We start from the raw sequence: 72,089 nt of genomic DNA on the forward strand, positions 1-72,089 counted from the left end.
GTTTGATCTCCCGTTAAAAAATAAACCCAATAATTAAACCCAAAAAATTAAACAATCTTTTAAATAAGCAATCTTTTAAATATTAATAATCTCTTTTTAAATTAAAAAAATCATCTTAGCCACATATCTCTCTAACAAACCTATCTTGGGAGAATATTAATAATTTTTTTATTTATTTTTTAAAAAAGAAAAATATAGATAAAATATCTAGAAAAGATAATATAAAAGAAAATTGATTGTGCTTATTTACCTTATATGTTTGTGCTTATTTTTAGTTTTATTTTTAATTTTACCACCAAGAGGAGAATGTTGAAAAATATTAGAATATGAAAATATTATTGGTGCTTATTAGTAATTTGCAAAGAATGTGAAAGTCTATAAATATATAGTTGTGTAGCTATTATTAGATATGAAATGAGATAATAGAACTTTTTTCAATTAGAAGATTAATGTACATTTTACTATTAATAACATACATTATTATAACACAACTATATTTTACTTACTAAATATACTGACACATATTTTATTTTTATAAAACAAATCGTTCAAATAATTATACTATTTTAATTATTAATTAAAATAAAAAACTAAAATACTAAATAAAACTAACACTACGTGGCTTGGCACGTAACAATCACCTAATATATATATATATATATATATGTATATATGGTGAGTGTAATTGCGTACACACTTAATTAAGTGCCCTTAGTAAGAGAGCTTATTTATTACGAACAAACACACACATATCATAGTACATTAATTGATTATTCATGATTGGACTGGACTTTATAACAAGTCTAGCTTATTAGGTATAACAACAACAGTAGTAGTAATATATAGTACTCGTTTTTATGTTTCTTAATTATTATTATTATTTCATGATCATCATTTTGCAGTAGTTATCCTCCTCCCAAATAATCTTAGGAAAAATTATCTGACCATTATCTTGGCATGTAAAAGCTATATACTCCTCCTCCTCCTCTATTGGAATTGGAATATCTTCTTTTGATGTTTTACACTCCTCAAACTTGCTTCCATCTTTAGCCACACACAAGAAAATCTCATACAACTTCTCCTTCTCCTTCTCCTTCTCCTTCTCCTTCACGCATCTCACTATTGGATCGTACCCAATTTTCTCCTTTATAGCTGCTTTTATAGTCGATACGTCGTAACCTTTATTAGGTCCTGGCTTTATATCTGATCCAATATTTATATATCTATATATATATGCAAAAGGAGTTTACATTAAATTAGCCTTAATTATTAAATTGTACGCATGTAATTAATAAAATATTATACATTTAATATTTGAAAAAAACAAACTAGTAGTTTCGTAATATATTTTCAAGAAGATAGTATGTAGTGTCATGTAAATATTTAAAGTAAAAAAAAAAAGATTTTAGGATATATTTTAAATAATAGAGTTTGAGAATTTTTTTTTTTAATTAAAGATAATTAGCTGTATAAATACTTAAAATTTTAAGTTTGTAAGCGGCGTAAACTAATTAATGTTTATTTCTAGCGGTATATAAGTATTCAATCTTTGTAAAATTGTAATAATTTTCTTCTAATTTTATCAATACAAACTATGTTTTGAATTAATTAAAAGAACATTTGAAAATAACTGATACTAGTATTTATGCCACTAAAAATAAACATTGATTTATGTGACTTATAAACTTAAAACTTTGAGTACTTATACCGCTATTTACCCTAAATATATATATATATCTTTATATATTAAAAGTCCCTATCTAACGACATTTCTTGGTTTAACAGAATATACTAAGAATATTCTGTTAAATTTAACGATGTTAATAGATTTCATCTCCCGTTAACAAATAAACCCAATAATTAAACCATCTTTTTTTAAATTAAAAAAAAAATTGAAAATTGAAAATTTCAATAAACCCAGAATATACATTAGCGATATCTTCATATTATTATATTATATTCAATAAAACGATGGTTTTTAAATTTCAAATTAAAATTTTGACTAATTATTTATTCAAATTTTTATTATTATTATTTTCAAAATATTAAAATAATAATTTTAAATAAATATCTACTATAATAAATATCTAATTTGTGAATAGTATCAAGCCAACAATAGCAATGTTTTCTCCTCAATATCGCTGGTGATTAATAAAAGAGGAGAATTCTAAGAATGAGTAATTCAGAGAAAAGAGCCAATGTGATTTATGAGCCTTATATTGATCCAGATTATGAATTTAATTAAGGTAACTAATGCGATTTATTGTATTCTTTCTCAATTTTAATTCTTAGCCTTAAAACAAAAAATTATATATTTGTTATTATTCATGATCTCGAGTAGTGCTTAATTATCTGGATTATTTGGTTAATTTGGTGTTCGTTTTAGGGTTTGTATAGACAATATATGATACATGTTCATATTCTACACTTATAAAGGTATTTCCTTTCTTAATTATTAATTCTTCTATATTTTTTATTGCCACATACTTTCGTCTGCTGGATTTTCTTTTTATTTCAATTGATTAGAATATCGATGTTTCTTAGATAGTATAATTTTACTTCAATAAATAATTTTTATTTTTTAAAAAAAATTATAATTTTTCCTAATAAAATTATTAAAATATATATAGTTATATACACTACTCACCCAGTGGAAGAACCATTAAATATCAACGATCAATTAAGAAATTATGAAGAAAATACAATTAAATAAGAGAGAAAAAAACAAAGAAAGAATCAATATAAAATTTAAACTCTATATTAAAAAATACCTTTTTTTTTTCTATAAACATAAATTTCATTAACAATTATCAATATAAATATTCAAGTATGAATAAATCAGAACAATTCAAATCAGAACAAATAAATATTCAAATATTTCAATAAATTCATAAACAAATAAATTAGAACAATTCAAAATCTCAAATCAAGAAAATTAATTAAAAGTTTAGATTTATAATCTTTACAAATATGAAAAACTTAAATAGATCTATCTACTATTGTTGTTGTCGTTGCTTAGTTACTAAATGTTTAAACAAAAACTACTAAAACTTATATAAATCTAATATTTAACATACCTTTAGCATATATATATACACATACCTTTAGCATCAAGAATTTTGAGAATATCGTACTGGCGTTTCAGGCGAAGACTTGTATCTAAATATTGAACTTGGTTAAATTGATCATTTGAACAAGTTCCATGTTTTTCCCACTCGTGCTTCCAAAATTCCTTATTATCTCTTCGACTTAGTGCCACCCATTGCCTATTCAATTCGTCGCGCGTACAATCGCTGGTCAACTTCTACATATCATACAATGATGTATAATTATTCTTAACAAAAAATTATGTATTTTTCATTTGAAAATATCTTTCACAAAAATTAAATATAATTATTGACTAAAATACATATGTTTTTCTACCATATTATATAAATAATATATATATATATATGTAGACTATAAAATATTAAAATTACTACTAACTGGTTGAAAGTTGGGTGTTGTAGGACAGTCGGGCATCCGCTCATTTATGCGTTGTGGCCAAAGACCATGAATCGTAAAGTTATTAGGCACCTTTTTCTTATCCATTTTCGGACCGAATGAACCCGGCCACTGTATATATAACACCAATTATATACAAGTAATTAATTATATTACAAAAATTATACCAAAAAAAAAAATATACAACTCTATACAATTTAATAAACATTTTCAAAAAATCATCATATTCATATTAATTATATAAAAGAAATAAACATAAATATTTACTATTTTAACATGTTAATTATTTTTAATTAATTTTTTAAAAAATATATATACATAAAGCTAAATATAAAAATACATATGTCAATATTTGTATTCTAATATATTACTAAAATGATATGTACTAAAATTTAATACAAAATTAAAAATATATATATAAACATATATATTTACAAATTTTGTTTATATTTTATAAACAATGTATAGAATTATTTATTAAATATTTAATTATTATTAATGTTTATATTACTATTTTTAATCTAATATATTTATTATGATAATGTTTCAAAGAATGAATATAATTCGTTTGTTAAGAGTTTATAAATAAGTTTAAAAATAAATATTTATTTTTAAAAAAATAAACACTTATGTTTATAAGTTATTCATTATAAATGTGTTTTAAAATAAGACTGCGCGCAATTAAATATGATATTATGTATAAAAACTATGTTTATATTTTATATTGATAATGTTAATAAATTATTAATCAAATATATTTATTGTGATAATATTGTTAATATAATATGTTTATTAATATTTGATATATCGTTTTATAAATAAAAAATGTGCTTATTATTTATTTATATAAAACTTAAGAACTTATGACCTTATATAGATTGTATAGAAAATTAAAATTATATGTTTATGTATTTAATATAACAAAATTATAATTAAATGTACATAAATTATTTTATATCATATAATATAATAAAATTATATAATATATGTAAAACTATAAATTTTTCATAAACTAATTACACTATGTATTAATATCGTGTTCATGGTGACAAAATAATATTAATTAAATCACAATATTATTTAGCATTATGAACAAAAAATAAAATAAAATGTTTCTAAAGATAAAAAATATATATATATATATACGATATATATAATACCGTTTGGACGAAGTAGAAGAAATCATAAGGTATAGGAGCAGGAGCAGGAACAGGAGCAAAAGCAAGATCATCACAAAAGGAAGCAATAACTAATAGTGATGATGATAGATACCCCATTAGTAGAAGCTTCATCAAATTAATAAAAATCAAACTAATACTCTTCATGTTCATCTTCTTCATTATTTAAAATATATGTATATGTTAATTAATATGATTTTGTGCTTGAGTTTTAGTTCTATTTATAGCCAGAAAAATAATGTGATCATTATTGTTAAATAGGTTTCACATTAATATATATTATTAATGTAATCTAAAATAGGATCTTATGTATATATGTAATAATTATTATAGAAAACTTTATTATTATAAGGTTGTAAATTAATGAATTGTGGCCGAGCCGACAATGTGGACTTAACAGAATGTTAAATTGAGTGTTAAATTTAGAAATTTGAGAATATCAATACAATGATGACATCAACTTTATATGTCGGGATATAAAAATAATATATTATGAAAAAAATCTCACACCTATTTCTTTTTTTACATAATCTCACACCTGCTTTTTTTGTTGTTCAATTCATAATAAATTCTTTCTATAAAAAAATTATTTTTTTTTTTATATTTTGTAAAGTAAAAAAAAAATTCACACATATCTTTATATATTAAAAGTGTCTATCTAACGGCATTTCTTGGTTTAACAGAATACACCTTAAAAATAAAAAAATATTCTGTTAAATTTAACGATGTTAATATGTTTGATCTCTCGTTAACAAATAACCCTAAAAAATTAAACAATTTTTTTTTAAGTTAAAAAAAATCATCTTAGTCACATATCTCTCTAACAAACCATATATCCCCGAACTTTAATATTTTTTTGTTATTTTTTTTTAAATTTACACGATTTTTTTTTATGAATTATTATTACACGATTAGGCTTTAGGCTTACAACTTATACATTTCAATTTCAAAATGTTAATCGTTTAAGATTTCAAATTTCAAAAAATTTAAAAATAAACCCAATAATTAAACCCAAAAAATTAAACAATCTTTTTTTAAATTAAAAAAAAAATCATCTAAAATTAGAGGTATGTTTTATTTGAATTAATTTATTCATTGGGCTTATATATTTGTATTTTTTTTTGTGTATTTATGTATTTATGCGATTTTTTTTTTTTATGAATTACTCTTTTTAAAATAAATATGTTTATATAAATTTAAATTTAAACTCTATATAAAATAATACCTTTTTTTTTTCTAGAAACATAAAGCTACACACGAATTTCATTAACAATCATCCATATAAAATTTAAACTATAAAAATCAGAACAAATAATATTCAAGTATTTCAATAAATTTATAAACAAATAAATCAGAACAATTCAAAATCTCAAGTCAAGAAAAAATTAAAAGTTTAGATTTATAATCTTTACAAATATGAAAAATTTAAATAGATCTATCTACCATTGTTGTTGTCCTTGCTTAGTTACTGAATTCTTAAACAAAAACCACTAAAACTTATATTTACGTGGCTCACCACGTAACTCTCATCTAAAAAAAGAAAAGAAAAGGCCAATACAGCTCCAAAATTTATTTATATTAATTTCTGAAAGAATTTGGAAAAGGACCTTACGAGTAGTTATGACAAAATTTGAATGTAGATTAGATATAGACAAAAATATGGTTGGTAGTTAGTGTATTTTTATAATACCTTACTGGTACAAATTATGATGGACCTTCCCCTACGTTATTATTACTCAAAAATGCTACTTGGTCTTGTTATAAAAATACTCTTATTTGGTCACATATTAATATTATTATTATATTGAATATTGAATAATAAAATAGTAAAAATATAAAAAAATAACAAAAATTGAGAAAAAAAAATAGAAAGAATACACATATAATCCGCCACCTCACATGCCCTAACAACAACATTATATAACAACAACATTATATAAGTATATAGATACTCAGCATTAGTGATGGAATGTGAAGACGAGTACTAATGGGTGCTCACCTCGATTGGGTTGGAGTCGATATTTGACTTAGATGTATAATTTTTTAATTATTACATTATTGTCTATATTTATAAAATTAATAATTAATCTTTTTTAAAAATATTTTTTAATAGGAGATATATTTATTTATTTTAAAGACAATATCTTCTTTTTTATTTTATTATTATTTTAAAAAAAAAAAATTATCATCCTTATTAATTGCAATCCTTAGTGATTACATGATTAAAATCTGGAGTAACATCACGACTCTGATAATACGATCAGCAACTAAATAGGATACTCGAGCTAAGAAATGAGCAACATTATTTGCAGAACGTCTAATAAAATTGATATAAACATCTCGCAAGTCATTTAGTAGCATCTTACAATCAGAAATAATACTCCCAAAGTGTGAAACCATAGGAATAGAGCTACGTAACGCTTGCACCACAGTAAGACTATCAGTTTCAATGACAACCTTCCTCAAATCTTTCTGTTTAACCCAACTCAGTGCCTCCTTAATACCCAAGCTTCCACCATTTCGGGTTGCAACACCCCTGACCGACAGCAGGTAAAAGCTTCCACCAATGCGCCAGTTTCATCCCTAATCACCCCCGCTAAGCTATAAGTTGCAGTTCCTGAAAAAATGGCAGCATCTACATTAATCTACAAGGTATTTTCTGCTGGTTTGGCCCAAGTTTCAGCACCATCGACATCAGTAAGGAATGCAGCCGTAGGATTAAATGTTGAATCTTGCGCCCGAGTCCAATCTGGGAGTAAAGCTTGAGCTAAGTGAGCAACACTCGCAACAGTCAGGGCCGGCCCTGAAAATATATGGGCCCAAGACAAATTAAATTTTGGGGCCCTCAAAAATATATAAAAAAAAATTAAAAAAAGAGTGTTATGGAATTTGAACTCATGACCTTGGACTTTATGCCATCCACCTCAACCAACTAAGCTATAAATATTTATTGCTTATAATACACTTAAATTTTACTTAAATAAAAGCCTAATAATTTTTTTTATTTTTTTATTTCGGGCCCCCAGAAAGTGTGGGCCCTAGGCACGGGCCTAGCCCGCCTATGCCTAGAGCTGGCCCTGGCAACAGTAAGGGACTTATCAAACCATACTAGCTCATTTCGATGTTTCCAAATTGCCCAACATGTCATTGCGATCAACCTCCTTTTCTCCCCATCTGCTTGTTGTAGAACCGTAGCAAACCAGTTGGCAAAAGAACCTACTGCCGTCAAAATAACACCAGCAGCCAACTGTTACCAACGCGCTTTGGCAAAAGAGCAATCCACCAAGCAATCCATAGGGCAGATGGTATCAATAGGCACATGTTTATAATGAAGTCTGGACTTCGTAGGCAAACAGTTAGTAGCAGCACGCCATAACAAGTCTTTCACTTTCGGAGGAACACTTAGCTTCCAAAGAGTATTCCAAAAGACGGAATTATCATCATGTGCACCCAACTCTTTGCTCAATTGTAAGAATTTATAAACCGATTTTACTGAGAAATGGCCCGAGCTCTCCAAACTCCAATACCAAACATCACACAAACGACTTGAAGACAAGGAAATACTAAGAATTAAGTTAGCATCCCTTTCATTAAACGTATCATGCACCAAGTCAACATCCCAAGCCAAAGTATCAGTTTCCATAAGTGCTTTAACATTTTGATCAATAAGAGCAGGATTATTTGAAGTTACTCTTGGATTATCTTCATTCGGCAGCCACGGATCCAACACTAAATTAATTCGAGAACCATCACCAACTCTGCATCTCGTCCCTTTTCGAACGATCTCTTGAGTTTCATAAATACTTCGCCACACAAAATTTGGATTGCTCCCCAACTCAGCATTTAAGAAGGTACCATTACGGTAGTACCTAGCTTTAAAAATCTTGCTGACAAGTGAGTCCGGATGACTAAACAATCTTCATCCTTGTTTACAAAGCAAACTCAAGTTAAAGTCATGCAAGTTGCAAAATCCCATACCACCTTTAGACTTATGTACCGTCAATCTATCCCACTTTTTCCAATGGATCCCTTTGTTGTTCTTCGACGATCGCCACCAAAACTTACACATCAATTGCTCCATCTCATTGGAAGTTTCCACAGGTAGCAAAAACACATTCATTGCATAACTAGGAAGAGATTGAGCCACAATTTTTATTAGCAACTCCTTCCTTGCTCTAGAAAGCAATCTTTCTTCCCAACCTTGAATCTTTTTACGCATTTTATCCTTCAAGAACCCAAGTAAGGCCGTTTTATTACGACCCACAATATTTGGCAAACCCAAATATGTGCTATCATCACCTGCCTCATTCACTCCCAACATAAAACACAAATGTTGCCTCACCTCATTGACAATATTAGCGCTGAAAAATATAGAGGACTTCTGTATATTGACTTGTTGTCCTGAGGCCTTTTGAAAGGTATATAATATTTCTATCATGTTAATAGCACTATCCTCAGAGGCTTTACAGAACACATAACAGTCATCAACAAAGAACATGTGAGATAACACAGGAGCTCCTCGAGCAACCTTGCACCGCCGAATCTTTCCCAACCGTTCATAGTCTCTTATCAAAGCCGAGAATACTTCTGTACATAGAAGGAAAAGATAGGGTGAAAGGGGATCACCCTGTCGAAGACCTCTTGTAGGAATTACAAGCCCAATTTCATGACCCCCCCGATGTCATTGTGTAGGAGACAGAACTAACACACTGCATTAACAACTTCACCACATGCTTATCAAATCCCAATCTCCTCAACATAGCCTGTAAAAAGCCCCACTCCACCCGATCATAAGCCTTGCTCATGTCCAACTTAAGTGCCATAAACCCATCCCTCCCCATTTGCTTCCTTTTCAAATAATGCATCATCTCGAAAGAGATTAAGATATTGTCAGTTATCAGCCTTCCGGGTAAGAAGGCGCTTTGAGTTTCAGAAATAACACTAGGAAGAACAACTTTCAACTGATTGGCCAACACCTTAGAAACAATCTTATAAGCCACATTACACAAAGCAATTGGTCTTAGATCACTCATGCTTTCGGGTTTAGACTTCTTCGGGATAAGCACAATATTCATTTCTTTTAAATGATTAGGAAATTCACCAAAAGTAAAGAAGTGTTGAACTCATCGAATGATATCCTTACTAACGATATCCCTGAACTTCTGATAAAACCCAAGATTAAAGCCATTAGGACTAGAAGATTTATCAGGATGTATTTGAAAGAGTGCTTTCAGAACCTCCTCAGCGCCAACCGAAATAGTAAGAGACTCATTCATAACAGTCGACACCCGATTATGCACACAAGCCGTGACCCTACCCCAATCAATCTCCGAAGCTGTGAACAACTCTCTAAAATAATCTTCCTTTTTTATTTTCATTTTAAATTAGATTACAATATTTTTTTTATTATTATTGTTATTGTTCTAATTTTAATAAGTACCTAACAGGTTCCCAAACTCAATGGGGATTCTGCTAACCCGATCTCATTCAGGATTAAGCGAAGCAAGAACATGGGCGGGGCAGAGATGGGATCATAAATAGGAAATAAGAACGGGATTAAGAAGTACATTACTCGTTAATATCCACCCAATTTTCATTCCTACCCAAAATTGTTATAAGTACATAGCTTATGATTTTTTATTTTTTAATTCTATCTTGTTTGGAGCGACCACACAATTGGATAAATTCATTCAGTGTTGTAATTACACGTTCGGTTTTTGATAACAGCATGAAACCATTAGGAGCTGAGGAGGCAGGAGGTTATGACACAATGTTACAAATAGACACAATTATGGAAGTAACAATATATATTTATTTATATTATATTAGGTGTGGTTATATAACAAAAATATTGTTTTTTTTAAAAAAAAAATATATATTACAATTTAAGCTTAAACTTACTATGTATATCTCTCTTAATCTTTTGTTTTATATTAAATGTATCTATATAACATAAATTTTTTTAATATTGCAATTCAAATATAAACTCCATTACACATATTTTTAAAAATATATTTCTATATTATTATTTAAAAAAAATAGAAAAAGTGTATAATATTTCAAAAATAATAAAAAGTAATATATATAAAATTAATAGTGTCATGATAATTAAACTAAAATTATAATTAAAAATAAATTTATAATATTATTATATTTTATTTTTATATATGACACTTAAATTAAATATTTTTTTAAAAATAAATATATTTCTATTATTATTTTTTAAAAAAAATTAGAAAAAGTATTTTATATTTCAAAAACAGTGAAAAGTATTATATATAAAATTAAAAGTATTACAGTGATTAAATTAAGAATATAATTAATAATAAATTTTGAATATTATTATATTTTATTTTTATAAATACACTTAAATTAAATATTTTTTAATAAAATAATAATTTTATTTATTGAATAACATTAAAAAAAAAAAAGCTAATTATACAACTAAAAATATACATAACCACTAAGAATATAACTAAATATTATTTGTGTTTTTAGATGAGAACACATGTAATTTCTAAAGTTAGTTATAGTTTAATGACTTTAGGCCCAACCAAGATAATAGGTCAGATCCATTAACGAAGTCACCTCTTCTTGATGATGGATAGCCGACTCGTCTAGGCGAGTTAAACCTCTAGCTAGCACAACGAGAATCTGGAAGGCATCATTTGGAGCGTCTAGAGAAGTAGTCAGCAAACGTCCAGACAGCTTCGTATCACATCTATTAATTACCAGATCTCGCGATATCAAGACTTACCTCCCAAGATCTCGTTTGAAGATCATATCTTCCAAGTATAGAAAGATAGTAATTGACAATCAAATACTTAATGTGTCTTTATTTTCCCCAAAAGTAAGACACGATTTTGACAACTATCAAAATGATGTGGCATCCACATCAGCATACAGTCGACACCTCAAGGGCTGGGCATGCCAGATGAGCCCAAGTCAATATGTCATTTGTATTTACCCTATTAGTGGGAAAAGTGGGACGAATAAGAACTAGGGCTGCACACGGGTCGGATTTTCGGGTTTTCGGATAATCGTGTTCGAGTTTTCGGACTTCGGGTGTTTAAAATGTGTAACCGAACCAGATTTTCGGGCGGTCGGGCCCCACGGGTTTCGGGTCGGGTCCCACGGGTTAGCTACAGTCGGGTTCGGATTACCACCCGAATCAATATTTACATAAAAAAAATTAAAGTGTACAGTTTAAATTTCTGGACAGCACTGTAAACAAAAAGTAAAATAAAAAGTTGTGTGTATTTCACTGACATAGAAAGTACAATAATAACATTTTGATTTTATGAAAGTAAAATAAAAAAATAATAAATAAAAAGTAAAACAATTTGAATAGTCATATCAATCACGTGGCATGGGAAGCATGACCTACTTTTGTAGGTGGCAGAGGTAAAGACAACCTCTCTCTCACATTTTCTTTTTCTTATTTTATAATAAATAAAAAATTTGTACTTTTGTTTTGACTTTAGTAGCATGAAAATTTGTGCTTTGCCAAATACTTCGGGTTTCGGATTAACACCCGAAAAAATATTTGGCTTATTTTAAAATTCGAACCCGATACCCGTGTGGAGTATTTTCGGGTTGGACCCGACCCGACCACACAAGTTTTCAATTTTTTGGTTTTTTTCGGCAGCGGGTCGGGGCGGGTTGCCGGGTTTTCGGGTTTGCGTGTCTAAATGTTCAGCCCTAATAAGAACCCTAGCACTATAAATATAACAACATCCATTCAAGCAAAATCTCATTCCTCATTTTCTAAGGAAAAATTTAGGGTTCACACACTTGTATAAATCATAAAGCTTTTCTAGTATAGTTATAAATGTGTATATATATATATATATTGATTTGTAAATTTATGTTCTAATAAAATATTAAAAATGAGAGAATTAAGGAGGAAAAAAAAATAACTTTAGAGAGATTTTAAAGTGTCATGTCATATATACGATACTTAATAAACGTTGCTTTAAATATTCAATTATTAATAAAGTCATTTTTTCAATAATTATTAAAGTGATATATAAATTATAATTTTATAATATTTTAATTAAATTCAAATTTAATCATTATTACCTTGAATATTCTTGCAATTTCGATGAATATATACCTACGTAAATGTTGATATACATACACTTTCCGTTAAATTTTAGTAATCATATTTTTTATATATTTGGGATATAAAATTACTATAAAAAACTGTTACTTTTAGTGACAATTTTTTAGTCACAACATAATTTTTTTGTGACTAAATGTAATTTTTAGTGACAACAAAATGTTACTTGTGACTAAAACATAATATTTAAATACAAGTTGTCACTAATTTAGTTTTAATCACAACAATAACTGTAACTAAATATACATTTAATCATAACTAATTATAATTTTTGTGACTAATACCTTTAGTCACACACATTTTAGTCACAACATAGGAATGATGATTTATAAATTATAATTAGTCACAACTTTTTCACTTTTAGTCATAAATTTTGTTGTGACTAAAAATAAATTTTGTTGTAGTGAGTACTTTAATATTTATGTATTTATTTATTAGTAAGTTGATTGTAGATAATTATTAACTCTTATTTTAAATAATATTCATTGAAAATATTTATAAAATATATATTAATGTATTAATTATATGTATTTGTTTATTATTTATACATTAAATTTTAATAAATGGGTGATATTTATAATAATAATAAATAAATAGGTTAATAATATTTTGGACCTTGCATATTTTATTAAAGTTATCGATTCAACCTTCTGTTACAAAAGTTATACAAAAGTTTATTTTACAAAAAAAAAAATTAATTCAGGACTCTATTTAATATTATTTTAGAAAATACAATGTCCAATGTATCATTTAACAAAATAAAATATTCTATCAGTAACTTTTGCAAAACACAAGATCTAAAATAGTATTTACTATTTTATTTTATTGAAGCTGAACACATGTTTATTTTTGGTTGTGTGGCCCGTATTGACTGACGCGGTTTCAATTAGTAAAACTTGGCTTGGTTCAACCTGAAATAGCAGTGTCAATAGGGGTTAAAGAAGCTTTAAGCTAGATAAAGCGTAAAGGTTGGACTGATGTGGTGGAATCAGATGCTATGGTTGTAGTTCAAGCAGTGAACAACTCTATTCAGATGCCATCTCAGTTTAGTTTGTTGGTGCAAGATTGTCGCTTATTGCTTTCTTTTTTAAATAATATTTCTTTATCTTTTGTTAAATGATATGCAAATAGGGTTGTATTGTTGGAGGGTCTTAATTTATGTCATGTTGTACTTTTAATGAGTTGAATGCTCATTCTACTTTAAAGACCATTACAATTTATCTAATGAATGATTCATGCATCCTTTTTATTCAAAAATAAATAAATAAATAGACGATAACGTATTTTTATTTGATTATACATTTTTTAAAAAAAATAAAAAATTTCATTAATAAGCAAATCAGATAATAATACATTATTAGAATATTTTATTTATAGAAATTATTTTCTAATTAAGGAAATGATTTTCTATTTAAGGAAATAAATAAATAATTGATTTTCTGTTAAATGAATATTTTATATTCATTGAATCTGAAAAAAATCAATTATGTAATATTCTATATATGGTCAGATTTCTATATTCATTACCTGATTTGATTTCCTGAATTAATTGTCAAAATATTCTGACAATTAATGTGGCGCAGATACTGATGGAGTATCTCACCTATAAATATAGGGTCTCGGTCCCCGAGCTCCTCACTCATTCTGAATTCATTCAGCAAATTTCATCTAAAGAGAGTTGAGAGAGCGAGGAAGCCCGAACTCCAATACCGAAACTATCGCAGTGATTGAAGCTCAAAGATCAATGGCTGGAGGTATATCGATCCTTTCATTGCATATATTATAGATATGATTACAGTTGTTTTTCCGCATTTCATATCGTTTGTATATGCTATATTACATACACTATATTATAGTTTTACAGTTGGTATCAGAGCGGTTTTATCTCTGCCTTGATTTTATTTGAGTTTCATATATATATATATACATATATACACTATTTATATATATATTTTCGTTCGGTTGGTGTATATATATACGTATATTCATATAATTCCAAGTGTATATATAAAATTCATACGTGTATACATATACATATATACATTTGTTCATACATTCAGTATATATATTTTTTTTCATTTTTTGGTATATTTACGTATATGTATATATGTTTATATATATATTGTATATTATATATATGTTTTATCGCATAATAATAACCATAATATTCATTTTCATTTATGTGATATATACATGTATATATATATACATGCATATATATATAAACACGATCGGTCCATTTTGGTTTTTTCCATTTTTCATTTTTTCGGTGTTTATTTCGAATTCTAAATATATTACTATATTCGTATAGTATTATAGATCGATCTAAGCATTGAAAATCCATTGAAAAACTTAAGGATGGAAATTTTTTCCGGTTAAAACTTTTTCGGACCCGATTAATTTCGTGATATTAAAGTATATATTTTTTCGTGTTTTCGTGCATAAAATCTATGTGGATCTCTTTATTATTTGATTTAGAACATTTTAGATTTTTAAACACTCAATTTGGTCGTCGGAAACGCAATTTCTGATCGGGTTTGGGTCGGGTTCGACGGACCCGCGTGCAGAAAAACGGGTCAAAATCGACCCGGTTGGCTGAAAAAGACGACGCAAAACGACATGTCGTTTGGAGAAAACGACGTGTCGTTTGGCGGAAAACGACGTGTCGTTTGAATGGTACATTGCAGCTGTCGTTTATAGTAAACGACATGTCGTTTTTCGTCTTCTGAGGGAGCCTCTTAGTGAATGAAACGACGTGTCGTTTTTGTATGTTTTCTGCACACTTCAGAATGGAAAAAACGACGTGTCGTTTTGCTTTTTGCAAAAACGACATGTCGTTTGGCAGTGTGATTTTTTCAAAAAAAAAAAAAAGGAAAAAAATTTCGAATTTTTTATAAATTTTTATTTATTTGGAATATTAATTATTTTCCTATTTTGTGTTAATTTAGTCAATAAATTGCATTTAGTTAATTTTCTATTTTTGTTTAATACATATATATAGTATAAATTGAAAATGGAAATTTGTTTAATTTGGTAATTTATTACATGATTTATTTAGGCATGTAAAAATTGTGCTAATTTGTGCATTTAATTATATATTACCAAATTTATGCAATTTATTGTCTAAATTAATTTTGAAAAATCTGCCATTGATTTCATATTAAGGAATTTGCATTTAATTAATTATCATACATTAATTGTATTATTTTGTATTTATTTGACAAATTTATGTTTAATGCAATTAATTTAGATTTGTATGATTTAAATGCTATACATAAATTCATTTTATAGTGCTAGATATATTTAGAAATATTCAAACATTAAGATAGGTTGAATATTTTATTTAGCAATTAAGTTTCATAAAACTTCATAAAATTATTCATAAAATATTCATAAAACTTTATAAAATGAATAAAATATGAATAAAACGTAAGTAGTTTTGTGGTTTGACATAAGAAAACATGAACCTGGGACAAATGCTCATATCTAAAACGGTTTTTAATGATCTTCGGACGACCACACTAGGAGCACTAATCTCAGTGATTGTCTATTATGTTAATAACGAAATTACTTTTAGGTAGAGCCCAATACCTAATGTCTAAAGTGAAAATATAATTTTAAATAATTAGGGAGTAGCCACAACATCTTTAATTATATAAAATTATATATTAATTAAAATTCACCTTAATGGACAAAACTTGTAATTAATTATTTGGATATAATAATTTTACCCCACAGGAATTTTATTATATTTTTATAATTAATTAGGATAATATATTAAGTTAAATTCTCTTAATTTACCCCACAGGGAGTTATGAGGATTTGATTTAATAGTGTTATCACAAATTTTAATTAAAGATAGATTTCATTCCTCCATTCTTTCTAAATTAAATACTTCATTAAATCTATCATAAAGTTCATATAATTTTATTAGATTTAAAATTTAGCCACCATGCAATTTTAGATTTAATAAAATTTTCATCTTCATCATGTTTCTACATTGGTAAAACATGAATTCATTAAAGCCTCAATTTCTTTTAACATCTAAATTTTTGTAATCCTATTCTTGCAGCTATTTCATCTACCTCTAAATATGCTGAAATCACTAGTGAAATCCCTGAGCTTAGGAGTGACAACTTCAAAATCTGGAAGGAACGAGTTCTTCTCCACCTAGCTTACCTTTGACATGGATTATGCAATAAGGAAAGATGAACCAGCTGCTATCACTGATACTAGCACTGCTGTTGAGATTGCACTACGTGAAAAGTGGGAGCAATCTAATCGTCTTTGCATCATGTTCATTATGTCCATAATTCCTATGGGAATGCGTGGATCGGTGGAGCCACTTGAGAAGGTGAAAGATTTTATCAAAGTGATGGATGAGCAATTTGACACTTCAGATAAATCTTTGTTCATCAACCTCATCCAAGAGTTCTCGTCCACAAAACTCACCGGTGTTAAAGGAGTTCGAGAACACATTTCTAAAATGAGGGACATCACTGCTCATTTGAAGAAACTCGACGTTATCATTCCTGATACCTTCCTGGTTCATTACATCCTTCACAATCTTCCTCCACAGTATGGGCCTTTCAAAATTTCCTACAACACACATAAAGAAAAATGGACTATCAATGAATTGATGACCATGTGTGTTGAAGAGCCGAGGCTTCCTACGGAGCAAGGAGAAAGTGTTCACACGACCACTCAACCTAAGAAACGCAAGCCATTCAAGAAGAACAAAGGGAAAAAGCCCATGGCTCCCAAGGCTGCCATAAAGAAAGATTCCATCAAATGTTTCTTTTGTAAACAAAAGGGACATGCGAAAAGGAGGCGACAGTTCAAGAAATGGATGGATGACAAAGGTAATCTAATTTCCTTAGTATGTTATGAATCTAATATGGCTAATGTTAATCTTAACACATGGTGGATTGATTCCGGTTCAACAATTCACATAACAAATTCCTTGCAGGATATTCAAAATCTAAGGAAGCCAGTGGCAAGTGAGCAACGCATCTTATCTGGAAACAAGATGGGCTCACATGTGGAAGCTATTGGAACATGCAATTTAGTTTTAAGTAATTTTAAAGTTAGAAAAGACCTTTTATGTACCAAGTTTCTCTAGAAACTTGATTTCAGTTTCAAGACTTATACCCTTTGGTTTTTCCTTTACATTTTCAGACAAATATTTCAATTTATATTATAAATCTGAATGTGTTGGAAATGATATTTTGTCTGATGGTCTTTACTGCCTTAATTTACAAAATAATACCATTAATAATGTTATGCATGTTCACGCTGGCACTAAAAGATGTGTTATGAAAGAGGATTCCTGTACATTGTGGCACCGGAGATTGGGACATATCTCCATTGATAGAATTAAAAGGTTGGTAAAAGATGGGGTACTCAATACCTTAGATTTTACTGACTTTGATACTTGTGTGGATTGCATTAAGGGAAAGCAAACCTCCAAGTCTGTCAAAACTGGTGACCATAGGAGTTCTGAAATATTAGAAATCATACATACTGATATATGTAGTCCAGATATGGAGTCACATGGTCAGATTACTTCATCTCATTCATAGATGATTACTCACGCTACATGTATATCTACTTACTTCATAATAAAAGTGAAGCATTAGATGTCTTTAAGATATTTAAAGCTGAAGTAGAGAAACAATGCAACAAGCAAATTAAGATACTGAGATCAGATAGAGGAGGTGAGTATTATGGTAGATACACAGAAGATGGACAAGCACCTGGTGCATTTGCGAAGTTTCTTGAAGAAAATGGGATTGTTGCCCATTACACCTTGCCCGGTACACCCGAGCAAAATGGTGTTGCAGAAAGAAGAAACCGAACATTAATGGACATGGTGCGGAGTATGCTTAGTAGCAACTCTAACTTTCCTAAATCCTTGTGGACTGAAGCATTAAAGACATCCGTGTACATATTAAATCGAGTTCCAACAAAGGCAGTCTCAAAAACTCCTTTTCAAGTTTGAATCATGTACGCATTTGGGGATGTCCATTTGAAGTCAGAATATATAATCCACAAGAGAAGAAATTGGACCCAAGGACCATAAGCGGATTCTTTATAGGGTACGCTGAAAAGTCTAAAGGTTACAAGTTTTATTGTCCATCTCATAGCACAAGAATTGTGGAATCAAGGAATGCAAAATTTCTTGAGAATGCCTTGATCGATGGGAGTGATCAATCAAAGGACTTAGGTCCCGAGAAAGATCCTTGAGAACCTTCCACTTCAAAAGCAGATTGATAATGGTTAACACTCCCGTAGTTCAAACGAATGTTGAACAACCATTACCAATCCTTTGAAGATCCACAAGTTGGTAATGATAATCCAGGTAGATCAAGATGTTCAAGAGTTGCACTCGTTGAACAACTATTCCGCTGAGCAATTTCTTGCTCCCCAAGAGCCTGTTGGTGAAGTCTTAAGAAGATCTACTAGACCTATCAAACCAAAGATTTACAAAGACTATGTTGTGTATTTATTAGAATCTGATATTGGAATTGGAAATGATCCAGAAACGTTTTTACAAGCTATGAACAGTAGAGAATCAAAATTGCGGTACAATGCTATGGATGATGAAATGAATTGTATGAGGTGCAACAGAGTCTGGGAACTTGTAAAGTTGCCTAATGGGGCGAGAGCCATTGGCTGTAAATGGGTCTATAAAACTAAGAAAGACTCATTAGGCAGCAACATCGAGAGGTACAAAGCGAGACTTTTTGCTAAAGGATTCACTCGAGAGGAAGGAATTGACTATACGAGACTTTTTCTCTGTATCAAAGAAAGATTCCCTCGAGTCATCTTGGCATTAGTTGCTCATTTTGATTTAGAGTGGAGCGGATGGATGTAAACGCTTCACGGAATGGTGATCTAGAGGAGGAGGTATACATGAAACAACCAGAAGGATTCTCCTCTAGTGAAGGTCAAGATTTGGTATGCAAGCTCAAGAAGTCCATCTATGGATTAAAACAAGCATCCCGCCAATGGTATTTAAAATTTCATGATGTCATCTCTTCCTTTGGATTTGAAGAGAATGTCATGGATCAATGCATATACCTGAAGGAAAGTGGGAGTAAATCTGTTTTCTTGTTTTATATGTGGACGATATTCTTCTTGCATCCAATGATAAAGGGTTGCTACGTGAAGTGAAACAATTTCTTTCAAAGAACTTTGAGATGAAAGACATGGGTGAAGCATCCTATGTCATAGGCATTAAGATTCATAGAGATAGATACCGAGGTATCTTAGGTTTATCTCAAGAAGCCTACATCAACAGAGTTTTAGAAAGATTTCATATGAAAGATTGTTCACCGAGCGTTGCTCCAATTGTGAAGGGTGATAAATTAAATTTGAGCCGGTTGCCCAAAGAATGATTTTGAAAGAGAACAAATGAAGAACATTCCTTATGCTTCGCTGTCGGAAGCCTAATGTATGCTCGGAGTGTGCACAGGGCAGGCATTGCTTATTGTCGGAATGGTAGGAAGATTTCGAGTAACCGGGGATAGACCAACGGAAAGCATTGCAAAGAAAGTTATGAGGTATCTTCGGGGGTACTAAGGATTACAAACTGATGTTCAAACGGCCCCGACAATCTAGAAGTAGTTGGCTACTCGGACTCGAGATTTCTTTGGTTGTCTTGATTCACGTAAATCTACATCTGGTTACGTGTTTATGTTTCTTTGGGTGGTCTTTGTGTCTGGAGGAGTAACAAACAAACCTTAATTTATACTTCTACTATGGAGGGCTGAGTTCGTTTCTTGTTTTGAGGCTACATCACATGGTGTATGGCTAAAGAGTTTCATTTCGAGCCTTAGAGTGGTTGATTCCATTGCAAGGCGTGAAGATGTATGACAATTCATTGTTGTTTTCATGGCTAAGAACAACAAAAGTGGAAGTCGAAGCAAGCACATCGACATTAAATACTTAGCTATTAGAGAACGTGTTAAAGAAAATAAAGTGGTCATTCAACGATTAGCTTGAATTGATGATTGCCGATCCTATGACAAAAGGCTTGCCACCTCATAAATTCAAGGATCATGTAGAGAACATGGGACTTGGTTCCCTTATGTAATTTGTACAAATAAAGTTATTATTAATGAAACTCTTATTTTGATTTTTCTCATATTTATGCGCATCTTAATATTACATTTGAGAAAAATTTCAGAGGACCTGAATAAACATAAGGTTTAGGGTTTATTCACTTAAGTACATTGCCACATAAAGTACATTGTTATATAGTAAATGTATTGTAATACATGGAAGATAATACTCGATTCATAATGAGGACATGTCGCTATGATTCGTATGTTTATTATATAATGAGGAACGTTGGGTTTGAATATTTTAGTTGAAATGCTGACCAAGTGGGAGAATATTAGAATATTTTATTTATGGAAATTATTTTCTAATTAAGGAAATGATTTTCTATTTAAGGAAATAAATAAATAATTGATTTTCTGTTAAATGAATATTTTATATTCATTGAATCTGGACAAAATCAATTATGTAATATTCTATATATGGTCAGATTTCTATATTCATTACCTGATTTGATTTCTGAATTAATTGTCAAAATATTCTGACAATTAATGTGGCGCAGATACTAATGGAGTATCTCACCTATAAATATAGGGTCTCGGTCCCCGAGCTCCTCACTCATTCTGAATTCATTCAGCAAATTCCATCTAAAGAGAGTTGAGAGAGCGAGGAAGCCCGAACTCCAATACCGAAGCTATCGCAGGGATTGAAGCTCAAAGATCAATGGCTGGAGGTATATCGATCCTTTCATTGCATATATTATAGATATGATTACAGTTGTTTTTCCGCATTTCATATCGTTTGTATATGATATATTACATACACTATATTATAGTCTTACATACATTACATGTTAATATATCACTCAGACAACAAAATCAATCAAATAGGCAAATCATGTTGTTTACAAAAATAGGAATGAAAACCACATTTAATTAAAATACCAATAATCGCCAACGTTGAAGACCAAAAAAGTGTGAAGAATATTAGATATCCAATCCAAATGAATATATAACAAATCACACATATCAATGATTATCAATCAAAGTTTTTCCAATAAAAATTAGATAATAACAACCCTATTATTTAATCCAGAATAAAAGAAAGTAATCAAACGATCAAGCATAGCGATAACGATCGCACCATAAACCATGAGGTCAATAAAAATCTTAAAGTCTCATATCTAAACATGGACAAAAACAGTCATGCTACGTACTAAACACAAATATGCTTTGAGCCGATTGGGATTCTCCCAATGTCTCAAAAAGAAACGAGACTAAAAGTTCCTGCTATGAATGAACAAAGCCCTACTACCATAACAATAATAAAATAGTGTAGCAACACTATTATTAAAAATAAAAATAAACATAAAAAAACAACTTCAAAATTAAGATAAAAATATAATATGTATACATTAAAGGAATGCAATATATATTAATACTATATATTAATACTGTTATCTTATTTTAAATATATTAATGGAATGCAATATATCTTATTTTGTAGATAAAAATTGCCCTTATAATAAACTCCACCAATTATATAAGCCATAATCTATTTATAAAATAAGATTTGCATTCCATTTATATATTTAAAAATATTAAAAAAAAAACATATTATAAACATATAATATTGTATATAACACACACTCCATGAAAAATACAAACCAAATCTGCCAAAAATAACAAAATATTTTTTTTCTTAATTAAGCATAATAAACAAATAAAATATTAAATAATAATAATAGTGATCATCTTATCTTCATTTAAAAAGTGAATAAAAAAAAGTGATCATCTTTTTTTTTTTTTTTGAGTCAGTGAAAATTTTATTTAAACACTTTCAGCCATTACAATAGACTTAAAATCAGCAGAAACATTATGCTGATTAAAAACACAATCTGACGAAAAACAAGACTCTCTAGCAAGACAATGAGCAACCCTATTTGCAGATCGTTTAACAAACTTTAAAGAAACATTTTGACACATTTAGTTAGGGTATGAATGATGAAGATTGGAAAAAGTTGCAGACAGAAATAATAAGCACATTTATCTTAATTAAATTTGGTGATATTGAATTAATTAATTAAACTATATGTATTGAATGAAACATGTGTAATGTTCTCAATTAAGTTTGTTGACTTATAGTACAAACTCTATTATACTAATTATCTAAATTTATCTTCAAATGATGAATACGAATCTTGAAAAAAAAAATATTTAAATGAGATGAAGAACATAATTAATTTCCAATATGGAATCATATGAACCATGAACAAATAATATTAAGCTATGAAAAATTCAATTATCCTCACAAAAACACAAAATTAGGGTTAGTAATAAGATAAAACTATTTTGTTAGAAGTGACGTTTTGCGTAACATTAGCGATACTAATTAAATTGGACTAATGCTGAACTACATTAAATTATTATATAAAATATAATACTTAATTGCATATATATATATATGCATATTAGAGAGTGTTAAACACATTACTAATACCTTTTAGCATCTCTCATTTAACTCCAATATAATATGTAACAATTATTTATAATATGAAAACTATCATTGGATGCAACTCGTACAATAAAAGCGTTTGTATTTGAATTTGGAATCGAAAAGACGTAATCACATAATCCTGAAATTTAGTTATAACTTGCATACACAGTGAAATTTAGAAATTTAGTTATATGTAAAAATTTATTAACAGAATAAAAAATATATTTTTTTAATATATTTTTACATGTGAGAATTGTTATAAGGTACCACTCTAGTATTTTCCTTGATGTCATATCGCTGCGATTAAATAATGGGTCACATATAATTTAAATAATTCAAGAAAATAATTTTTAGAAAATATCGTTAATCAATTTTAAAATATTACTTATAAAAAGTGTTAGACGCTAATAATGCTCAATAACAATGTTCTTTTACATGTGTTGGCGTCCTATTAAATTTTAGGGTTTAAAACTAAGTTTGTCATTACCTACACATCTTCCTAATAAGGAGTGAAAAGGTGGCCCGTTATACGACTTTCATTGGTCTAGAAGATAACCCTATAAGTAGGTTTCTAAATAAGCAAAGACAAAATTGGAGAATATTGATAGTATTTCTTTGCTATAAAAATATGTTAGGCGTGCTGAATCTTAGGAAATGATATATTAATTAGAGAAATGTTAAAAGGTACCCGTAGTGTCAGTGTTTTATGTATTAATATTGTTATTGTTTCAACTAAGTATTAAATTTCATGTAATTTAGTATAATAATTCCTTTTAGAGGAAATTACACTTACTATGAGATTTTAAAAGTTCTTATGATAAATATGGCACATTTAAGTTTGATCAATTTATATGGTATTTTTTTTGTTTTTAGGTCTTTTTATGGTATTTGATATGCCATATATATGTAATTAGGTTTTCAAATCCCATATTTTAATGTTTTTATTTATTTAGGAAGTTTTATTTGTCATTGATGCTAGAAAAGTCACCGGAGTAGCGGTCGGTGCTGGGAAAGTCGTCGGAGTTGCTGCCGGTGCTGGAAAATTCGTCGAAAATGGCATTGTCGCCGGAAAAATCACTGAAAAAATCACCAAGAAACCGATTTCTAAGGGTTTAGGGTTTAGCCAATTCTGACGACTTTTCTGACGCTAGCAGCTACTCCGGCGACTTTTCCAGCACCAACAGCAAACTTCGAAAAAGTCATCAGAATTGGCATAGTCGCCGGAAAAATTACCAAGAAACTGGTTTCTGGTTTCTCGATGAAGAAACAAGTTTTTTGGTGATTTTTTCCGTGATTTCTCTGACGACAATGGCAATTCTGACAACTTTTCTGGCGTTGGTAGCAACTCTGACGACTAATACACCGACAGCTACTCCGGTGACTTTTTCAGTACCGAAAGTAAACTCTGGGAAATTCGTCGGAATTGGCATTGTCACCGAAAAAATTACCGAAAAAATCACCAAGAAACTGGTTTGTTTTCTTCATCAAGAAACCAATTTCTTGATGAAGAAACCAGTTTCTTGGTGATTTTTTTTGTATTTTTTTTCTATATTTGGTTGATTGATGAAACTAGTTTCAATTATTTTCAGTGTATATCATTTTTGTTTTATTTTCATAATCTTTATTATTGTTGTGTAACAAAATTAGTTCCTTGATGAAGAAACCACTTTTTTGGTGAAGAAACCGGTTTCTTGATGAAAAAACCACTTTCTTGGTGATTTTTCTAGTGATTTTGCTTGCAACAATACCAAATCTGACGACTTTTTTGATGCCGGCAATAACTCCAGCAATTTTTCTGACACCGGCAACTACTTCGGCGACTTTTCCGGGACCGACATCAAACTCCAGAATAGTCGTCGAACTTGGCATTATCACCGGTAAAATTACCAAAAAATCACCAAGAAACAGGTTTCTTAGATTCCAAGAAACCAGTTTCTTGGTGATTTTTCCAGCGACAATGTTAATTCTGACGACTTTTTCGGTGCCGACAGCAACTCCGGTGACTTCTCCGGCACCGGCGGCTACTCCGACGATTTTTTCGGTGCTGGCAGTAAACTCCGGTGACTTTTCCGGCACGAGTGACAACTTCGGCGATCACTATAATTTTGTTTGTTTTATTTTAAAAAAAAAAATAAATATGAAGGGAATTTTAATATTTTTTATGGTAATTTAATTAAGTTTTTATTTTTTTATGAATTTTAAGTTCAGATTTCTTTTTAATGTTTTATACATATTTTTAGTTTGATTGGTTAAATAATGTCATATTTAGTGGTATTTACTTTTTATGCCATATTTATCATAACCTTAATAATTTTCTCATATTTTTGAAAATAGCCCTAATTTTTAGGAAATATCGCTAGCTAATTATAAAGCAACATGTCTAGAAATACTAAACACCACTAATATCCAATAGCAATGCTCTATTAATTAACATAATTTTTTAGTTGGTGTGTATCATATATTCAAATTCAAATATGTGTGATGTGATATTCATTTGTGAATCATTTCTCAATTATACAATATTGAACGATTAAGCTATCAAAAAAAAAAATTATTCAATGATTAAAGAGATAAGAACACTTTAAAATTTTGAGGTGTTTGAGACACTTTTCAACTCTCTATCGAAGAACTTTTATTATTTTATTTTTTGAATCCGTATCCAAAACCCTTTCATTACGATGATGAATATACTTTTCACTTATATCAATAGTAATAATATATGTACACCAATACTACTACTAGGTTGAGGTTCGGGTCTGGTGCCTGGGTTCGAGATTTGGGATTTGGAGTCGAGTCTGGGTCTAGGGTTTAAGTTCGGAGACAGGGTCCGACTACGGGTTTAGGTCCGAGTCAAGGGCCGAGTTTGGGATTTGGAGTTCAGGATCAGGTCAAGATTGGGTCTCGGGTCCAGGTTTGGGATTTGGGGTCGGCCAAGCCGGCTTCAAGATGTAGGTTCCAAGTTCTGGGTCTAGATATTAGTCGTGGTTCAGGGCTGAGGTTCGGGTCTTGGGTCAGGTCTGGGTTCTAGGCCAGGGTCCGTATCTAGGTTTGAGGCTATGGTTTGAGTCTAGGGTCGGGTCCAAGGTTCAAAGTTAAGTCTAGGTCTGGGGTCGAGTTCAGGTCTGAGTCTGGGATTTGGGGTTCGGAGTTTGGGTCCGAGTCCAAGGTCTAGGGCTGGATTCGAGGTCAAGGTTGGGTCTAATGTCTAAGTCTGGGGTCTGGGGCTAGGTCTAGGTCCAGGGTCCAAGTTCGAGAGCCAAGTCCAGCGTCCAGGGTCCGGGGCTGAGTCTAGAGTCCGAGTTTGGGTTTTGGGCTCAAGGAATCCCATATTTTTTCTAAATATTATAATACAAGTTAATACATATCAATTGTTATGTATTAGGTAATACGATTCACATTGTTTTAAATTTTATAGTCGTAATAATTAATACAATATAAGTGTTGTTTGTTGTTTAATATAATCTATATATGCAAAAGGATAGATGGAAAGTGTAAAATAAAATTCATTGATTAAAATTTTAAATAAGTGGTGTATGAGGAAATCAGATTATTTGTATTGAATGAATTAAGCATTCTAGACTTATTAATTTCTCCAAATATATTGTCATCCTATTTTCATAAATAACGAAAGAGGCAAACAAGCCTAATAATGAAATATACCAAGAATTATTGGTAAAAGAGACACTTGATGCACAAGAACAAAACCCATCTTTTTCATTTTTCATCTTGGAAAACATTGGTTGAATGAACCATCACTATTCAAGATTACATTTTTCTCAAATATAACCCATTTAAGCCAAATGATCTCAAGTTGAATGAAACCTCGCTTGGTTCTTTTTCTTCTAATTTTCAGTCTTGGGGAGTACTGTGTTGAATCAAGTCATGGACTCCAACATGGCTCATATTCTTAAAATACGTGTTAATTTATAAACCTGCCACAAAGAAAAAAACTAGATAATATGTAATTGATAACCATGCAACAAAAGTCATCTAAGTTGTCAAGAAGCATGGTGAGTAGAGAATAGAAGGCATAGATAGATAAACTCAAAGGGAAGTAACTAATGTTGATTGAATTTCAATATGCCAAATAGAATAACTTATGTACATGTTACAACCCCTTAGGTAGAACTCACTCCGAAAAGCTAGCCTAAGATAGAAGAATGCCTAATTAGTTATAAATCACCAACCAATCTCATACTTTCTATGGCGGGCCACTCTACGGTAGCCTACTAGACTTTTCCGTACGTCGCCTTTCTGTGACATCTCTCTCACTTGAGAGTTGCATAGCTTTGATACCATTTGTTACAACTACTTAAGTAGAACTCACTTCTAAAAACTAGCCTGAGAGGGTGCTCGAGTAGTTATAAACCACCAACCAAATCTATACTTAGTCGACGAGGGATCATAATAGTCAGTATATCCCTAATCCTAATCCTAATCCATGCATTAATTTGTGGAAAAATTATCCACCATTTTATGCAATTGTCATGGGAAAGGAAAAGAAGTAATACCAAGTAGCTTACAATGCAAATTGCAAAACAATGCTATGCTTCAAAACAAGATTAATGGCACACTGATGAAAAGAAAAACAAAGAAGACAGTGGAAAACCAACCTGTGCAGTCCGACTAGGCAGAGGCACATCCAAGCAGTTTCTGAGGCCATCCACCCTGCAAGACGGTGTTATCAGATCAGCGTATAGGAGATAGAAAATCTTCAATTAACTCAGCTTCATGCTTGGCAAAATAGCATTCTCTTTTTTCTTTTACTATAATTTTTGACAAAATGGCTTTTCCAGACACAATCGAACACCCTGTCTATCAAACTCGAAACTTTATCAAAAATACTTGACACCCTATTTGGAAGACCATTTCATAAGGAATTATAAATTCCATGGTTACTTTTTGGTCATAGTTGTCCTGAGATATTGGTAGTCCTTTACAAGTCCTTGACCTCCATAATTTACTTCATCTGTATTTAGAATAAGCTGTGACCAGAAAAAACACCATAAAAATATGATTGGAAGAAGAGACAAAGAAAGATAATAAGTTTTGGTTGCTAAGACTTACTTGATATTCTCCAGCTTCTTCTACACCTACTCTGTATCCTTCGTATGAATCCGATGGATGAAAGTTGAATATGAACAGAAGTGGACCTCTCATGTATGCTATTACCTGTATGACAAACAAAACAAATAGCTTTATCACTTTAATGCGGATTTATTCGTGTTCATGTCAAAAAAAAAAAGAACAGTAGGATGAATCTGATAAGATGTTTGTTATAGTTATACAGATTGTCAACTATTTTAAGGCATCTTCGATCGAGTTTGGGATTGGAAGTTTCATGTGAATAATTAAATGGGATAGAATAAAGGGGCAAATGAATTACAGTAATATTGAAATACCAAAATATAATTGTGACAATAAGTAGACCGGGAAACACCAAGTAAGCTGTGCAATCCCACATTGTCTGGAAAGGTAAAGTGTGATGATTATGAGACTGTGTAGGTATGAAACTACACAGTTAAAGAGGGCTTAAATGAATTGATTGGTACTACTTATATCAATAAGGTGCATCTTGTTTTCTGGCCCATCACTTAGAACTCCAAAGTTAAGTGCGCTTAACTTGGAGTAATCTTGGGATGGGTGACCTCCTGAGAAAACTGGAAGCGTGCGACTGAGGACAAAGCACACTGGAAACGCTCGTGTTGGTTTGTAGTTATATACCCATGTATAAGAGCCATAATTCCGTGGGAAAGGCTCAATAAAGGCTTGAAGCGAGGGCATTACAATAATAAAGAAAATTTACTACTGAAAACAAAAAATGAGAGTAAGTTTCCATACATACCATGGTAGTATCATTCACGTGGTGAATGCTAGGTAAAGCTCGGGATAGTACTCGTTCTTTCTCATCCAACTCCATCAAGGCCTAGGAAAGAAAAATAAATTTGTTACCAAGTTTTTCTTCTTTGTTACTATAGAATTGAAATGTTAGAGAAACTGCCTTTATTGGGGGACATATAACAAAGTAAGTAAAATGATACCTTATCGAAGATAAATAAGTTGTGATGAACTCCTTTCGTTAAAAGATCCCACCGACGGTTAGCTAGTGAATATGAAAAATTGTTGCTTGGCATTGGGAACTCGATCCTCTGTATACAAAAACATCATCAGATGCATGAAATGAACTAGAATTTTCAAGGATCTAGGTAGCAAAGAAACTTCACCTCGGGATGCCCAAATTCATTGCCCATGAAATTAAGGTATGCGCGACCACCTATTGTAAATGTTATTAGTCTGATCAACTGCATCAAAATAAAAGTAACTATAAACATAACTGATTTAACCAACACATATGATACTGCTAGTATTCTGATCCCAATAGGTTTGAGCAACCACTTATCAAAAATGTTGAAAAGTTCGGTTGGCCAAAAGATTGAGAAACAAAGACAAGTAGAAGAAATGGAGAAAGCCTACAAAGTAAATTTTGATGATGAGAAATAAATCAAACCTTGAGTAAGGAACACCCTTTGAGCAATGGTTCTTTTGCAACACCAGAATCACCTGTTATTGTACCGAGTAATATCTCTGCAAATGATTGCCCCCCAGATATCGACTGACATTGAAGATTGAGAGGTGAGACATAATGAAAGTATTCAAATATGAACAAATAAGATTGTGGAAGAAGGGATTACAAAAAGAGGTTACCTGGTTATGATTTTCAGCATAAATAAGCATCTTATTGGCACATTGTACATTACCCATTAATGTGCTCACAATCTGATCAAATTAGTTCAAAAAGACAACACAAACATGCTCTTAATTAGCAAGAAAATTTCATTAAACTAATTGATGCTGAGATGATTTATATCGATTCTAATATACGACCTTACTCATGCTCCATTCATGCTCAGGAACATTCTGAAGATAAGATGACCACATTTCTGGCACCGAAAGATTGACATAATAATCAAATCCTAATCCACCTTGAGATGTTGGTTCACACAGTCCAGGGTAATAGCTTGCCTGTAAATCAAATTTAAGATAAAAATATAAGAAAAGCGACATACGAATATTATACTTGAAGAAGATCAAACTACTTACATCTTCAGCGATAGTTATTACATTCGGGTGGAGAATGTGAAGAATCTCATTCGCCAAAATGAGATATAAAAGAGCATTCTTGTCAACATATTGATTGCAGTACCTGCAATGAGATGAGATGTGGTTAAATTCCATGTATGCATGTTGTATGTAAACATTCATGTTTATGAAACTAAAGAAGAATAATCTTGTTGATTATGAAACTGTATTAGTTAATATTTCACTCTCATTTAAAACTTAATTGATTCAATCAGAATATAAAGGAAATGCCTTACTCTTCCAAGTCACCGGTAAATGAAGCAAAACCGTTATGAGTATACATCATTGAAGCGAGTGAATGGAACTGGAAACCGTCGATTTGATACTCCACAGCCCACCTGGATTAAAACCAATTTTAAATTACATATACAGTGAGACAGGTGATAAATTAAGAAAGACAACACCAATGAAACTCGGTAATTTTGAAGCTAGAAGAAATTTCACCATTTCAAACTTGAAATTTACCAATTCAAATTCGAGAGAAGGTAATGTAGAACATCGTGGTCTTCGTATTTGAACATCCGTGTACCCCAGTACTTGTGATGCCCTCTTTTACCTAGTGAAGAAGAAAAAATTTGGAAGCATAAAACGATCCTATTCGAGAAAATAGGTCCAATCATATCAGTAAATATGGAATTAACAGATACCAGTATGAAAGTAGCAGTCATTTGATCCATCAAAGAGAGACAATCCAACCATCTCGTCTGCAGCCGAGTAGGAATGGACAATGTCTAAGAAAACAAGCAATCCAAGTCCTGTAGAACAAGTGAGAAAGTTGACTGTATAAGTTTACTGTGTCCAATAAAAATAAACACAGCCAAGAAGAAAAGTAAAACCAATGATGTACAAATTCTAATCAGTGACAAAAAATATTGCATAATTTGCAGTTGCCATCCATCAGTAGCTAGCAAATTGATATGTGAGACAATTAAAAGATAATATTTTTTAACAATTAGTATAGCTTTTGTCAGATTATTAAAAATTTCTCCTGAACTATTGAAATTGCTGGATTTAAGAACTTTTGTCTAATTTTACTAATGGAAACCCGACGTAGATAAAAGTTCAGAAGACACAATTTGGTATATGTAAAAGTTTGGGGAGCACGATTTACTACATAAACAATCGGCGGACTAGTTAAACTTAACAGAATTAGACAGAAGTCTTTGAATCCAACAATCTCATTAGTTCGAGGAAAATTTTTAACGGCTTGAAAAGTTTGGATATCATGATTTGGAACATGTCAAAGTTCAGGACGAAAATCCTATCCTTAATGAAAGTATTAGGATTCAAGAATTAAAGTAATAACATTAGATGAAGAAAAATAACCATGTGCTTCATCAACCAACCGCTTGAAGTCATCGGGAGTTCCAAATCGACTACTAACAGCATACAAATTAGTGACCTGCATTTCGAATAAACAACCACTGATAAATGCATATTCATCTCCAAAACTTATTGGCATAAGAAATATATGCAGCTGAGTAATTTCAGACAAAATATAGACAATGAAAAGAACGATTGGCTCACTCTATAGCCAACACTGAAATAATCTTTGTGCTCAATAACTCCAATCAACTTGATAGTGTTGTAGCCAGCTTCCTTCACATGAGGAAGGACCTGAACCAAAATTGAAACACAAAATTTAAAGTTAATAACCATGTCACAATAGTGAACCTAAAACATTAGAACAACAATTAAAAAGTTACCTTCTCTATAAAATCACTGAAAGAAGATATTTTTGGCTCTGATCCACTTATCCCAACATGACATTCATATATACGCAATGATTTCGGTTTTTTTGGTCTTGTGTTTCTCCACTTGTATACATCTTCTGGCGGCGGTTCCCAGTGTATTGCATAAGCTTGTTTTCCTTCCGCCTCTAAAATGTAATTAATTGCATTCATATGGAGAAAATGTTAGTGCAACATGCCATAGTTGTAATGTAAAACACAACGAATATAACTGCAGATTATGCCGAGAGATTACAGAAAAATTAACCCCGAATAAATTGTAATGGTGGATGAGAAAATGATTTCCGGGAAACATGAAAGTAAGCTTACCTGGTTGAACATAAGTGGCCCAAGCAGGAACTCTTTCCAGTGGTCCATTAGGAGTGTTGAAATAGACCCTGTATTTGCTTCCATGAGGAATACTAGGAGCATACTTTTTCATCCAAGCTTTCCTTCCTTTACGCGTCTCAAACCAGTACGCCAGAGGAGGCTCCTTTGCTTTAAATCTCTCGTACGATTCAGGATCACCAATGACATTAAAAATATCATATTCCTTCCCTTTATCAATTACATCATATGAAGGTAAGTTACTTGGTGGATCATCCTTATGCTCTTCTTTCCATGCTTTATATCTTGTTTCTGCATCGGGTATTTCTCCTAATTCTTCTAAGGTTTGAGGTCCATTAGGACCGAAAATTTGCTCATATAACTTTGCTGGTACTTCAAAACGGTTTTTTACAAACCGATCCTCACCAGGCTCCCAATACTCATCATTTGCTTTCTTAAAGAGTTCTTCTATTGTAACACCACTATCACCTTTATCATAGTCATCTACATAGTTATACATCTGGAAATACAATTCATCTGGTTTTTCTCCATCTCTTAATTTGTCATCCACAACAATGAACCAGTATCCATAGTCATCATGCCCGAGATGACCCTCTCTTGCACAATTTTCTGTTGGTGACCAACCATTGAAGTCACCAATCAGCGCACAGTAACGAGCTCCTGCGTTAAACATGCCCTATTTACACATGTGATCTGTTGGGTAGGCATTTCACATACGAATGTGTATTCTACGAAAGCAAGAAAATAAAAAAACAAGTGACCATATGAAACATGCTCTATTTACCTATGTGATCTAGTGTATGAAGAAGTAAGATATGCTGATATGATAGTTGTTTTCAAAGAAGCATTAAGAAAAAAAAATAACCATCTCTGAACAAATCCTTATAATGGTCCAGAAAGTTGTTGATACTTATTGTGAGAATACCACAATTTCAAGAAATTTCGAACTGTAGAACAGACTGAAAATGAAGAAGTAAGAAACTTCACAGAACAACTCGATGTGAGGATACTAACATACTTATAAGATCATGGTTACTCAACTCAATGCCAATTAAGTTTGAGTTTATGATTCTATACAAAGTAACCTTATTACTCTATTCTCTATTCAAACTTCTGTTCCTCAGTTTTCTCAACCGATCTCATATTATTAAAAGTGTGAAAATTCAAGTTCCCAACTGACTTACATTGTACTCCAACAAGGTCAATTATCTCAAAATCATATTTTACCAGCAAAAGAGTAAACAAGGAGTAATGTCAAACCTGGAGCCCAATCCATATAATCAACTCGACGCTCTGGGTGGCGATGGATACCCAATATTTCAAACCTGAAGAAGATAAAAAGTCAGGAAAATTCATTTAAAGAAGAGGATAAACTACAGCAAACATCTCTAACTATAAAATCTCAGAAACTATTCAACACCATGAACTGATACCAACTGAATTGCATTTACAAGAATTAGCATTTCTAAGTAAGTACTACTAACCCAGAAAACATATCTCTGAAATTAACATGACGTTTCAAGATTTCATCTTTAAGATCTTTCAAAGCTTTATGTCTGCATAAAAAGAAAAAAACAAGACATATAAGCAAACACTTGAAAGACAAAAACAAAAACCAACCCAGTAAGTAAAGCACCAACCTTTCTCGAAGGAATTGAGAAAACTGTTTATGGGAAATACTGTGTTTAGTGAGAAACCCAACTGGGTCAATTCCTTTATCAGCATCAGAATCAGTTTTCTTCTTCTTCTTCCTCGTTGTACGTTGTTGTGGTCTCTCTTCTTGTTGCTCTGAGGTTGAGCAGCACACAAGCTTCATTTTTCGGGGGAAAACGATTCTACTGGGTCCTCCATTTGAGCATGGAAAGATGAAAGGAGTGGTTTTTGGATAGAGAGAAAGTTTAGGAGTGAATGAAAGAGAAGCCATTGATCAATTCAAGACTCAAACTTTTTGAGGAGAAGAAGAACAATGGCAATGGTAGTTAACTGAATCATTAACAATTGTACTATATGTACGTATGGAGATTGTGAGTGTTGAGTTTGAGAAGAAGGCTTTGCAGGGTTTAAGGATTTTGTCTTTGTTTTTGTTTGAAGATAAGGTGGAGAGGTTTTTGAGTTGACTCGGGCTAAAAAAGAGCCAACTCGGTGTGACTCTCCAAAATGTATAATACTAAGCAAATGTTTAAAATGTATTTTATCTAAATACAAATTTATAACACTAAACTATTTTTAAGAAATAGGATTTTCATCTCCCAATTATGATTCTAGTAAAGTTTTGCTCTCAATTTTTTTTTTTTTTTGGATGAAAAACAAAGCTTTATTGAAGAAAAACAAAAGGCCTAACAGCCAAGGTTCATAGTGGCAACAAAGGGTGCCACTTCCCTTGAAGAAAAGAGCATGTAACTGCTATCAGTAGCAGCTCAAGCAGCAAGATTGTGAGCACCGGAGTTCAATCGACGAGGTATCCATCGGCATTGACATCTCGGCATCCGAGTCAGGAGGTTGCGGGTGGCATCGAACAGCCCACACGCCCTCCACTCAGGCGAGGAACCAGCAGCCAAACTCTTCACCAGTGTCTGACAGTCGGAGAAAATGGAGACATTTCCTCAACCCGACTGCAGAATTCTGCAGCAACCCCAGAAAAAGGCCTCCAGTTCAGCAACAAACGGGGAGGACGCCTTCCTCTTAGCAGTAGCAACCTCGATGACAGCCCCCGAGCGATCCAACACCAGAACAGCCACAATACCGGATTCCCCACGAATCGCCGCATCCACAAAAACATTAACATCAGTCCAAAGACCTCCCCAATTATCTTCCACCACAGCTGGAATGGGTCCCTGCAGCTCCAAAGGGGAAGGCCTATCATAGGAACAATCGGCCACCAAAGAAGAAATCTCTTGCTGAATTTTAGACACCACCGGACTAAGCCATTCATGGAAGGAAGAGTTTCTAACCCTCCACATCACAAAACAAAGAGATATTGCATAGGTTGTGAACCAAACCATGTCACCCTCACCCAAAGGGGTACCACTAGGATGCAATATCCATTTGACCAACTCCAAATTATCACCAAAGACCATAGAATCTGAACAGAAGCCCCACGGGCCCGATCTCCACACCTGGACGGCAACATCGCAGTGAAAGAACAGATGGCTAGCCGAGTCCTCCCCAGAATTACAAAGCACGCATTAAGAACTATTACCAAAAATACGTTGAAGTCTACTACCAAACGGGAGAATATCTCTAGCCAGCCTCCATAAGAAAATTTTAATCCGCTCAGGTCCCGAAACCTTCCAAAGGGACCTCCAAACTCTCAAATTTATTTTTTTTAAGCAGTTCCCACGAATTATAGAAATAATGACAATTTTGTTCTTTTATTTCTATTTTGTTCATTTTTGTAAACAGTGTCTTCATTGATTTTCAATAATTAGATATATGTTTTAAATTATTGATCACCAATCTAAAAAGGGAAATTTAATTAATTATGAATGTATTGGGCTAAAATTATATTTCTAAACGTAAGTTATTCAATATTGGTAGAATAAGTTAAAATTTCCTCCACACTACCCACACGACCCACGACCCACTACGACCGGACCACCACAACCACCACCCAACACCGACAATGTGTTCGTCAAAAGTAATTCCTAATTTTTCATGATTTAAGGTTAAAACAATTAGATTTAGTGTTAGGTCTGTATTTTTAGTGGAGAATATGTGATTTTTGAGGTTTTTAGGCTCGAATTTGTGTTTTGGGGAGAATTTGTGATTTTTGCCTGGTCTGATGCATGTCCGATGTAGGTCTGATGGGGGTAATGAATCTGCAAGTTTGCGAGGTAGGAGACGTAGGTCCGATGGGGGGTCCGATGAGTTCGATAGGGGGTCTGATTGTGTCCGATGTGGGGTCCGAGAGGGGGTCCGATTGTGTAATTAGGGTGATGTAAATGGGGAGTATTTTAGGGATATCATAAAAATTGTCATATCCTACAAATATTAGTTATTATGAGTTTAGGAGAAAAATTTTAAGCACATATAAACATAAAAAAAATTAAATTTCCCCTAGAAAATGAGCAAGCAAAGAAGAGGTGAATGTGAGATTCAGGATATAAACCACATTACCACACATATACAAGAAATTTGTGCGGGTAAAAATTTAGTATTACGTTGTAAAATAAAATTTACTTTTGATGTGTTGGTAAATCAATGTTGGTATTAGAACTTTTGACAGTACAAAATGAAAAGCGGTAGTAAAAATAACTTTTTCCAGCATGTAAACGCACTGGTAAAAGCTAGAATTTAGTTACTATAAATGTGTACTAGTAAAATTTTAACTTTTTCGCCAGTACAATTTATAAAATGACTGTGCTAGTAAAAGTAACATTTCTATTAGTAATGTAATTGAGACTCTACAATAAAAAATCTAGCAACAAGATCTTGAGTAAAGAAATGTTCATTGACTGCTTGCCACAATATGAAGCAGTGTTTCGAAACTTTTAACTTAGTACCACACTATCCTATGATAATTTATTGTGATTGTCGTGTTACTTAATTGTGGTTCACATAATTTTTTTTTTTTTTTGAAAGGGTGGTTCACATAACTTTTTAAGAAGTGAAACGGATCACAATAGGTGACCATTATTTCTTTTACACTTTTCCTTAAATGATTTATTTTATTGTATCAAAAAGTTAGAAATTAGTAATGGGTTGCCATGTTATGTTATGTCTTACATATTATGGGTACAAACATGTGTTTGGTCTAGTCATTTTCGATGTCATTTGATTCATTTTAATGCTTTTTCTAAAGGAAAAAATTTAATTAACACAACTTTCCAAAAGGCAGAAAAACTAATTAAAATAAGGGCAAATAACCTTTTTTAAAATAAAAAAAAAAATGTTTTCTTGAATTCTTAACACTTTCACTTTGCCTTATATAATATAATTTTTGAAGTTTTAGTGTATTTGTGTAAATTATTTATATAAATATTTATTTGTAATTTGTAATTTTATTTTATTTTTCTGAAATTTAGAATTGAAGAGCACAAAAACGTGTTTTTCGATGTATAATATATATTTTTCTTCAACAAAATATTTGTAAAATTAAATAGTTATAAACTATTTAAATGAGAATTTGTGCGTGGTTTAAATATGAATGAATCCTAATCTAAGATGACCGTATTAAAAATAACATCTTTAAAATTATTTCCAACCTTTATTTATTGGGCATTATGAATGTTTAGCTCTCTTTAATAGGAGTTACATTATAGCCTAATAATATGGTAAGAACATACATAGAAAAAATTGGGAAAACTACACTAAGTGCACTAAAAATGAATAGTTTCCAATGTTAAAAAGGTAAATTGGTCAATCGAGTTCTCGAGTAGCCTTAACTGGTGTTGCTCGGATGACTATGTTCGTGCATAGTACAATAAAGTCTTGGGAATTAGCACTAGGTGTTAGGCAACACACCTCCCCTTCTTGAGTGTGATTCTATCTCATAACATTTCGAATCGCTAAATGTAGAGTCGAGATCCATTCTTCTCCTACACCCACTAATAAGATGTGAGTAGGAGGTGAGCATGCTTGGTCATTTTATGGTCTTCAAAATTTGCCTTCAATTTTTTTTTTGCCTGTATTTTTTCTATTGCGACTTCTCCATGAACTCTTACTATAATTTGAGTAGTTGGTGTTCTTGACGAACTCCATATGCAAGTTGTTTCTTAATAACTATTTGGCCTCACTTAAAGTGAGTCACAGTTAACATAAGTTGTTTACGTAAAAAGTTAGACAGTCTTAAAGTCAGGCCTGACTTTGAGAATAGACAGGCTAAATCCACCTAATACATAGACCTAATTTTAAAATTATATTTTTTTTACTGATTTTAAAAAATATTATATTTTTTTTCTAAACTAGAATTTATTAAAAATATTTTTTTTTCTATGGTGCACTAAATTTTAAGATTCGCTCAAGCTTAAATTATTTATTTTGAGTGTGACATGTGTCGTCCCTACAACAATACCTCACATGAGTGGATTTGAAAAATTACGAGGAACAATATGATTACAAATTTGATTTGTTATCACATAAGATTCCTAAGTTTGATTGGAGTTCATATTTTGAACTTCTAATTCATTTTATGTTTTTAATAATTTTTCTTTCATAAATAAAAAGGTTTTTTTTTCATTATTATTTAAAATCAAATTAATAACTAGTGTTACAACTTTTCTCTCTTTTTCTTTCCTTCATGTTTTAAATTCAAACATTTCCCAATTCTCATTCAAATTATTCCAAATGAAAAAGAATAAAATAATAAATGAACAAACATCATCTTCAACACCCAAAATCATCAATGCTCATGAATTAAAGCACACCACTTCCCAAAAGTCCCTTCCCAAAAGAAAAATAACAAAAAAAAAACTTATAAAAACTATATCAATCCATTAAACACTATACATAACTAAACTGAAAAATTATAAGACTAAAGCAATTACAACAAATGAAGGGTTAGTAATCTACTATCACTACTATACTCCATACAATATTACCACTAATAATTCTACATATATATATTTAATACTATATGTAACATAATTTTAACTACTAGCTATTAGTACTACCATCAATCATCTAAGACCCATTTCTCATCTCCATAACTTTCTTGTGTGAATTAGAATGCAAATAGCTCACAAAAGTTGGGCTTTTAGCAGGCCTATACTCAGGCAACAATCTACCTGATTTGTACCTCACTCCACAAGCATTACACAATGTCTTTGGGCCCAATGGGCCAGCTCTCCATTGTGGTGTCTTTTGAGATAAGCAATGGGTACATCTCCTTGCCACAAGCCCATGGGCCATAAAGCCCAATTGTTCCCCATCCTCATCTATCTCCTTGACCAAATCTCCATTCTCTTTCTCCCTCTCCTCCTCATTCTTATCCACATCTTTTTTGGGCACAATTAACTCACTATCACATAACCAATATGTTTGTTTGAGTAGAGGAGGGTACTCAAAATTAGTAGTAGTGTTTTTGGGCATTTTTAGAGTTGACCAAATAGTCAAAGGGTCTCTTCTTTTGGTCAAAACAACTCTCTTTCTCTTGCTCCTAGCTTTGCTTGGAATTGAAAAAAGGGTCTCTAGTAGTGAATTGGGTTTCTTTTGGGCCTTGTGAAAATCAAGTGGTTTTGAAGATTTTGAGGTTTCAAGTACATTTATAGTACTATTAGTAATTGTTTTTGTTGTTGTTGTTGGTTGTGGTGGGAGACAATTACCTGAGCTAGTTAAACAATCTTCAACAAACACAGATAACCATTCTAAGCTTAAATCCTCTTCCTGTTGAGATTTTGAAAAATACCCTTTTTCAGTTTAAGTTCAAAAATTGGTAAAAATCAAAACTTTATTATTTCAAGCAATAATTGAAGAAAATAAAGAAGAAGAAAAAAGTGTGTACCATGTTTTGAGAAGAGAAAAGTTGGTCAAGGCTAGAAGAGGAAGAGCTGTAGAGGCTGAGATTATTATTGTGTTGTTCTTCATTCTGACATATATCCATGGAGTGAAAGAAAAGCCTCTAAAGAAGAAGAAATTGAAAATTTTGTGTATAGAAAATAAATGAAAATAAATTTCAATGTTGGGGTTTTGGAGTTGTTGGTTTCATATTATATATTTGTATATAAACACATTTATTTATATATGTGCCTTTTTATGGCCTTGCTTTGTGTCGGCAGATAAAGCTAAAGAAAGCAATCAATTTTGTCAATGAGAGGGAAAAAGCTTTCATCCCAAAATATAATAATAATAATAATAATAATAAAGTAAATTTTTTAAAAAATAAAAAATAAATTTTTAAATTTAACATGTTATGTCTCCTCAAAGAAATAAAAATAAATAACCATAACATGTTATGGGATTTGAATCGACCGACAATTTAAATTAATTGAATTACTTAAACTATACTTAAAGTATATATAATAATAATAATAATGTATGGAGGAGTGTTAATTATAATTTTTTAGGTTTGAAATTATATCTCGAAATATTTTTTTATCAAATTTTATAGTATTTATTATAATTACAATATTATTTTTGTAAATTTTTAAAAAATTACGAAGAATTTATAATCCTGGAAATAGAGTTTTTAATATTCTAATTTACCAGACGTGTTTAAAAAATTTTAAATTTATTTTCGACACTGTAAATTTTTTAAAAATTCACGAGGATGATGTTGTGAGTATAACAAATACCGTTATAAAAAATAAAAAAAAAAATAATATTTCAACATGTATTTTCAACACAAAAATTAACTAAAAAATTTTAATAAGAGGTTAACCGTAATACTCTCATAAATATTTATCATAAATATTTATTACATTGCTTGGAAAATCTAAAGTTATATATATTTAAGATGGAATGAATTAGAATAATAGTATAATAAAATAAATTAATATAGTAACGAGAATATTAATGTTATTTGCTTATATATTTTGGAATTAAATTAATATAAGAGTGATGAAGAAATTTTATTTTATTAATTTTAAGAATGGAATAAGTTTTCTAATAGTGGAGATTTAAAATTGAGATTTCCAATAAAAAAAAATTATTCCATTGGAATTATGATTCAATTGTTTGATTGACAAACCAAATATTGGAATGACTTGTACAAATTATCATTTCATAATCCAATGAATTAGTTTCTTTATTAATTAGGAACAAAATATTATTTTCAAAAAAGAAAAGGTTTTTTCATTTTTTTTTTTTTTTTTTGATTCTTTGAATTGTACTATACTACTGTCAAGCATTACAAATTAAATATATTTTGTTCAATTAGGTAATAAAGATATGATGCTTTTTTCTTCTTTTTCTTTTAATATGTGGTTATGTTCAATATTAGAAATAGTGATAGCTATGTAATAGAATACTATTATTGCATAACATGATTTGGCCAAAAGTCAAGGATGATCCCCACACCTTCTTCAATGCCTCCAATTCCTTCCACTCAATTTTTCTTGTTTTTTGCTTTGTCTTTTCTATTTTATTTAAATAATAATTTTTTTTAAAAAAACATATTATATAGTTTATTTGAATATTCATTCTAACTCCCCCTAAACCTCAAATTCAAAACTAATTCCCTCTTTCTCTAAATCAAACTATAAGACATTATTTTTCTATTTTCAATGCAAAACTTCAACCTTCTATTTTAATTTCTTTTTCAATTTTTGATTTATTCACTTTTTCTTTTTATGTGATAATTATAATTACAATATCAAATTTATACACATGCTTGAGTTTAGACTAATACAAGCTAAATCCGTGCTTAGAGCAGGGATGAGCTGAGAACTACATTTTTTTATTATTACATCAATCAAATATAAGTGTAAGATAATTTTGGGTCATTAGTAACTATGTCTTATTTTGTATCAGTCACTCTTCTTATTTTTCTAGTTGTATTTTTTCTAATATTAGCAGGACTTGTAATTTTGTTGCCCATAATGTGGCTAAGTGGGCCTTTTCCCACAATTTGGTTGGTGATATTCCGGTATCCACCATCCCTTTGAACATTTTATGTAATGACCACGAGGTCTAGCTTGTTGATTAATCAAAAACACTTTTATTCAAAAAAAAAACATAATGGAGATATGACCTATAAAACTACGTATAAATTAAAGAGTAATACAAGAAAAATAAAAATTAAAATAGGAAATGAAAGTGGGTATATAGTGTAATTTCCTCATACTTTTATGCATTAAAAATATATAGAATTTTTAATATTTTAATTTACCACAAGTATTTAAAAATTTCAAATTTGTTTTTAAAAAAATTATCACGGCAAGATATTCGACATTTCAAAAATTATAAGAATAATATCATAAATATTGTCATAAAAAATATGTAAAAAAAGTAAACCTTCGATATATTTTCTTAAGATAAAGGTTGAAAAAATAGATTAGTGTAATTAACACTTCTCATAACTAATTAACTAATGACAAAGACATTATAGGTCAAGCTATAATATCAATTTGTTATATTGACTTATTAGGCTATCACATAATGTTTATGAGAATATAAATAATGACTTCTTATATAATTAACTTTTATAACATGTAATCTATGATGATGTTATTGTTAATTAGCACCACTAGGGTTTTCTTTGTTTAATGATTTTGTAGGGTTTTTGGTGCCAATTTTCAAAGAACAAATGGGCATCACTTTATTGTGGGGCTAAAGAAGTCAGTATAGGTTGGTCCATTTATGCTAATAATACTATTAATTTCTATAGTTTTTATTTATTTATTTATTTATTTTTTGGAAGGGTTTTCATAACTATTTTCTAAACTTAGAGAATCTTTTAATTCAATACACCGACAAATGAATATGTAAAATGGATAAATAAATAGAAAGAGTTAAAAGAAATGACTCTCACTACAAAAAAAAAACAGTTAAATTTAGTGACAATATAATTTTTTTTTGACTAAATATGACTTTTAGTCACAATAAAAAGTTACTTGTGACTAAAATATATTATTTAGAGACAAATTGTCAATAATTTAGTTTTAGTCACAATAAGTATTGTGATTAAAAACATACTTAGCCACAATAAATTGTAATTTTTGTAAGTAATACATTAAATCACATATTTTTTAGTCACAATATAATAATGATGATTTATAATTTAATCACAACTTCTTTTACTTTTACTCACAAATTTTATTGTGACTAAAAATAAGATTTTTTGTAGTGATACTCTTATATGATTTTTTATTGTATACAATTAATTAATGAATTTTCTTCTTACTCTTTTCATTTTTCTTTAAATAGAAATAATAATGTATGGTGTACTGCAATAAAATAAATAAATAAATAATTTTTTTAAAAAAACCATTGTTGAGTATTTTAGTTAAAATCTTAGAAGTATGGTGTAAATTTTATAGCAAATTTAGCTTAAGAAATAACTTAATGACCTATAAATAAGAAGTTTTAAAAGCTTATAAATAACTTTCAAAAATTCATTTTTTTTACCCACAAATTCACTTAATCCGCACATCTTGAACTCTTTGATTTGAACCCAACCAACCATGTTCTTATGCTTAGAGTATGTGGAATGCTAGTCTTAAAACTCAAATGGATTAATAAGCTCATTAAAATTTGTTAAAAGATATGACTTTTTATATTATTATTATTGAGCACTAGTAGTGTCTAGTATTTTCTAGATGTGTTGTCTTATAATTGGCTAACGATACTCTTTAAAAGTTATTGCATTATACTATATGGAACCCGATACTTAATTAGATAAATAACTATATTAATAAGTAGAATGTGCTAAACACTTCTAGTACCTTGAGCATTTCTCTTAAATTTAATGTCATAAGAGGAGAAGATCAATATGATCTAGAAATCAATAGAGTTTGGAGTAGGCCTAGAGTAAAATAGGGCTCAGCCTAAACACCACAAATAGATAGGCCCATTAATGTAAATGGACTCTTGACTCCCATACTTCCTTCCTTATTAGATCCAATTCAAGTATATATGCAATTGTTTAGCCACCAAGATATTGGTTTAGTTTAGCATCAAATACTATGTGAGTTTTTTGAGATGAAGAAAATATTATATCATTCACCACCCTACTTTGCTAAGAAAGATCTAAATATATTATAACTCATTACCAAATAAAGGAATATTGATCTAACAAATGTTGGGTAATTGTACTATCAATTGGGTGATGGAGTAGAGTTGTATTGTATGGATGATTTTTCTAGGCATCTCCTTCTTATTGGACCCAAAAGGTTTGAACTCCACCAAGTTGCCATTTAAGGGGTGTGTTATAGTTTTGACTTGCCCTAGTAAGTTGGCATGTGAAACTCAAGTGTATAAAGATATTCACATTATCTTTGTGGTGTTTGATTTACCGGAATATAATTATAATGGTAATAGGAATAGTAATGGAATGTAATTGTAATAGTAATAGGAATACTATTACCATGTTTAGTTTATATTGTAATGAACATTGTAATTAGAATTGAATTGACAAAAATATTCTTGCTTTATTTATTTATTTATATTTTCAAACTGTGAAAGAGAAAAGGTAAAATTGTCTTTTTATTATTTAGTTGTCATTGTAATTCTCATTCATGAGGTGTAAGAGTGTAATGAGAATTCATAGAATTGGTGTAATGCCCATTACAATGAAATATTTGCACCAACAACTATTATTATTAAATTATTTAAGAATTTACCCTTACCTATTTTAATACTCACAATTTAGGTATTTCTTTTTGATAGGTATACCAATGTATATTTATTGTTTCTCTCCTAAACTCTGCCTACAGGCTAGTTTTTTTTTTTTTTCTTTTTCTAGACGGTAGCTTTTTTTTTTTTTAATAAAAATCTTATTTTTTTCAAAATAACAGTAAACTAGGTTGATCAAATATATTTTTTTTTTTACATTCTATTCTTTTTTTTATTATTATTTTACATTCTTTTTTGTTTTTTAATCTAATTAGTAGTTTTAGAAAAAAATAATTATATGTATCAACGTGAATTGTAAATTATTTATGAAATTTTCTTAGACCATTTTATTGTTTTAAATACCGCTACACGCTTACTAAAATTAAAAATTAACCATATGTTTTTCTTTTACATTTTATTGACTCTCCTAGTTGATATACAATCAGATTTTTTTTTTTAAAAAAAAAAAAAATTATATGAATAAACGACACAAATTGTTATTATTCTCACTTTCTTTATTTATTTTTTTTATTTCAAAAGTTTTTTCAGCCACGCAATTTATTATTTGGACACAAAAATTACACTATTATAATCTATTTTTTTAAGTTATCATTTTGACATGTTAGAAGCATATATTTTTCTGCTACAAAAAAAAAATGACTAAAATTAAAAGTTAGACTAAGGTTTCTTAAACAACAAAATAACACACTATAATTTAAAATGTAAACAAGAAATTATAAGTCTCCTCCAATATTTATCTTTTTACTTTTTTTTTTCCTTTTTGTTTACTTTTTCTTTTTCTGACATTATTATCTTCTTCATTTATTTATTAATTTGTTTTTTTGAAAAAATCTTCTTCATTTATTATTATTTTTTTATAATTCTTTTTCTCTAAATTTATTATTTCTCTTAGTTTTTTTTATTTTTCCTCTAACACTTAGATATCTCTCTTACATTTTAGTGACTCCGAAAAAGGACGATCAGTGTTAAAACTTTTTTATTCCTTTTTTATATTTTGTAACAAAAAGTAATAAAATTTAAAATTTAATAAACTTTAACATATCAAGTAACATCATAACTTAACTTAAAGTCTTTTGTTATTTTGTATTTAAAAGTTAAAATATAGTATACTAATAATAAATTTATTTAATAAAAAGAATTTAATATGTTAATAAAAAAACTTATAAAGTTACCAAATAGTATCTAAAACACAATAGAATTAGTTACAATATGAAAATTATTATATATATATTAATTTTAAAGTTGTCTGATCAAAATAAGGAACCAAATGTGTATGAGAAAAAAATTATCTTGAATTAATTTTTTTCTAATAAAAAGTAACTAATTAATATATTATTTACATCAAAAGCAACCAAAAGGTTGCTTTTTTTAAAATTTGCAAAACACTGAAATTTCTGGAAGCGAGATTTTTTTATTTTTTTCAATTTTCGGTAATTATTTTATATTTCGGTATTTATGCTGACGTGACAATCGGTATTTGTGCAAATAATTTTCTTAAAGGTATTTTTATAAATAAAATCAATTTTAGGTATAATATTGAAAAGACCCCCATTACAATAGAATTCCATTACAAAGGTTAGAAACACAAACCAAACATTGCAATGGTGACTTTGATTCTATTACAATCTTGATTCCAATCAACAAAACATAGATTTTAAGAAAACATAGACTTATCTCAACTATGGATTTTGTACTATGTGATTTTTTTTTTTTTTTTGACATTTTCAATTTACTACGAGTGGTTGAGAAAAAAAATTAAACTTATTTTTAACACTTATTAAAAAAAAATCAAAATTTACAAAAAAATATTATATAACTATAATAAATTTCAGTATCAAATAATTAGAAAGATAAAAAATACTTCGATATATACTTAAAACAAATTTTGAAATAAAATAATTAAATTATCAATCCTCAATAATTTTTTTTTTATACCAATCACAACTATTACCAATAAAGACTTTAGGTAACATCACTTTAGAATTTAAATACAATTCAAGATGATGTTAGAACTTTATAGAGAATTAAGAAAAAGACTAAAATCACTAAATGGAACTTAGTCTATAAAATATCATTACACAATTCAATTTATTTTTCTTTGCAAGAGAGGGTCAAATGTCTACATCAACTATCAAAACAAAAACAGCACCAAGCCAAAAAATAGAGATGAGCTCTCAATGAACAATATAATAAATGAATTCATGATAATATTTAAATAATTTGTAGCATAAATATATAAGTTTAACTCTAAGTTATAAATAAATATATAAGTTTAATTTTTAACAGAAATAATATATTTTTTTTTTTGAAGAAAAGCGTGCATACACTAGATTAAAATCAGTTAGATCTCGCGGTCATTACAAAATATAGTATCGGGCATAGAGGATAGTGGCACAGAGCCGAACCTCTCATGGGAAAAAGCCCACTTAACTACATTATGGACCATAAAATTACATTGTCTACTAACAAATTCAAACATACAACCATCAGGTTAAGTGTTAGTCAGTAGTCATGTGACACTCCTTAATTAGTTAAAGTCATTAAATTTTTATTTTTTATTTAAAAATTAATTTAAATATACTTAATAAAAAATGACACGTGATAATAATTTGGTCAAGTACCTACTGAAATTTTAAAAATATAACTTAAATATTATTAACGTTAAAAATTAAATTTAAATATTTATTTGCGATTGAAAATCAAATATTTACATTACATATTATTTAAATATTTACATCATAAATTATTCTAATATTAATTATTTTCTAATTAATTATAGCACCAACACTAAAGGACACCCTCCACTGACATGAATGAATTCTCATGCTTGTGAGTAATGAGAGGCAATAAATTCTGTCGAGATTTATTATTATATTGAATAAATCTGTCAAGTAGTTAAAATATCTCCAAAAAAATATCATCATCACCATCATCATAATCCATGGAAGCTAAAACTATATCTAATAATAGCACAAAGACAGTGACATGATACATACACATTCTCTCTCTCTCTACAAAGAGCTAAGAAGATCTTTAGCAACAAATGTAAAAATGGTCAAAAATATTGAAGCAATAATCAAAGATGGTTGTTGTTGTTGTTGATGTCGTCTAATCGAAAATGCTGAAGAAGATTGAATCTGGATAATGAAATTGCAAGTTCCTTGTGAAATATTCTGTGTGGTCTCTACCGCGAGACCTTCAAAGTTACAAGCCCTGTCATCTTGATCCTGTGCTTGGTAGTACATGTTGAAAGCGTACGAGGCATTGCCATTCGCGTCCAAGTTGTTGCAAGATGATCCATAACCGAGCGCTGTGCAATCAGAGAAAGTGCAGGCATAGTTTATGTTATCAGCAAGTTTGCTCACATCTTTGGCATTTGGATTAAACATACACCATTTGTTAGGAAGATACATTACACTCTGTGCAGGCACAGGTAACTTGTTTTGACCTTGACCCGAAAGATCAATACCAAATTTAGGTTGTCCATCGTACCTAAAAATCCCCCAATGGCGCTCGAAACTTCCTGGTGCAATGCTCTTGGCATCCTCATCAATGAGTCCAAACAAGTACACTTCAATGTTTCCAGGGCGCAATGGGGTTCCCTTGTTACTTGCAAGTCTTTGTAGAAGACCGTTGTAGAATCTATAAGCGTTACCAATGTTAGCATTCTTGTCCCCATCGGTTGGCCAGCCCACTTCTCCAACCAAAATGGGCATGTTTCCATAACCGGCTGCTCTCAAAGCTGACACGAGGGTGTCAAAGTTCGCATCAAACACATTAGTGTATTGGATTCCTGTAGCTGCATCCACAACGGGATTGGGTGCACCATCAAAGAAGGCGAAATCGAATGGGAAGTTGTCATTCCCATAGAGACTCAGAAATGGATAAATGTTTACAGTGAAAGGTGCCTTGTTTGCATCAAGGAACTGGACTATCTGTGTCATCAATTGATTGATATCAGTTCGAAACCTTCCAGCAGATGGAACAGGGTTGTTTTCGGGTGAGTTGTAAACATCTGCATTTAAGGGCACGGTAGCTTTTATAGAGTCTCCAATACCAGCTGCATTAAGGGCCTTTTGAATATTTTGAAGAGCCGGGAAAGTGGTGTTTAAGAATGAACCATTGTACGACGATAGGAAAGGTTCGTTCCCTACTGCTACATATCTGGCCAGAGATTAGAAAACTTAATGAGAACAAGTATAGCATAATGATAAAAACAAGCACATAACCAAAACAAAAATGCCAACTTTCCAAACAAAGATTGTTGTATAAGAGACTAGTTTGTGAAATAATCATGGAGAAGAAATAAATTACGAAACAAACACAATAATAGCATCGGCCCAGTTGTTTAAGTTCACGAAAAAAGTTGAAGCAGATTCTTCAACAAGACATGAATCAGTAAAATTTAAAGAGAACATATCAGAATCATGTCTTTGGTAAAGGTAAAGTTCAGGATTTCGGGTGGATGGTAATGCACGAAAAGACCATTACTTCAAGAATTTATGCATAGAATTTCAAACTGAAAAGTGTTTAAGGATCATTCCATTTCTTCTATTATTCATTTCAGGATTGGGGTGATTATTTTCCAACTGTTGTGTTTTGATTGATTCTCTCATTGCAAAAGTAGTCATTCTTGTATATGAGGCTTCTAATGACAATCCAAATGTACTAAAACAAAAGCACATGCTAATATGTCTTCAACCATAAAAAGGAGACTAAGCTTCATATAGTTCTTTTCTTAAAAAAGATAAGACAGATAAGAGAATTGTAAAACCAATACCATATTGAGCAACAAAAACATGTTCTGCAAACTTTATTATTGATCTTCTTTTCAACATTCTGTCTTTGATCAAACTTTTCCACTTTCCAGAATTTATTGTTTCAAAAAGATCATATTTTTTTTCTTTTTTTACAGCACAAAGTTTTCCTCAATATTCCCACTCACCATTCCTTTACAAGAATCAAATACTCTGATCAAAAAAAAGGAAACTAAAAGTGGGGTAAAAAAGATTCTCTTCCTTCCACAACAAATCAGAAAGATAACACAAGCTTTATTCCCTCAACAAATTTGAAAAGAAATCCAATCAAACATGATTCAATCCAAGTATGGACAAACAATACAATGATTTTAATCAAACCCCAAGAAAATTAAATGTGAAATCAACTAAAGAAAAACAGCCACTTAACAAAATCAAATTCAATGTATGCTATACCTACCTACCTACCTACCAACCAAAATCATTTCATCATATATAATATAAACAAAGATTAAGGCAAAGATCAATAAACAAAGTATTATATATATATGTACAACTTACTTGATGTTAACTCCACCACTAAAGTTGTAACGAGTTACGTTTCTCTTAACCCATTCTTGAGCTCGTTTATAGCTATTCATAGCTTGAAGTTGATCATTGGGAATAGCCACCATAACCTCAAGACCACTTCCAGTCAGAGCTGTCATGGTTGAATCTTCTGAATCAAAAAGCTTCACTTTTTGAATACCATTGTCTTTCAACATCTGAACCACAGTTTTTGGGGGCAATTTATGTGTAGCTTGAGTCCCCCAGTTTACACCAAGTCCCTCAACAACATCAAAACCAAATAAACCAATGAAGAAGAAGAAGAAGAAACCCCAGAGCCTTATAACCAATACCCACTTAGAAAAATTCATCCTTTCCATCATTTTCCCGAGAAAATAAAAAATACCCAATAACTAAAAACTCTTACTTTCGCTATTGGAGGGAAAAAGAAACGGTTTTTACCAGGTGGGTTTGCAAGGATCGGCGAAAATCCTGCGATCCTGCTTTCCTCAACCTCTATTATTTTCCCACGAAAATTAATAACGCGTTGTCGTGTAACAAAAATCAATATATATTTATGTGAAAGAGTATATGAACCACTCCTTTTGTTCTGTGAATATAAAGCCGATTACGACAAGTCTAAGAATCTGAAAAACAATTAATTATGAACCAAAATAGGAAACTTTATCAGAAAAATAGGTACTTTATATAAACGATCTAAGACGAATGAGAGAGTCTTGAGATCGAAACAAAAACTAATAATGAAAAGTGAAAGGGAAGAATTCAAAATCAGAAAACAGGGTATTTCCTATTTAGATTTTAGAAAGAGAAGAGTGAGATTGAGATTGAGATTGAGAGAGAGAGAGAGAAACAGAATTAGAGATTTTATAGAAATGAAAAACAGAGATATTTTTCGTACCAAAAATCAATTAGATGTCGGTAAATTCCAAGAGAAAAATAATATCCGAACAGGAAGAATCGATTTTGAGAAATACCCAAAAGAAATATGGAAAAATGAAATTATTGTGTGAAGAAAGCGACGGATATGGTTATGGAGGTTCTGAATCTGAGTCGCTCCAAGTCCAACGGCTAGAATTTTTGACAATTTTTGAAGAAGTAGGAAAAATTAATTTGTGGGGTATTATTATATTCTCAGTCGGTGAACTCAATCTATAAAGTAATCTAAATTTATTATTATTATTAATTACTTTCAAAACAAAAACAAAAACAAACATTTTTTTTAATTTATTTTTATAATTTTTATAATTATATTTACATATGATTTTTTGATATTTTTATGTTGTATTCTTATTAATTTTTTTTATTATTTGTATAACTCTTATTTTTATGTTATTTGAATATTTTTATCCGATTATTTTTATAAGATTTTTAATTATTTTTGTATTATTTTTATAAAACACATAATACTAATAATAAGAAATAAGATAATAGTGCAAAATTTTTACTAAATATAATATTTGTGTAAATTTTTCTAACTTTCTTTTTTGCAAAAAAACATAAATTGTTATTGGTTATCATAGTTTTTTAAGTTTTTTAATTAAACTCTCTTAATTGTCATTCCACTTGCACTTAATTTTCTAAGTTTAAATTTTAACGATAAAACCCTTTAAATTACTGAACTGTGGAAACTTTGAGGTGTCATCTATTTTTCACAGTTAGCTGTCAATATAAACTGCTTATGTGTATATTTTTGTACATGTGTTATTAGTACATCTAATATTATTATTTAAAATATGAAAATTATTTAAAAATTTATAACATTTTTTTTATTATTTTATTTAATTTTAAAATAATTTTTGAAAATAAGTTTTAAATAATAATATTAGATGTACCAATATACTTGTGTCATATGTACAAGAGTGTATACATAAGCACTCCATAGTGATACTTAACCGGATGACATGACACCTTAAATTTGCTGCCAGCTTAGTAATTTAGGGAGTTTTACTGTCAAAATTTTAGTTTAGATAGTTAAATGCAAGTGAAACACAGTAAAAAGGGTTTAGCTGTCAAAACCTCTAAATTTTTCACAAAATTATGCATCTCAATATTAAAGAAAGTAATTAAAATTTACTTTTAATATTTATTCTTAATTTCAATAATTTATTTCTAGTTGTTGATGTCAATTTTTGTTTCACAATTTTGTTTATATATATTATATATTATATATTAAATAATAAATAATTATCTATATTTTTACTACTAAGATTTCTTTTGCTTTAAAATATATTCTATTTATATATGTAATTTTTTTTTACAATAGGATAAAAAAGATAAAAAAAAAGTTGATGTAAAAAATATATTAAACAAAATAAAAATATAAATTGGGTGTATTTAATTGTAGGGTACAAATAAAATTTTAGAAAATTGATTACAATGACACCTCTTAATTATCCATTGTAAATTTGTAACTAAAAATAGATTAAAATAATAGGAATGGGTGAAAATTGATATTTATTCTAATATCACTGTATTTTCATATTTTTTATTCTTTACAAAATAATCCTAATGTGGCACCTCACACATGGAGGGTGAAAGAGTTTAAAAGACAACATTAAAGAGAAGTATGTAGTAAATTAATTTTAAAATTAATTAAATTCTTGTAGAACTTAATGGTGTTATTTAATGTTGATAAATAAAATTAAATTGAGATTGTTGTGAACTTTAACTATAAGAGTGTATTTATCAATAATATAGCTAAATATATTGGTCAATTAAAGCTAAATACATTTAACTTATGTTATTGTAAAAAGAGAAAGGAAAAAAACTTAAAATATGTTAGATTCTAGTTTTATTTTGTTATACCCTTTTTTAAAGTTTTATGAGATCTTTTATTCGTAAAATTAATATTCATTAATAAATAAATTAGATATATTTGAGTAAGGCTCAAATAGTAAAATTAATTAATATAGACATTTTAAGTTGTTTACAAATAATTTATGATATTTTATTTTTCCAAATTAACGAATTTAAGTAATAATTTTTTTAATGAATTTAAGTGTAAAATATAAAGATAATTGTTTTGTTTATGTTTTTTTAAACAAATATTATATATGGAAATTAGAAAGCTGGTGGAGGAGGAGTGATTCATACTATACTACACTAATTAATTTTTGTTTAAATTTTAAATATATTTGATGAAATTATTAATAAAAATAAAATAAATAAATGTCGATAGATTTGGATTTTAGCTTTGGGGGAACACAAGTGACGTGGCCCACTAATGACTGAGACATCACACGTTCTCTTCTCTTCTCCTTTTTTTGAAATGCCCAAAAAGGACACATCACCCAATTACTGACGTCTCCACAACGTAAGGGTACTTTCGTAATATCAGCTCATCTATTTTCTCGGAGATCGGTCGCTGACGTGACTGAATCATAACCGTTGGATCATTTTTCTCCTTTTGAGATTGGAATGAATCAATGAGATTTGTTATTGAGGCTTGGGCTGAGTATGTGGGTATAGGGGTGGGCATCCGATCCAATATAACTTGTTTTTCCTCATCTAATTCAATCCAATTAGTAATTAGATTTGGAAAATCATCATCTGATCCAATCTAATATTGGATACCCAATTACACACTTAAATTTCAATATTAGCTTAAAAATATAAAGAAAAATACGTAAAAAAACTAAGTATTACTTTTTATTTAAGTTTAATACTTCATAAATGTACTATTCTTACAAATGTATTGTAGCTAAAAGTTTTAAATAAGTAAAACAATAACATTTTTAGGTAATAAAATAGAACAAAACATCATGAAAATAAATACACTAAACAATCAAGTGTTACAAATTCAACATACAAAAAAAATCTAATAAAAATATTATAAATATTTATTATATTTTTCAATATTTTTTATTATATAAATAATTTTTAATATATATAAATGTAATTGGATTGAATTGGTTTTTAATTGGATTTTGAGATTGACATCCAATAACCGATCCAATCCAATTAGAATCTAACTTTTAGCATCCAATCCAATCCAATTATAATTGGAAATCCAACTTTTTGTAATTGGATTGGATTGGATCGGTTCGATTCAATACGATTGGATTGGATGATGCCCACCCCTAATTATTTTATATATTTTTTTCTATTTATTAATTAAAATTATTTTATATTATATTTTATTAAAATATGTTTATTTTTGTAAGTATATTGTTTAATATATTGTTATTTTTTACTGAAGTTTAGCATATAATTTACATTAAGGAAAATAATAAGGACATTATTTATTAAAGTAAATATATCTTAAAAAAATATAAAAATTAAAATAAAATAGATATACAATATAATTTTTTAGAGTATATATATATATACTTGGTTGCCTTGTGTTAGATTGTACCTCTTATTAATTAAATTAATTAAATAATTTAATGATGCTTTTTCCTAGAAAAAAAAAAAAACTATTTAATGATGCCTTTGGATTTCAGAAAAGGTAACTTAAATTAAAATAGTTAAAAAAAAAATTAGTATAGGTGTTTTATTAGTCAATTGTCTTTGGGTAGATTGTTATCAAAAGGGGGAATTTTTATGTTTATGGCCTTTAAATTATAAATTTGTATAAATATGATCTTTTTGTCTCCCAAGAAAATATATTATTTTATAGGAAAATTTTCAGAAAAAAAAGGGAAAAAGTAGTGTAAAGTAACTATTTTTTTTTTTAATTTTTCTTAAATTATTTCCATAAAACAATTTGTTTAAAAAGAAAAAAAATTATATTTTCGCACTAATAATATAAAAATTCATAAAATTTATAATTTTCGGGAGATGAAATGATAAAGTTAATTTTAAGATAATTTGTTTGGGAAAAAAATTAGGTTTTTTATTCTTAAATCTATAGCTATTGGAGAATGTCTTTTTTTCTCCAGCCAGGCCCGCCAGTCTTCTTTAGATTTAGGTGCGGCATGGTCAAAATTGTATTTTGCTATTTGATTTTTGCTACTGCGATTAGTCTTGTTTTTGTAACATGGTGTGTAGTGTTTGTCTTGTCTGTGTGATATGGTAATAAGTGTTTTAGTCTTGTCTCTGTGACATGATTTTGAGTGTTTTAATTTTGTTTGTGTGACATGGTTTTGTTTCGTTATTAGTTTTTCTTTGTTCTTCGATGACTCGCCATCAAATCGTAATTAGTAGTTGGGAATAATAAATTCTCTGCGACTGAAAGAATTGTTAGTATTGAAGTTGCGTATTTTACACAATAGTTGAATGCTCAAGCTACGAGATTGAATGAACTTGCTGCAACAATTTTTACTGTCGTGTCTTCTTAGCGGTAGATTAAACAAAATATAGGTGTTCTTAAAGTTAATTATAATGTTGTAATTTTTTTTATATATGATTTATTTTAATCTTTCGTCAAGTGATTTAGAAATTATGTGAATAATTATTTGGCTCTTTTTTTTATATATTGATTGTAGACTATTATTGTAACTAATTGTTATATTAATAAAATTCTATAATTTATTTAAAAAATGATAGTTCAAAAAATTATGTTTAATTGGTATATATGAATATGAGAATGTCTTGTATAAAATTCTCATAAAGTTTATAATAATAATAATAATAATAATAATAATAATAATAATAATAATAATAAAAGATAGATAAATGTGAAACATTTCATGTAAATGAGTTTTGTTTACTTAACTCTATAAAATTAAAGTGTGAACCATGAATAAATTAAGAATACAAACTTACTATGAAACATGAAATAAATTTCTCTTTTTCACTTTTTAATTATGGTACTAAAAAAGAGTTTAACTGTTCAAATTAACCGTAGATTCAATAGATTATAAAAAAAAACAACAAATTTACAAAATAAATTAAAAATCAATTTTACAAGTATATAAAGAAAATAGGGTAAATTGCGGTATAAATACATAATGTTTCGATTTTATACACTTAAATACCTAATGTTTATTTTTGGTGGCAAAAATACCCAATGTTATAATTCTCTTGCACCGTTACTACCACTTCCGTTATTAACTCATAAATATAGACACGTGGAGGGCCCAAATACATTACATTTATTTATTTTATTTTAAAATTTAATATTCTTAATATAAAAAACTAAATATTATTTGTTTTTTAGAAAAAATAAGAGAGATGCAATACTAAATTACTATAGCTGAGTGAACCAGTATAGTATATGGAACATGATTATCGAATTGAAGTGCTAATATCATGTGAAAATTATTAATGAGAACACGTTTTTCTTTTTTTTTTTTGAAACAAGTAGCATTTAGTTTCTGATATTAAGAATATTAAGTTTTAAAATAAAATAAAAATAAATGTAATGTATCTGAATCCTTCACGTGTCCATATTTATGAGTTAACAGAAGTAGTAACGGTGTAAGAGAATTGTAACATTGTGTATTTTTGCCACCAAAAATAAACATTAGGTATTTAAGTGTATAAAATCGGAAACATTAGGTATTTATGCCGCAATTTACCCAAGAAAATATGACCACTTCCATTCATCTTATTAAAAAAAAGAAATTAAAGTAGATATTGTTACAAATAGATAGAGTCGGCTCAAGACTAGGGCACTAAGGGCCCATGCCTTAAGCTCCCAACCCAAACCCAAAAATCATTAATAAAAAGGCCCCAAATTTATATTTTAAAAGTATTATATTTTATATTTTTACTATTATTTATTAAAATATATAACTAATTTCTTAAAAAAAAAATACATAATTTATTTTTAAAGATATTATATTTGATATTTTATAAAAAAAAAAAAGTCTAATTATATTCTCAAAATACTATATTTTATATTTTTACAACTATATATACAAACAACATAAATTTTTTCATACAAAAAAAATTCAACTAGAATTTTTACCCAAAGCTCCCTTTAACTTGAGACGGGCCTGCAAATAGAGATAGGAAGAATAAGGTATGAAATCGCTTGAGTACCCAATTTTATAGGTCATACTCTTATTATGCGCATTAACAATTTTAATTCTAATTTTGATAAGTTATCTAAAATTATATTTAATACTTTAATAACATAATTATGTAATGTACAAGTAAGTTATTTTACATTGTAGTTATTTGTGTTTATTAAATAGAGACCTAACATTCTATTATCTATTTTGTATTGACAAAATTTAGCTATTAGGAAACAACCAAAATCTTTCAATGTTGAACTACCTAAAATAATCCCAACCAAATATATTTTTTCCATCAAAATATTGCTACATTTCAATAATATTTATTAAGAAAATAATAATATATTACATTATTTTTTTAAGGGATAATTGCGGCAAAAGTCCCTAAAAATTTGAGGTTGATGCCGATTAGTCCTCAACCTCAAAAATTGGCGGTGAAAGTCCCTAAGGTCAAGTTTTCTGTAAGTCCGTTGGTCCCTCTTCTAACTGATCCGTTAAACCCAAATAAAACGCCACGTGTCAAATTTTTATTTGTCCAAATAATATTTTAAATTAAAAAAAATAAAATGATTTAAATAATAAATAATTTATTAAAAAAATAAAAACTTTTAACATTATTCTTTTTCTTTTTATTTCTATTTTCTTTTTTATTTATTTTTCTACTTCTTCTTCATCGACCAAAGACCCACGATTTGGTCATTTTTTTTTTTTTGTTTTTTCAGAAGCTCTTTCTTTGTTCCTTCTTCACCTTCCACGACCACCATGACTCCATGAGCTCGACCACCACCAATTTTTTTCTTCTTCGTAGAGCATAGACCCTCCTTCTTCATAGAGCACGGACACAGACAACTCTTGCATAAAAAAACCCAGACCATGCTTTGAGCTTACGACTTCCCGTCATCGTCCTCGATCCCGTCCACGGCGAGCCAATCGACCCTCACCATCAACGTTTATGGAGCATCTTCACAAATCGGTCCCCGAAAGTGATTAGATCGAGACCATTGAAGCCCAAATCCTCTTTCATCTCTCTCCTTATGCAGTTGAAGCTTTTGAAAAGAAACCTGGACAGAGAAGAAGAAGATGAAGACGAAGATTTCAATTCGGGGTATAGTTTGATTTTGTTTCCGATGTGTGGGTTAAGATCTGGGTTTGGATTTACTGGGAATGGGAGTTTGATTTTCTATTTTGGTTTTTTCTTAGTTTCTTTCTATCATAGCTTTTGGGGGTTGGAGATATTTACAATTTTGTGTTTAGTTTGTTTGTGTTGTTGTTACAGGTTTGATGGGGGAGATTAATTTCTTGAAGATATATATTAAAAGGAAAAATGATATATTTATTGGTGATTCAATTAGTTTAGACCATTTTGACTCTTTCCTGTGTTTTTTCGTACACTAATATATATTTGGATTTATTACATATAGCAAAATCTAGAGATGGGTAAGAATGGGGTATGGCTGAAAGAAGAATCCGAGGTGGGGTAAGAATGGGGTATGGCTGAAAGAAGAATCCGAGGTGGAGGTCGGGGAGTGGGGAGAGGTCGAAGACGAAGAGGAAAAAGAAAAGAAAAAAAAAGGTTATTTTATGATTTTAAAATAATTTTTTTTAGTTTTTTAAATTTTTTAATTAAAATTATTATTTGGACTAATAAAAAATTGACACGTGGGCATTTATTTTGATTTAACGGATCTGTTAGAAAGAGGGACCAACGGACAAACAAAAATTGGGACCTTAGGTATTTTCACCGCCAATTTTTGAGGTTGAGGACTAATCGGCATCAACCTCAAATTTTTGGTGACTTTTGCCGCAATTATCCCTTTTTTTTAAAGAAAAAAATTCATGTATATTATAGGAAATTTTTAAAGTAGAATTCCTAAAGGGTCGTTTTGATAAACCTTTATCTGTTTCAGTATTTATAAAACTTTTTTAGTTTATTTTTTTTATAATCGTATACGTTATAACTATTTAGAATCACTTGTATATTTTAAAAAAATTCTAATAGTTTACAATGTTGAAAATAAAATTTAAACAATTACTTACTATACGTATAAGAAAAAACAGTCGTGCGTACAACAAGATTTGTAAATCTTATGTTTTGTAATGTAAATTATTTAAAAAAATTTAAAAATTTACAAGTAATCTGAAATAATTATAAAACCGTGTAAAAAAAAAAAATAGATTAAAAAATTCTTATTCCTGTCAAAAGATATAAAAAGTCTACCCAAATATTTATTTAGAAAGCTTATTGATTTAGCCAATATTATATATGAAAGTAAAGAACATGTTGTAGGGTACTAGGGTATGGTTATTATTATTATTATTATTATTATTATTATTATTATTATTTTAAAGAAAATAATAACATGAGGATTGAGGACCTAGAGCTCTCTTAAGAGAATTTTCTTAAAAGAGAAAGTTTAAGATAAAGTGTAAGAAGTGTCATTGCCATGTCACTTCCACCTATGTACACTCTGTATTTCCAACACTTTTATTTATACAAAATTTTTATTAAAAAAATACAAATTACAAAAGCACTTTTCTAATTTGTGGTGATAGATATATGCCTTATAATTTTGATAGATATATGCCTTATAATTAATAAATATTTAAAATGACTAAAATAAATATATAATTCTTTTTGTCATAAAAATAAATTATTAAAATGAATGAATAATTAAGATATAGATGACAAAGAAATCCTAGCTCCATGCATGCATAATAAACAAATACACATGATATATTTAATTATATATTTTTTCTTCACACAAAATCTTATACTTTTCAACATATATTCATAAAACACTTTATGATTTCAACTTGTGAATTAATTTACCAAATAATATAATTTGCATTGAGTAATATCTTTCAAGTCTAAAGTGATATCTCACATTCTTTTTCTCACATAAAAAAGTCATGAATAAAATCTTCTAATAAAACTAAAAAGAATAATATATCTTCTTTGATATATAAACTTTTCTTCATAGTAAAAGTTGTAAGTTGCAATTAAAAAATGGTTAAATATGCTAATAATGGAAAAGTCTTATTAATTATCCAATAATAAGCAACAATAATCCCTTTTTGCCCACACCTAATAAATAAATAATTAAAACATAACTAGATAGACTTAAAATATGACAACGTATGTTATTATTTTATTTATTGAAAAAATCTAAAAGCAAGGGGGAGGATAAGAAACAATGATGTCATCTATCATCAACACAAATTTTTATGTTTAAAATTAAAAATAGAAAATTATGCATGCACTACCAATAAATAAATAAATAAATAAATAAAAGAATTCAATAATTAAAATATGCATGCACTACAATTTTATTAAAAAAATAAAAATAAAATCAATCAAATGAGATTGCTCGTTCACTTTAGAATTGAGATATGAGTGTGAGACATGCAAAGAAATAACTTTAAATTTTTTTTCTAATGCATTAGAAATCACGTCAATCATAATAGTATTGAGTGAGTTATGACCATTTTACTCAAGGTTGTTTAACACCCAACGACCAGGTTTTAATCTTGCAAAGGAAAAAATTTCTGATGTCAACCTAGACACTGGTTACATGAGAAAACGTGTTGAAGTCATAATTTTTATAGTCTAAGTGATATGATTTCATCACTTAGCTAATTTATTTGCTCTGGTGAGGTTAGTCACCAGTTCTTAGAGATTTTTCTCTTCCACAAAATCGAGTGTTTTAGAACGACCCAATTTGCGGATGAATTGTCCATATCATTTCACTTTGCCAAAAAAGTAAAATATTAAAGTGTGAATTTGGCTTGCCACAATTCGTAGATCTCATTTATTTCGTAAAAGTAATCGAATGCTCGAAAGGGATCTGGATTTGGATAAGCATAACCTAACGCACCAGGCCATATGTTAACCTGGGCGTTGGGTGCTTATTTGTGGGCTTCCCGAGTGTTGTTTTGGTACTTTCATGGTATTTGAATTTGCAAACGAGGGCTCCTCTCCTGTTTTGGACCAAAATAAGAAGAATTCTAGAATATAATTTGTGTCTGAGCAGTAGAACTATGCGCACTAGGTTGAATGTCAACTTGGGCGTAAGTGACCAGTGCCTAGGTCAACCCGCGGGTCAGGTGTTTTGGCCCCTAGATGGTCTTGTTTTCTCACTGAGAACACTTGTATCTTCATTGTTGATGAAAATGAAGAAAATACTTGGGAGGTTTCTCGGAGAAAGTCCTTAGAAATGGCCCAGGTTGACAAAATGTTAACCTGGACACTAGGTGAGCTTCTTTGCCACGTTTATTTCCCAAAAGCCCTTATATCTTCATTTTGGACGTAGACAGAGAAAGTGCCCAATTTTTTATTTTCAGAATTAGGGTTGGAAGTGCCCCCAAATTGACAATGTGTCAACATGGGCGATGGGGACAACCCTAGGTTGGCCTGGGTGTCAGGTGCTCCAAACGGGAAGAGTTTTGATATTGATTTTGACGCCTCTAACATACTTGTGGCAAGTCTTATTTGTGTCTAAGTACAAAGTTCGAGTGATTTGCACTAACACGGGACCAAAAACTGAAACCCTAAGGCCATATGTCAACCTGGGCGTTGGGTTAAGTCTTGGGCGCCCAAGTTAGCTTTCGGGATGCCAAATTGATATCTGTCAGTTTCCAAGTTTGTGACTCGAAGTCTTCATGACTTTTTGGCTCGAAACATTGAAGGATGGTGATTTGGAAATGACTTTGCGGGATCCAAATACCCATTCTAGATCCCTTGATGTCAACTTGGGTGTAAAGCTAAAGACCATGCCCAGCGTTGACCGCTATGATTCTGGACTCTCAACTCCGAGAATATTTTTTTTCTTGCCATGTGTAAAAAATGATGTCCACGTCATCATGATCAATTTCTGAGTAAACACTTTTCCATTATATTTTCTTCCTTACTAAACAAATATATTTTTTTACCTTCCACTTTTCTCTCATATCTTTTCTTTTCTACCTTTTTTTTTACCAAACATAGAGTAAAAGTTGATGGTGAATTGCGTGAAGGCTTAAAGAGTAATTTTATAATTATAATGACAACTACTTGCTCTCTTTGTTCTCACACTTGAGAATCTATCGGACATGCTCTATTTGGCTATGAATATGTAATGGCTATTCAGAGATATTTGGGTATTCTTTTTGACTTTCAAAAAGCTAATTCAATGATCCAAGGTGATTATTTGGTTCATTTATCATTTTTTTTTCCACAACTGAAATTGAAACATATTTTTTGTACAATGTGGTCATTTTGTCTAATTTTATTCAATTTTATTGTTTTAGTGATTGTTTATGTACTAAACCATGCTCCCCAGACTTTGATATCTATCAAATCATGCCCCTCAAACTTTGACATCTACTAAATTATGCCTCCTGAATTTTTATTCATGTTAGACTTTTTTACTAAAATTCGAAAAAAAATCCTTAAATCCAACAATCTCAATAGTTCAGGGGGCATTTTTAACGACCTTAAAAGTTTAGGGGGCATGATTTGGTACATATCAAAGTTCAGGGAGCAAAAATCCTAATTAATCATATTTAATTTACATATACATGACATAGCAAATACCATAACATAGTTTAAAAACAAAAAATATCATAAAAAATAAACAAACTTAAGACTATCATATTTAAGTAAAAGAAAATTTAAAACCAATATTGAATGTACATTTTTCTAAAAAAGAGAAAAATTACATTATACACCCACTTTACTTTATCTATTTTAAATTGACATTTATTTTCATATTCTTTAAGATATACTCACTTTACAGATGATGTCTTCATTATACCCCTTAGGTTAATGTAAATTCAGGGCCAGCCCTAGGCATAGGCGGGCTAGACCCACGCCTAGGACACACTCATTTTAGGGGCCCAAATAAAAAAATACCTTTTAAAAAAATATACATATTTTTTTTTAATAATTTTTAAAATACCATTTTTTTTATAGTAAGGGCCCAATTTTTTTTTAACCTATGACCCATTTCAACTCAAGCCTGGCCCTGTGTAAATTATGTGCCAAATTTAAGTGAAGAGTGAGGGTATATCAAGAAACTCACTCACAAAAGTGGGTAAATTTTATGAAATATAGCATGAAGGTATTTTTGATTAATAGATACAAAAAAAAATATTTCTCAATTTATTCCCTAAAAAATGGTATTTTTGAAACTTCACCGTTTATTAATACCCTAACTAAGATGAGTGCTCGTGCGTTGCACGTGGGTGTAGAGTAGTACATATAATATAAAACCCCTTTTTCTTTCTTCCTTAAAAACCCTAGCGGCACCAGATCGAGTTTCGTCGTCTCCAACTTTCAATTTAGGGTTTCACAGGGTAGCTGCTGCAATCAATCATGGTGAGCCACCCATCACTCAAATTTCAAAAAGCTTTCATCTTTTCTTGTTTCGATTTCATTACAATTCATAACATTGTTGTTTCCTTTTGTCTTTTCAGGCCGAAGTTGAAGCTGCTGATGTTGCTGTTGCAGGAGTTCCTAAGAAGAGAACGTTCAAGAAGTTCTCTTTCAGAGGAGTTGATTTGGATGCTCTCCTCGACATGTCGACTGATGAGCTTGTTAAGCTTTTCACTGCCCGTGCTCGCAGAAGGTTCCAGAGAGGTTTGAAGCGTAAGCCAATGGCTTTGATTAAGAAGCTCAGGAAGGCGGTAAGATTTTTAACTTTGGATCTTGAAAATCACCAGTTTCAATAAATATTGGATTTTAGTTGAAAGTATATCTCTGTTGAATTTAAGTTTGGAGTGATTTTTAGATTTTGTATTTCATTGAAAATATGGTATGTCTTGGTAAGATGTTTTGAATTTGGTTAGCTTTTCTGAAATATGTCATGTCCTCTGCTTGAATGGATAATGGTTTATATATATGTTCAATGTATTACATTATTCAGTGTATGAACTAGTGTATGGGGCAAAAGATTTTCTTTCTAAAGAGATTCGATTCGGAACTATGATATGTCCAAGGTCCAATGTTGAATGAGATATGCCTATTATTAGCCTTTCTTCCATGATGAACTGTTGGCACCAGTCGTACATTAGGACATGTATTTCTATTGCTATGAAATTCATAAAGGAAGTAGTTAATGGCGGGGTTACCATTATCCTTTTTGTAGTGATGAATTTTGTATCTTTTCCTAAGAAAAGAAAAGGAATTTGTCTATTTTTCGGGGTCTCGACATTATTAAAGTTATTGGTCAAACTCAAGGGTTAGTGTCTAATGGTGAGGAGGAATGTTGGCTAGGCAGGTCTCCTGGTCGAACTTATTTTTACTTGTTTTTTTGTAATTATAGCTCAAGTTGTAGAGATGGTTAAATGGAAGTTAAATGTGCCATATTTTCTTAATGTTAAATATGAACTGAATTCTTTTAATTTATGTGTATGCAGAAAAGGGAGGCCCCAGCTGGTGAGAAGCCAGAGCCAGTTAGAACTCACCTCCGAAACATGATTATTGTACCAGAGATGATTGGAAGCATCATCGGTGTGTACAATGGCAAGACCTTCAACCAGGTCGAGATCAAGCCTGAAATGATTGGACACTACCTTGCCGAGTTTTCCATCTCGTACAAGCCTGTCAAGCACGGTAGACCAGGTATCGGTGCTACCCATTCATCTAGGTTCATTCCTCTCAAGTGAAGGCCGCCACTGCCTGTTTGCATTATTATATTCAGTATTTTAGTTTCCAAGACTTCGATGAATTTTTGTTTCCTTCGGTTGTTTAAAAGATTTTGAATACTGTTTAGTTTTCTCTTTAGACTGTTGTTTAATGAAAATTATATTTTTCCTAGAATACTGATTGCAACTGATTATTATAAAAATGCATTACTTTATTAAAATTGTCACACAATCGGGTAAATTGACAATTTTGATTTGTTGTGAACAATTGAACCAATTGTTTTTGATCAATAATTCCTAAAAGTAGAACAAAGTGAAAGTAAATTCAAGCCTTTGGGTTGATTTGGGATTGTAAATTTGAGTTTCTATGGTGATTCCAACAACAAAAGAATGAAATTTATGCTAATCTTATCTTTGTTCTAAAATTACTCCTATTTGAGACTTAAAAAGTATATTCAGCAAGAAAAATTATTTAAAGGACGAATCAGATATGGGAGTTGAATTGTATCTCTGAATATATATCTTATTAGGGTTTATAATACACATTTTATTTCCACAACTAAGTAATAAAATAATAATATAGGAATTAAATTCTAACTGCCTATTTTCCATCTTTTTGAAAAGAAGTGGAAATACTTATATGTATATATATATATTTATATGATCCGGTATTGAGTAAGCCTCAATTGTAGCCACATTAAAAGATCTAAGAACCTTCAACAAATTATATTCCAAAAAAGAGTTCATAAGGTTATGAGTTACATAGTTTTTAATTTTTTTTATCTCCGATTTAAACTTTTAACTGCTTTTATAACTGTGTCAGAATCACTTTCCACAATAAGAAATTGCAAGTCTTTCTTCGCTGCAAATTCTAACTCCATTAGACAAGAGGCTGCTTTCCCACACAAAGCATTAGCTGAAGGCAGTCGCTTGGTGTTAGCTCACAACATCGTCCCTACATGATCACAAGCCATAACAACGTCCCTACATGATCACGAGCCACCACTGTCATATCATTTCCCTCTCCCTAGTTGTCACATTGCACTTAATTTTGGTCCAGTCTACGGGTGGAGGAGTCCTTTTAGTGGCAACATGATAAGGCTTAAAATGAGACAAAAGAGAGTGAACATACTTTGTAAAACAATGAGCAATAGAATCAATATTAAAATGTATGTCATGCAGATGGTAATTATGTACCTTGTTATTTCTCGCTCTCTAGATAGTGTCAACCACGATAAATGCATATAAAAATACTTCATTAACATTCACGTCTTTCGTATTCAAACTCTAAATGAATTTGATCCAATCTCATAATTTGGTCCTCGATTCTATAACGGGAATGAGGCCCCACGGAGATGCTCTCCACAGATGCAAAGCCATGGTACAATGGAGAAACAAATGTTCCATAATTACTCTCTCTCACAAATTTTACAAGAAGAGTCTTCAATGTTCATACGTTCACAGAGAATGAATTGAATCGGAAGCGCATTGGAAAAAATGCTCCACCAAAACACTTTATGTCGTTCATGTGTTTTACTATTCCAAAATTTGTTACACAAGGAAGGAGCAACATGGTAGTGCTGATCTCTCTCAAGAGCCTACAAAAGGTACACACATTTAGTTAAAAATTTACCATTCGATTCCTTTATCCACACTCAGTGATCTCTCCATTGCCTTGATGACTTTCCACCTTTCAAAATGGCTCAAACTATTTCATGATCATATAACAGTTTATGAAGATCTCATTACCATTTTTCAGTAAAAGATATGCCACAGTCATGATGCTTAGAGTGGGAACTCCATTCGGAGTTGGCCACAAGACTTTACCATGAGCCACCCACAAATCTTTCTAGATATTTATGTCTTTCCCATTAGTTACCATATAACACATACCCTTACTTAGAATATCTTTAGCCTTAATCACATTCTTCCAAAACTGCAAATCAACTTTCTTATAAATGCACTGGAGAGAAAGGGATGTTCTTAAGTATTTGGCAGTTAGCACTTTACAAGACAAGGATTTATCTTTGTTAATGAGTTGCCACCCCTATTTTTCTAGAAAGAAACAATTCATCTCCACAGTTTTTTGAAACCCTAACTCCTCCAAGATTTGGGGAGACAAATTTTATCCCACGCTTTGAGGCATAACCCATGGTTCCCCTTTTCACCCCTATTTTTCCTATTTTTTATATCACCTGCTAGGGTTTCTCGTTCCTAAATTCTTAGCCGTTGAAGGTTGTGTTTTTTCTCTGGCTAGGCCCGCCGACCCTCCCTACTTGAGTGTGGCTTGTTAGGATTTGTAGTTATGCTAAAGCGATTAGGTTTTTACTACTGCGATTAGTCTTGTCTTTGTGACATGGTTTTGAGTGTCTTTTTTTAAGTTACTGCGATTAGTCTTGTTTCAGTGACATGATTTTATTTTGTTTTATTTCGTTGTTGGTTCGCCTTCTTTGTTCTTCGATGACTCACTATCAAATCACTGTTAGTGATTAGAAATAATAAGTTCTCTGCGATTGAAGGAGTTGTTAATGATGCAGTTACGTACCTTGCACAATGATTGAGCACTCAAGTGAATGGGTTGAATGAACCTGTTTGCAACAGTTTATACTGTTGTGTCTTTCGAACAGTGGAGGAGATTGAATATATGTGTTCTTAAGGTTAACTATGATGCTACTATCTCTTTCATCTGATTCTTTTAAATTTATTTTGACAAATAATCTCGGAATTAGGTAGCCGATTAGTTGACTCATTTTTCCAATTCTAATTCTAAACGTGGTTCATTTGTGGGGGCGGGGGAATGTCGTGATTAGGTTGAAGACTATTATTTTAACGGATCGCTATTAATAAAAAAAAAAAAAAAAATCTAATTGCCTAAATACACTTGACGGCCAACACTTCCCTCAAGCTAGATAATATATATTAAACAATCCAAGCTTGTCAATCATATTTTCAAACATAGAGTTGAACAAGACTTGTCAAAATATCAGTTGTTTGATGAGCAAAAGGTACATAAGATATCAACACTAACATATTTTCCATCTGTCTCCTTCCCTTTCTAATGTCGACTCACATTTCCAGGCACGTCTCACCCTCACCCCGCCTCATTTTTTTTTCTCTCGTCGACCCTAGCCATATTAGAAGCATCTTCACTCTATCATCTCTTATATCGATTCCCCTAATCCCTTCTATTGTCTCTTCCACTTCAAATTAGGGCCAAGAATGCGCGAACGCACACACACATGATCAATCATCGTCATATAAAATAAAAATAAAGTTATAATTATTCTAAATATGGAAGACACATGAATATCTCTAATACTACTTACAAAAATGACATATCTACAATAGTTACATCCCATATTAAGTATTGAATTGACTACATAATATGGAGACCAATGTCTCAATATGTAATCCCATGTCATATATTGAATTCATTGTTATTTTATGTTTGACCCATAACCTGTATATTAAACTAATTACTATATGTCCTTCATTAATTTCTATTCAAATTCAAATAAAAGAACTCTAATTTTCATAAATAAATAAGTGAAATCTAACAACAAACACACATATTAAGACACTTGAGCTGTACCTATACCTCTTTAATGAGGTTATGCACGAGATTATTACTCTGACAGCTCCCATTCCATTCCATTCCCATATATGCCATATACTATGACCATACCAGTGGTCGTTTTATTATGCTATTTTTAATGTACAAAATGGGTAAATAGCAATTACACTAAAAAAAAGTCCAAATAATTAATTTTAACATTTATCAAATATGACCACAACATTCTAAACCATGGTTGTTGACATTGTTAGAATTTGAAAAGTTGTGGTTAAAGTGTATGGGATTCTATCTAAAAAATAATTGGCAATGAGATGAGTAGTTCATTCATCTTATCTATGATATTTTATTTCTATATGTGAGACTATTTTTAATGCACCCTCCTCGTGTTTAGGCCTACCTAGAAAGAGTGGGTATAACGAACGACCTTTAAGAGATTACATGACCGAACGTGACATTTGAAAGAATTCTACAAGGCCAAATTGAGAAATTTGTGAGTGTACACGTCGAGAAATTTGTAAATTTTGAAATAGGTTAAAGACCCCAATATTAAAAACTGGCAAGCATTGACCGAAAGGTCCCAAATAAAAGTTAAAGGGGAGACAACAACAGTTTTTTATTTGGGTTTTATACATGTTAGATTTTGATAAGGTGTGATTAAGGTGCATGAGGTTCCATCTCAAAACTAATTCACAATGGGAGGAGTAGCTCATTCATCTTATAAATGATATTTTATTTCCATGTGTGGGACTATTTCTAATACACACTCCTCATGTTTGGGCTGAAAAGTGTGGGTATAACGAACAACCTTTAAGAGACCACAAGGTTAAACGTGACATTTGAAAAATCTCACAAGGCCAAATTGAGAAATTTGTGGGTGTACACGTAAGAAAATTTGTGAATTTCGAAATAGGTCAAAGATCCCAATATTGAAAATTGACAAGCATTGACTGAAAGGTCTCAAATGGAGATTAAATGGGAGACAACATAAGTTTTTTGTTTGGGTTTGATACATGTTAGAATTCGATAAACTGTCATTAAGGTGCATGGGGTTTCATCTCAAAATTAATTCGCAATGGAATGAGCATCTCATTCATCTTTTATATATGATGTTTTATTTCCATATCTGAGACTATTTCTAATACACCCTCCTCACATTTGGGTCTTGAAAGTGTGTGAATAACAAACGATCTTTAAGAGACCACAAGGTCGACGTGATATTTAAAAGAATCCCACAAGACTAAATCGAAAAATTTGTGAGTGTACACGTCAAGAAATTTATGAATTTCGAAATAGGTGAAAGACTCTAGTACTAGAATTTGTAACAATATATTTTGTGAGCTAAAATTTATAAATTTATAAATTTTTAATGAAAGTATTTGTTGGGTTTTATGCCCTAAATAAAACTCATTTCAATATAATCAGATTTACTTATTAATATAGATCAGAAATAACATTTAATGTTGCATGGTTCACATGATTTATTTCATGATTATATGTACATAATGTATAAATTCATCTGAAACCCTTTTCACATACTTGATTTTGAACTTTGACTTAGATTTATTAAACTTACCGTAATATCTATTCAAGTCAATATCGCCTAGTTGATCCTAGATCAAATGATCTTAATCCTGTTATGATTAGGCTCAATCTTGAAAGGCTATTCGTGTTCTTTGATTTGTTAGTTAAGCCTACTTTTAGGTCAGGGTGATACGTACATTTTGGGAACACGGTAGTGCAATTGAATGGGAGCGCTATCATAAACATGGAATCTATAGCTTCTATCTGGCGAATAGTAAGCAAAGGATGATCTCCTTCGAGCTTGACCAAACGAACATAAATGGTGGAGTACTCATTTCACATAAGCTGAAATATCATTTATACGGGGTCAAGTGTTTTAAGGAATAAATACATTGTAGGGTGTAACGGTAATCTAATCCCTTTATAGTGTAGATCATTCATATAGAGGATCATTGATCACATTAGGATTATAACAATGGATAACTAATGATGCGTCTATATGGTGGAACATATAGAGCATTCTATTATACTGAGAGTGCAATTCTAAGTTCTATGCGTGGATTCAACGAAGAATTAATAAGTTAGTGAATTTTAGTGCTAAATTCTTGATCTACTTATTGGAAGCTCGGTTATATAGACCCATGGTCCCCACACTAGTTGAGATAATATTGCTTGTAAGATTTATATAATTGGTTTTGATTAATCAATTATAATTCTCAATTTAGACTATGTCTATTTGTGAATTTTTCACTAAGTAAGGGCGAAATTGTAAAGAAAGAGTTTATAGGGGCATATTTGTTAATTATGATACTTTGTATGGTTCAATTAATAAATATGATAGATGACAATATTATTTAATAATTATTTATAGTTATTAAATAGTTAGAATTGGCATTTAAATGGTTGAATTAGAAAATTGGCGTTTTTGAGAAAATCAGGTGCAGAAAAGGTAAAACTGCAAAATTGCAAAAAGTGAGGCCTAAATCAACTAGTATAGGGCCGGCCACTTTTATAGGAATTTACCTCTGATATTTTCATTATTTTAATGCCAAATAATTCAAACCTAACCCTAGTGGAATGCTATAAATAGATAGTGAAGGCTTCAGGAAAATTACACTTTTCTTCTGACACTTATGATTCAGAAAAACCTGAGCCTTCTCTCTCCCTATCTTTGGCCGAACCCACTTTCTCTTTCTTCTTCCTTCAATTTCGAAATTCTTAGTGTATGAGTAGTGCCCACACACAGCAAGTGATACCTCAACCATAGTGAGGAAGATCGTGAAGAAAGACTTTCAGCAAGAAGGAGTTTCAACATCAAAGATTCAGAGAAAGAGATCCATGTTCAGATATTGATAATGCTCTGCTACAGAAAGGAATCAAGGGCTAGATATCTGAACGGAATGAGTCATTATATTCCGCTGCACCCAATGTAAGGTTTCCTAAACTTTATATGTGTTTATTTTATCGTTTTAGAAAGTTCATATTTAGGGTGTTAATCAACATACTTGTGAGTAGATCTAAGATGGTAAAATAAATTCCAACAGTATTCACGTTAATTCATAACTTTATGTTGTTTGGACTTTAATACAAAATTGCGAAATAATAATAGATTGAGTATTTTTATAGTGTGTAGTAGATACTTTGTTGGGTGGAGTGAAAAGAGATTTATATCTCTTTCTTTGCGAGATATAAAGAAGGTTAATTTTTTTTTAATTTATTTGTAAGAAATTTTCTTATTTGTGTTTGTCTTTATTTTAAGAAGTTTATTATTTTATCTACCCCTTTTAAATGACTAAACAAGCACTATTAAATAAAATTCTAGTGTTATTTTTTCTATATGCTCTTCTAAGTTTTCTTAAAAATATTTTTGAAGTAATGATAGTATACATTATAGGTCATACTCATGATACTATTGTGAGTTAAGAATTATCGAAGTGTTAAAGATAACAAAACAATCTTTTCTTTATAATCACACACTATAGTTTTAAATGGTATAAATTCTTGTGAAAATATTACTTTAGTTATTTTTACATTTGGTGATGATAATTTTATGGCACGTTTACTAAAGCGTAATCGTTATCGGAATAAATTAATGGGAGAAATGAAAGGGAATAAAATGTTATAAAATCAAAATCATTATTTTAACATGTTGTTTACTAAACTGTCCGGAAATGGAATCAGAATCATTTTATTTTGTTTACATCAATAAGGAAAGGTAATCGGAATGCTTTAAGTTGACCATATTACTCTTAATATAAAATTTATATTTTTTTTTCTATTTATTAAATAAATTAATATATAAAATAATAAATAAATTCATAAATGATTACAT

The 72,089-nt window shown here is 30.1% G+C and overlaps 6 protein-coding genes across 8 annotated transcripts; 1 reads left to right on the forward strand and 5 right to left on the reverse strand.

Annotated features, from left to right (window-relative positions):
• Positions 1–714: 714 nt before the first annotated feature.
• Positions 715–4,855, reverse strand: LOC133030813 (ribonuclease MC-like). 2 transcript variants are annotated; one of them, XM_061103722.1, is made up of 4 exons: positions 4,665–4,855; positions 3,487–3,615; positions 3,103–3,301; positions 715–1,203 (listed from the first exon to the last, which is right to left on the reverse strand). In XM_061103722.1, the coding sequence occupies exons 1-4, from the start codon at positions 4,842–4,844 to the stop codon at positions 878–880; spliced, it is 834 nt and encodes a 277-aa protein (XP_060959705.1). In that variant the 5' UTR covers positions 4,845–4,855; the 3' UTR covers positions 715–877. The 2 variants fall into 2 exon arrangements, with proteins under 2 accessions (XP_060959705.1, XP_060959704.1); XM_061103721.1 differs by having other exon boundaries at positions 3,103–3,304.
• A 2,041-nt stretch (positions 4,856–6,896) lies between these two features.
• LOC133031536 (uncharacterized) lies at positions 6,897–9,757 on the reverse strand. Its single transcript, XM_061105059.1, has 5 exons — positions 9,410–9,757; positions 8,696–9,309; positions 8,037–8,599; positions 7,332–7,485; positions 6,897–7,218 (listed from the first exon to the last, which is right to left on the reverse strand). Exons 1-5 carry the CDS (start codon positions 9,755–9,757, stop codon positions 6,897–6,899), a joined length of 2,001 nt encoding a protein of 666 aa, XP_060961042.1.
• A 17,099-nt stretch (positions 9,758–26,856) lies between these two features.
• LOC115723444 (1,4-alpha-glucan-branching enzyme 3, chloroplastic/amyloplastic) lies at positions 26,857–34,766 on the reverse strand. 2 transcript variants are annotated; one of them, XM_030652933.2, is made up of 21 exons: positions 34,223–34,766; positions 34,067–34,138; positions 33,843–33,907; positions 32,565–33,242; positions 32,211–32,383; positions 32,032–32,121; positions 31,831–31,906; positions 31,152–31,259; positions 30,970–31,060; positions 30,741–30,842; positions 30,466–30,568; positions 30,250–30,387; positions 30,070–30,141; positions 29,873–29,977; positions 29,589–29,666; positions 29,406–29,513; positions 29,210–29,290; positions 28,432–28,536; positions 28,264–28,349; positions 27,978–28,032; positions 26,857–27,296 (listed from the first exon to the last, which is right to left on the reverse strand). In XM_030652933.2, exons 1-21 carry the CDS (start codon positions 34,504–34,506, stop codon positions 27,264–27,266), a joined length of 2,703 nt encoding a protein of 900 aa, XP_030508793.2. In that variant the 5' UTR covers positions 34,507–34,766; the 3' UTR covers positions 26,857–27,263. The 2 variants fall into 2 exon arrangements, with proteins under 2 accessions (XP_030508793.2, XP_060960311.1); XM_061104328.1 differs by lacking the exon at positions 34,223–34,766 and having other exon boundaries at positions 32,565–33,310; positions 34,067–34,108.
• Positions 34,767–38,983: 4,217 nt separating this feature from the next.
• On the reverse strand, positions 38,984–40,330 carry LOC115723140 (GATA transcription factor 9). Its single transcript, XM_030652573.2, has 2 exons — positions 40,024–40,330; positions 38,984–39,905 (listed from the first exon to the last, which is right to left on the reverse strand). The coding sequence occupies exons 1-2, from the start codon at positions 40,120–40,122 to the stop codon at positions 39,204–39,206; spliced, it is 801 nt and encodes a 266-aa protein (XP_030508433.2). The 5' UTR covers positions 40,123–40,330; the 3' UTR covers positions 38,984–39,203.
• Positions 40,331–47,650: 7,320 nt separating this feature from the next.
• Positions 47,651–51,249, reverse strand: LOC115722748 (glucan endo-1,3-beta-glucosidase 8). Its single transcript, XM_030652046.2, has 2 exons — positions 50,132–51,249; positions 47,651–48,977 (listed from the first exon to the last, which is right to left on the reverse strand). Exons 1-2 carry the CDS (start codon positions 50,497–50,499, stop codon positions 47,825–47,827), a joined length of 1,521 nt encoding a protein of 506 aa, XP_030507906.2. The 5' UTR covers positions 50,500–51,249; the 3' UTR covers positions 47,651–47,824.
• Positions 51,250–63,237: 11,988 nt separating this feature from the next.
• Positions 63,238–64,837, forward strand: LOC115722952 (small ribosomal subunit protein uS19x). The gene is made up of 3 exons (XM_030652342.2): positions 63,238–63,394; positions 63,493–63,702; positions 64,435–64,837. Exons 1-3 carry the CDS (start codon positions 63,392–63,394, stop codon positions 64,681–64,683), a joined length of 462 nt encoding a protein of 153 aa, XP_030508202.1. The 5' UTR covers positions 63,238–63,391; the 3' UTR covers positions 64,684–64,837.
• The last annotated feature ends 7,252 nt before the right edge of the window (positions 64,838–72,089 follow it).

The sequence above is a fragment of the Cannabis sativa genome, chromosome 9 (assembly GCF_029168945.1).
Source record: "Cannabis sativa cultivar Pink pepper isolate KNU-18-1 chromosome 9, ASM2916894v1, whole genome shotgun sequence".
Taxonomy (NCBI): domain Eukaryota; kingdom Viridiplantae; phylum Streptophyta; class Magnoliopsida; order Rosales; family Cannabaceae; genus Cannabis; species Cannabis sativa.

Coding starts and splice junctions, on each gene's coding strand:
- LOC133030813 (XM_061103721.1), bottom strand. CDS start 4,844: ATGAAGAAGATGAACATGAAGAGTATTAGTTTGATTTTTATTAATTTG. Junction 3,305..3,486: donor CAACACCCAACTTTCAACCA/GTTAGTAGTAAT, acceptor TATGATATGTAG/AAGTTGACCAGCGATTGTAC. Junction 1,204..3,102: donor CAAAATTCTTGATGCTAAAG/GTATGTGTATAT, acceptor ATATTGGATCAG/ATATAAAGCCAGGACCTAAT.
- LOC133031536 (XM_061105059.1), bottom strand. CDS start 9,757: ATGAATATTGTGCTTATCCCGAAGAAGTCTAAACCCGAAAGCATGAGT. Junction 7,486..8,036: donor ATGGCGTGCTGCTACTAACT/GTTTGCCTACGA, acceptor ATATATTTTCAG/GGCCGGCCCTGACTGTTGCG. Junction 7,219..7,331: donor AAACCAGCAGAAAATACCTT/GTAGATTAATGT, acceptor GCTGTCGGTCAG/GGGTGTTGCAACCCGAAATG.
- LOC115723444 (XM_030652933.2), bottom strand. CDS start 34,506: ATGGCTTCTCTTTCATTCACTCCTAAACTTTCTCTCTATCCAAAAACC. Junction 32,122..32,210: donor TCAGTGATTTTATAGAGAAG/GTAACTTTTTAA, acceptor ATTTTGGTTCAG/GTCCTTCCTCATGTGAAGGA. Junction 31,260..31,830: donor GTTGGTTGATGAAGCACATG/GTTATTTTTCTT, acceptor CTTGTTCTACAG/GACTTGGATTGCTTGTTTTC.
- LOC115723140 (XM_030652573.2), bottom strand. CDS start 40,122: ATGGATATATGTCAGAATGAAGAACAACACAATAATAATCTCAGCCTC. Junction 39,906..40,023: donor TTTTCTCTTCTCAAAACATG/GTACACACTTTT, acceptor AAATCTCAACAG/GAAGAGGATTTAAGCTTAGA.
- LOC115722748 (XM_030652046.2), bottom strand. CDS start 50,499: ATGATGGAAAGGATGAATTTTTCTAAGTGGGTATTGGTTATAAGGCTC. Junction 48,978..50,131: donor AGTGGTGGAGTTAACATCAA/GTAAGTTGTACA, acceptor ATCTCTGGCCAG/ATATGTAGCAGTAGGGAACG.
- LOC115722952 (XM_030652342.2), top strand. Junction 63,703..64,434: donor TTAAGAAGCTCAGGAAGGCG/GTAAGATTTTTA, acceptor ATGTGTATGCAG/AAAAGGGAGGCCCCAGCTGG.